This window comes from Cherax quadricarinatus, chromosome 41, assembly GCF_038502225.1.
Source record: "Cherax quadricarinatus isolate ZL_2023a chromosome 41, ASM3850222v1, whole genome shotgun sequence".
NCBI classification, from domain to species: Eukaryota; Metazoa; Arthropoda; class Malacostraca; order Decapoda; family Parastacidae; genus Cherax; species Cherax quadricarinatus.
This window is the reverse complement of record NC_091332.1, coordinates 1,054,538-1,120,488: the sequence shown is the minus strand read 5'-3', so window position 1 is coordinate 1,120,488 and position 65,951 is coordinate 1,054,538. Positions and strand designations below refer to the sequence as shown.

Below are 65,951 nucleotides of genomic sequence, written 5' to 3'. Positions count from 1 at the left end.
ACCAGTGCTGGACACAGTGCACACAACCGAGGAAGAAGTGAAGAGGCTTCTGAGTGAGCTAGATACCTCAAAGGCAATGGGGCCAGATAACATCTCCCCATGGGTATTGAGAGAGGGAGCAGAGGTGCTATGTGTACCCCTAACAACAATATTCAATACATCTATCGAAACAGGGAGATTGCCTGAGGCATGGAAGACAGCAAATGTAGTCCCAATCTTTAAAAAAGGAGACAGACATGAAGCGTTAAACTACAGACCAGTGTCACTGACATGTATAGTATGCAAAATCATGGAGAAGATTATCAGGAGAAGAGTGGTGGAACACCTAGAAAGGAATGATCTCATCAACAGCAGCCAGCATGGTTTCAGGGACGGGAAATCCTGTGTCACAAACCTACTGGAGTTCTATGACATGGTGACAGCAGTAAGACAAGAGAGAGAGGGGTGGGTGGATTGCATTTTCTTGGACTGCAAGAAGGCGTTTGACACAGTTCCCCACAAGAGATTGGTGCAAAAACTGGAGGACCAAGCAGGGATAACAGGGAAGGCACTACAATGGATCAGGGAATACTTGTCAGGAAGACAGCAGCGAGTCATGGTACGTGGCGAGGTGTCAGAGTGGGCACCTGTGACCAGCGGGGTCCCGCAGGGGTCAGTCCTAGGACCAGTGCTGTTTCTGGTATTTGTGAACGACATGACGGAAGGAATAGACTCTGAGGTGTCCCTGTTTGCAGATGACGTGAAGTTGATGAGAAGAATACACTCGATCGAAGACCAGGCAGAACTACAAAGGGATCTGGACAGGCTGTGTTTCTAAATTCATTAATTTTATCACACTCCAGTACATAATAAACCCCAATGTGTGACAATAATTTTTATCTGGAAAAGGTTTACATTTCTTTGGTCTACATCTGGGTGGTGGTGATTTCCCTGAAAGATATTAACCCTTGGAGGGGGGCGAAAAGTGACACCCAAGAGTCTTTATCTTGTTGGATGCACCATAGACTTTCCCCTCCTGCATTGATGGAAGTGATAGATGGACTGACTTGTGTCAATCTCCTAAGTCTTAAGTCAATAAAGTTCATTTGAAGTTCTTTTCATATTTTGTTTTTAAAACAAATACCAAACCCGGGTTGTAATCTACCCCCCTCTTTGAAAGCATACACCCCAGCCAATTTATCATTTTCTATCATGCACCCTGAAAAACCAAAGTGAGAGGGAATCCACAGCATGTGCACTCGGGCTCCCTGCCCCAAATCTTACCATATCTATGTCGGCTTCAAACAAAAGCATACAATTTATACTTAATGGTTGAGAGCATTTATGGATGACAGAGAAATCAGTTACAATTAAAATTAACCTTAGATACATGGAAAATTTGAGTGCAAAAATTTTGGAAACAGTTCTTTTGAAGGGGGAGAGGCCCCGTTATTGATGCGTGCTCCCAAATTTTTTTATGAGAGCCATCCCCTTTTGACAACAACCTTTTCCAACTGCACCCGTGGGCTGGGGAACGAACCATCAAAATAAATTTTTAAAAATTTTTCTGTGTGACTAAAAAATTATCAAAACACTTAAGGGATCTTTTTTTGGGTTTAAATGAAAATTTGGGTTTTTGATTTAAGGATTTTGGAAAGGGGAGGAAAGGTAATTTGGGTGGGAGTATTCGGGGGCAGGGGGAAAGCCGTTGTAAAATTGGTTTTTAGAAACTGTAATTTTGGGTTTTGCGGAGGTCGGTTTTCCCGTTTTTTGTTTCCCTCTGGGGGTTTTTAATGCTGAGGGAAAATTTTGGGGGAGAAACTTTTTAAGGGGGTTTTAATGGGCTGCCTTCGTTAACCCAAAGAAAATATTTTTTTCATTCCGATCTTAATGCGGAACATTAAATTTTTTTCCCCAAATTTTAAAAAAATTTAACGAGGGCTCCCGGATGATTTCATTTTCTTTTTTTTGCAGTTTTTCCCCCCTCAAAACCCTTCCCTTTAAAAGAGGAAAATGTGGCCCCTAAATTTTCCCAAAGATTAAAATTTTAACAAATTCTCTTTTTTCCAAATTTTCTTTTGGGAAACCCCTTTGGGGGAAAAACCTTAAAACCCAATTTTACCTTTTTTGTTTGGCAAAATTAAAATTCAACAGGTTAATTTTTGGAACCTCAAAGGCCCCAGTCCTGTTTTTTAACCTTTCTGAAGAGACCCCTCCTCGGGGGATCTGACAACTGGCCCCTTTCTCTCCCCGGGGGGGGGCCCCGTTAGGTATCTTTTTTTATTTAGTTTTTTAAAATCCTGACAAGGCTTTTGATTGGGAAAATTTTTTTGGGGGTTTTGGGGGAATCCCGTGAGTGTGAATTTATTATTTTAAAAAACTTTCCCTTTGATCTGGCGGGAAAGGCTTAAGTAAAGGGGTTAAACAAAAAGTTGGGAAAAGGGGGGACTTTTTAACCATTTGGGGTTCCCAAATTTAAAATCTTTGGGTTCCCTTTATGTCCCCGGAAAAAAGGGACTTTTTGTTTTGGGCAAACCTTTTAATCCCGGGAGAAAATTAACATCCTTCAACAGGTTTCCCCTTTATTACATGTCTGGTTGGGTACATCAAAACATTTTAAAGGGCAAAAGGGGCATAGTGTATGACTGTCAGTGTCAAGATGAAAGGGGGTTGCAATGATGCCCCACTCCTTCCATCCCTGAAAACCCTGCAACCGGGTGACAAAATTCCCCTTTAAATTTTGTGCATAAACGATTAAAAATCATCCTTTCAAAAAGTTTTTCACAAGCAACTAATAAAAATTTTTGGGGAGGAAAAGAGTTTTGTTGATTGGGCTTTGGAATGGGAATAATGGGCTATTGGTCCATGATTTAGGGAGTTCCCCAGTGACATAACTCATGTTATATAATTCAAGTAAAGGGTTACCTGGTACTCGACACGGGAATCTGAGTATGTTTAAAATAATACCCAAACCTCACCCCGGCGACGTGGGTTGCCCTTTGTTAGTGCTGCATCAAGTTCATAATTAGTGAAAGGGAAAGTTTCAGTCATCCCTTCTGAGCATAAAGCAAACAAGTTTTAACCCCTTTATAATTTGTATTTTTTGTGTTGGGTTTGGGAAAACTTCATAGCTGGGTGTGGCAGCCCAAGCACTGACTAACTCATTCCCCCTTTGGGGGTGAGGTTTCCGGTCCCCAGTTCTTTCCCTTAATTCTATTTATGTCCCTCCATGCCCCAAGGGGGGTGAGCTTGAGCCCATTGACAAATTTTCCCCATCGTTTTGCGCCCTTCCGCCTCCAGCAAAGGGCGGTTTAAGAGGCCAGCATTTGGGGACGATTTTTTCATAGGCTAGGCCTGTCTGGAGCAACGATTATTAGAAGGGAAAAACGTGTAGAGTATGAAAACATTTAGAGGATGATAACAGTGTAGGTGATGATAACAGGAGAAGACAAAAGGAGTAGTGATGATAACAGAAAGGGGCCCATACAGGAGTAGGATAAAACAGGAAGTAGCATGAAAACAGTAAATTTACGATGATAAATGAGTGGGATATAAAAGGGTGAGTGAGATAAATGTAGAAAAGTGAATAACGGGAACAGGACTAACAGTGAGTAGGATGATAACAGTGAAGAGCGACTAAACGTGATTGTAGAAAATGAACGGGGACATAAATGAGAGAATAAAACAGTGAAGGGGTTTTATAACGTGAGAGTGATGATAAAGGAAAAGGGGACAACTTTAGTAGTGATATAACAGTGAATGGACATAACAGTGAGCATTGATGAAAACAGTGAAGAGTGATATAAATGAGCATTGATGATAAAGTAAAGAGGACTATAAAGTGAGATTGATGATAAAGTGAAGTAGCATATAAAGGATTAGGATGATAAATGAACATGATGAAAGTGTAGAGGTATAACGTGAGGACTATAACGGGAAGTATGATGATAATAGGTAGTAGTGATAAACGTGTAGTAGGGGCTATCATTTAGTAATGATAACAGTGAAGGGGAATTGTGGAGGATGATAACATTTAGTAGTATGATAACGTGTAGTAGTGATGAAAATGAGGGGGATTAAAGTGAAAGTGTGAAAATGATTAGTGATGATAACGTGAGTGTGAGAAAACGGAGAGTGAGATACAGGAGGGATGATAACAGGAGAGGATGATAAATTAGAGGACTATAAAAAGGGGTGATAACAGTAATAATGATCGGGAAGGATTAAAAATTAAGTGATGAAAATTGAGTGAAAAAAAAAATTTAAGGGGATGATAATTAAGTGGGATATAAAAAGGGGGGGAAAAACGGGAAAAAGATAAACCCCAGAAATGAAGTAGTCATGATAACAGTGTATTAGTGATGATAACAGTGTAGTAGTGATGACAACAGTGTAGTAGTGATGATAACAGCGAAGTAGTGACTATAACAGTGTAGTAGTGATGATAACAGTGAAGTAGTCATGATAACAGTGTATTAGTGATGATAACAGTGTAGTAGTGATGATAACAATGAAGTAGTGACTATAACAGTGTAGTAGTGATGATAACAGTGTAGTGGGAATAATAGTATAGTAGTGATGATAATAGTGTAATAGTGATGATAATAGTGTAGTAGTGGTGATAATAGTGTAGTAGTAATGATAATAGTATAGTAGTGATGATAATTGTGTAGTAGTGATGATAATAGTGTAGTAGTGATGATAATAGTGTAGTAGTGATGATAATAGTCTAGTAGTGGTGATAATAGTATAGTAGTGATGATAATAGTGTAGTAATGATGATAATAGTGTAGTGGGGATAATAGTGTAGTAGTGATGATAATAGTCTAGTTTACCTGGAGTTTACCTGGAGAGAGTTTCGGGGGTCAACGCCCCCGCGGCCCGGTCTGTGACCAGGCCTCCTGGTGGATCAGCGCCTGATCAACCAGGCTGTTGCTGCTGGCTGCACGCAAACCAACGTACGAGCCACAGCCCGGTTGATCAGGAACTGACTTTAGGTGCTTGTCCAGTGCCAGCTTGAAGACTGCCAGGGGTCTGTTGGTAATCCCCCTTATGTGTGCTGGGAGGCAGTTGAACAGTCTCGGGCCCCTGACACTTATTGTATGGTCTCTTAACGTGCTAGTGACACCCCTGCTTTTCATTGGGGGGATGGTGCATCGTCTGCCAAGTCTTTTGCTTTCGTAGTGAGTGATTTTCGTGTGCAAGTTCGGTACTAGTCCCTCTAGGATTTTCCAGGTGTATATAATCATGTATCTCTCCCTCCTGCGTTCCAGGGAATACAGGTTTAGAAACCTCAAGCGCTCCCAGTAATTGAGGTGTTTTATCTCCGTTATGCGCGCCGTAAAAGTTCTCTGTACATTTTCTAGGTCGGCAATTTCACCTGCCTTGAAAGGTGCTGTTAGAGTGCAGCAATATTCCAGCCTAGATAGAACAAGTGACCTGAAGAGTGTCATCATGGGCTTGGCCTCCCTAGTTTTGAAGGTTCTCATTATCCATCCTGTCATTTTTCTAGCAGATGCGATTGATACAATGTTATGGTCCTTGAAGGTGAGATCCTCCGACATAATCACTCCCAGGTCTTTGACGTTGGTGTTTCGCTCTATTTTGTGACCAGAATTTGTTTTGTACTCTGTGATAATAGTATAGTAGTGATGATAATAGTGTAGTAATGATGATAATAGTGTAGTGGGGATAATAGTGTAGTAGTGATGATAATAGTATAGTTTACCTGGAGTTTACCTGGAGAGAGTTTCGGGGGTCAACGCCCCCGCGGCCCGGTCTGTGACCAGGCCTCCTGGTGGATCAGCGCCTGATCAACCAGGCTGTTGCTGCTGGCTGCACGCAAACCAACGTACGAGCCACAGCCCGGCTGATCAGGAACTGTCTTTAGGTGCTTGTCCAGTGCCAGCTTGAAGACTGCCAGGGGTCTGTTGGTAATCCCCCTTATGTGTGCTGGGAGGCAGTTGAACAGTCTCGGGCCCCTGACACTTATTGTATGGTCTCTTAACGTGCTAGTGACACCCCTGCTTTTCATTGGGGGGATGGTGCATCGTCTGCCAAGTCTTTTGCTTTCGTAGTGAGTGATTTTCGTGTGCAAGTTTGGTACTAGTCCCTCTAGGATTTTCCAGGTGTATATAATCATGTATCTCTCCCTCCTGCGTTCCAGGGAATACAGGTTTAGAAACCTCAAGCGCTCCCAGTAATTGAGGTGTTTTATCTCCGTTATGCGCGCCGTGAAAGTTCTCTGTACATTTTCTAGGTCGGCAATTTCACCTGCCTTGAAAGGTGCTGTTAGAGTGCAGCAATATTCCAGCCTAGATAGAACAAGTGACGATAATAGTGATGATAATAGTGTAGTAGTGATGATAATAGTGTAGTAGTGATGATAATAGTGTAGTAGTGATGATAACAGTGTAGTTCTTAATATTACGGATTCCGAAAAGGATTTAGGAGTTCTGGTTAATAATAATCTAAAACCAAGACAACAGTGCATTAGTGCTCGCAATAAAGCTAACAGAATCCTTGGCTTCATAGCAAGAAGTATGAATAATAGAAATCCTCAGGTTGTTCTTCAACTCTTTATATCCTTGGTTAGGCTTCATTTAGATTATGCTGCACAGTTTTGGTCACCGTATTACAGAATGGATATAAATGCTCTGGAAAACCTACAAAGGAGGATGACAAAGTTGGTCCCATGTATCAGAAATCTTCCCTATGAGGATAGAAAGGCGTAGAATTACGGTGGATATGATTGAGGTGTATAAATGGAAAACAAATTAATAAAGGGGATGTAAATAGCGTGCTAAAAATATCTAACATAGACAGGACTCGAAGCAATGGCTTTAAATTGGAAAAATTCAGATTCAGGAAGGATATAGGAAATCACCGGTTTGGTAATAGAGTTGTGGATGAGTGGAACAAACTCTCAAGTACCGTCATAGACGCTAAGACGTTGTGTAGTTTTAAAAATAGGTTGGATAAATACATGAGTGGGTGTGGGTGGGTATGAGTTAGACCTGACTAGCTTGTGCTACTAGGTAGGGTGCCGTGCTCCTCCCTTAAGTGTTGTGTCTGACCTCACTAGGTCAAGGCATTGTCTTAAGCCGGTGGGAGAAGTGGATCTGCCTCGCATAGGCCAGTGGGCCTGTGGCAGTGTTCCTTCTTTCTTATGTTCTTATGAATCTTTGTTGCTGAAACGTTACGCCTGCGCTGCAGGCTTCACCAGGCAAATACAGAGATGAATCAAATTGTGAGTTCATTACCTTTGTAAATTGTGAATTCATTACCTCTGTAACTTGCTCAGCTATCAAAACTGAGGCCCAGTCCCTGGACCCATTATGTACCTCTGTAATCTTTTGACTACCGCCCACAGGATGGGTATGGGGTGCATAATAAGCATATTAAACTAACTAATCACACCGTTGAACATATCAGCCTTGGTGGAAGACGATGTAGACGAAGTGGAGAGAGGAAGTTTGATACAATTAGTCCATCCAGAAACTGGTCATCTTGCTCCTACAAGATGATCAGTTTCTTAGCCTAGAGCAGAATCAGTTGGTCAAAGGCTTCTGCACGTATATAACTGTTACACCACCAGTCAACGATGTTTTAATCACTAAAATTAGAGTAAAAGACAATTTTGAATATATACACAGAGAGATATACCTTGGAAACATGTTTTTTGAGGAAGGACAGTAGTGCAGACCCAGCATGACTGTGCCTGGAGGGTGTATATACCAGTAATCACTCTCCCTGAGACTGGTGTTAACACTACTGTAGCTTCATCATCTACGCAGCAGTGGCAGTGTGTGGCATTATATATGCATAAATGTTACTTATGTGTCTATTGGTGTCAAATGTAACTTGTGTTAGTGAAGGAGACTGGCACCAGTGTCGTTATTGTCATAATATTTAGACATTTTTAGCCTCTGTCTGTAACAATTTATTTCATCCATTTCCACATGATTACGTTGAGAAAATTAGCATGAAAACTAGCTTTGGACGTTGTAAAAGAGATAAGGGAACCCATAGTGACTGGAACTAGTGTATAATGGCACAGTTGAAGGAATCTTAAAAATAATTTGATAGATATTTGTTTGTGTGTGATATACAGTTGTCCATAGTAAGTGTTGAACGTTGTGTAGTGAGAGAGAGCAGGCCATGCAGTGCTGCTTCTCCCCTCCACAACTATCACATTTTATCTGGACGCATTTTATCACTATAATTCCTCGCAGAGTAGTAGTTAGTGTGTTCGGTTCACTATCGAAGGGACGTGGGGTCGAACCCCACACCAGGCGGGACGTATGGGCAAGTTTCCTAACACCTGCTGCCCGTTACCTAGCAATTATCAGTCAGTCGCCTGCTGTGCGTCGCATCCCGGGGAGGACATAAAATGGATCCCAGTGGAAATAAACCACAATGATTAGGTTTAATAGGTTATTCTGAGTTAGTAATCCTGCTGGGTTAATAGAACAGTCTTCCTCAGATAGGTATAACTTTCAGATGCCTCGCTGATATTATTTGCCGTGTTATCTGGCGCTAGGAGTATTACAAACACCCAGCCAAGTCTCGTTGTTATAGTCATGTTGATTAACGCTCATGGAAAAGAGAATAATGTTCAAATAGATGAGAAGAATGATAGACATAGTGTAGCACATAGTGATGTACTGTGCTGGTGCCTGGGGCTGGCACCATCATATTGATGGAACCTCACTCACTACCCTAACTCTTGATATATGTCTGCTTGTAAAAGCATATGCAATGCACGTCGCCCACATTATTCGAAGGCAATTATTTAAAAATGAGAAGATTTTTTTGGAGGATGTTAAACCTGGGCAATCTTGCAATATGTTTAAGTAGAAAATGAACTACAAGTTAGAATAAACAGAGTGTAAATAAAGTGTGGAGAGCCCGAACGCGGTCTGGGGTTTGATGGAATGCACAAAATTACCACCTTTGCTGAAGAATATTCCTGCGATTGATGAATTACTAATTGCTGTAGGGAAACCACACGCCACCGTCCACTTCCTGGCGACTCTGTGCGAGAAGGTAAGCCGAAGGTGGGGTAAATCAAGGTTTGTTTGAGGAAGAAATAAGCAGAGAAGGTGGAGACTGGGTATGAGAGGCTGAAGACAGCTGCCCTACCTCCCTCAGCCTCACCTCCTCCCCTCAACCCTCTCATTAGCATCTTTATTTGTCGTATATTGAGGGTGAAAATGGCTCCCTCACACTGCCCTGCAACTGCCCGAGGCACTGCCGTTACCATGCCCCCAGAAGCAGCACGTGTCAAGCCTTAGGTTGGGTTTTCTGAGGTGGAAGAGGCAGGGCAGGTGGCTCACAACAATGTGAAACAGGGCAGGTGGTTCACGACAGTAAGTGAGGAAGTACAAGCGGTTCACAGCTGAGGAAGTGCGGGTGGTTCACACAAGGAGAGGCAGGGCAGGTGATTGCCACAATACTAGGTGAGGCAGGGTAGGTCACCCACAACTCTAGATGAGGCAGGGTAGGTGGTCACCTATAACACTAGGTGAGGAAGGGCATGCAGGTTCCCACAAGTTCAAACAAGGGAAGTGGTTCAAGCTTTGAAGCAGGACAGGTGATTCCCACTACTATGTGGCAGGGCAAATGGTTCCTGCAACATTGAGGCAAGGCAGGTGGTTCAGACAACACTGTGAGGCTGGGCAGGTGGCTCCCACAATACTTGTTGAGGCAGGGCAGGTGGTCACCCCATAACATTAGGTTTCTCTTGCTGAAATAAATATGAAATCATTTTTTTTTTAAATACCATGGTAATGTGAGTATACTTTGTTAAATATCTTTTATGAATTTACAGGAAACTAGTCGTCAGAAACAAACTTAATTATGGCCTTGCGTAACCTGGTTGATGCCCAGTGTGGTGAGGGAAATGCCCTTGTTCGCCTCACTCACCATGTTACACGTGACAAATCACTGGCAGATGAGGGCCTGCGATGGCCTCAGGGTCGTCCTCCAACACAGGGTAAGTTTATTTAATACTTTTTAATAAAAATGCAAATAAATATTGGATGACTTATTGTGTTGCATAGTTATGGGTTTGTGCTGCTGCTAAACTGTAGTTTTAGGTGTTATGGGGTGTCCTCTGGACACTAGTCTCCCCCAGGATAATAATAAAAATAACCTGGACACTAGTGTAACAATGAATTAGTGAATGTAGACCATTTTCACTGCCTACATCCCCTTACTTCACTTAATATCTTCAGTGATCTCCATTTAATTTTGTGGCTCAAGATTTTTTAACAGGAATCAGCCATATAAAATTTTGGTACATATATTTAATCTGTTTTTAATGTATTACAGTGTCCTAAAAATGTGTACACAAACTTTTTTAAATATGCAGGCTTTTTTGTAAACCATTGAATTTTTTTTTTAACAAGTCAGCCGTCTCCCACCGAGGCAGGGTGACCCAAAAAGAAAGAAAATCCCCAAAAAGAAAATTGTACTATATAAATTTTTAACCTGGTTATCTTATTAGTCTGTATAACTCAAATTCATTTTTTTTTAATTATGTACATTAACAGATTGGACAGAAAGCTAAATAATTATACAATGCATGGTATGGCTTCAAGGTAATGGTATGAAGAATATAAAGGTATTTTGTGTAAATGTTCTTGAGATAGTATGTATCATTATATTCCATACACCAACATATTGGCTTAAAACCAACAACTCTCATCAGATTTAGAAAATTGGCCATATAAAAAAAAACTGGGCTCTCCTTTGCTAAAAAAAGACTTCTTGGACTTTCTCCTTGCTTTTCAGAATAAGAATAATGAACTCTTTAGTACTAAACTGACTGGAGTATTTTATTTTTGTCTTTGTAAACTGAAGGAGTATTTAAAGCACAGTATGGGCCTGCTGTGGTAGGGGACCAACTAGTTGAGGAGTTCATGAGTGAAACCCAGCAAGCAGCTACAGCAGCACCGCAGGCATTCAGAATGGACTCCCTCTTGCAGGTTATTCTTATTGTTTTGCAAATTATTCCGAGTTTCATTTTAAATGTAATTCGTATTATTATTTTAAATATGTCAGGAATTAAATAATAGGATTTTACTGTACTGTATATAAAAATATTGAATCTGTTATTATACAGTTGTCATGAATATTAGAAATGAACATTGAGATGTAAAATATAAATAGTTCACTACATAATTACACCTCAAGTTTACACTACACCAAGATACAACTTAATAAGCTCACATTAATTTGACACAGTATACAGCTGGAGGTGCCATTTTTAATTTAAGTATTTTGTCTGGCTCTAACCCTGTTATCTGTCACCAGAGCAGACACCCTAGTTACACCCCAGGTTAATCACATTGTTAGCATAATCCACAAGAAATCACTTCCCCTAATCAGCACCACTGTCCCTTGGGTATTTACTAGGGCTTTGGGGTATACATCCAAGCACCACAGGAAAATGTTACCTTACATTGGGTGACATGGAGTGCATCACGCACCCTCCAGACCAGCCTAAGTCTATCTAACTTAATCTTACTTGCTCCCCCATATATTGTTCAATCAATTAGCCTGTAGGAATGAAATGTATCTGTAAGATAGAGAGATCGTTTCATTTATATTTATAGCCTATCTCCATATAATGAACAGTAATAATATCAAATTAATAGAACCCGCGATCAGAGAGTCTCAAAACTCCAGACCGTCTCGTTAGCCACGACGGTCTGGAGTTTTGAGACTCTCTGATCGCGGGTTCTATCCTCGCCCGTGGTATGGTTTGTTTGCAATCGTGTCATTACGATTTCATGAGTCATGTTAACGGCTTTGAGGGGACTTGAGCTAGAGTTCGTCATGGCCACGTTGGAGATTCGTCTGTAAAAACTTGCATTTGTGGTCACAGTGGTGCTTATGCTAACCTTCCTGTGGTGTAGATATATACTTAATTGGACGAATCTTATTGTGGCTAGCTGGTCCAGTGGCTAACACGACGGTCTGGAGTTTTGAGACTCTCTGATCGCGGGTTCTATCCCCGCCCGTGGTATGGTTTGTTTGCAATTGTGTCATTACGATTTCGTGAGTCATCAAATTAATTACTACTGTCAACTTAATTATTACTATCAATTAATTACTATTTATAAGAAAATAAGCAATAATTATTTTTCCATTTCTGTGTTAGCAGAAAGTACTCGAAAGATTTGTAAATTTTGTTGTGCTACATCAGAATAATGTTAAGAGACTAATAAGCCCAAGTGTTTCTTCAGGAGATGCGAGAAATAGAGAGCATGCGAGCCAGGACAGGACCCATGAGAGGTCCAGGCATTGCTGACCTAGCCTCAGAGGCAAGTAACTGGGCAGAGGAATACCTTGCATCTGAGACACATGTTCAGGTAAGCTGTGGATGAAAACATTTTTCCATATGTTATACAAAATATAATTTTCCACATATAGAACATGAACAATTAGGATTTTCAACAAATGCAATACAAAATACAGTGCATTATTATTTGCTTGTTTTCTGTTCATAGTTGTACATAATGTACCATGATTTATTTTGTACAATAAGAAATGCATGGAAGGTCATGACGACTCCTAATTCTTTCCTTCCAGACTTCTTCGTTGTCATTCATTATAATCATTTATGATATATTGTCAGTTCATTCATCAGACTTGCTTTAAGCCTTAAACGGTCCAAAGAAATCGACGTTCAAATTCGTAGTGCTACAAAAGTAGATCTACTTTTTTTTACATATTTTCAAATATATAAAAAAAAATGCAGATAAAAGTTTTTTTACACGTTTTCAAATGTAAAACAAAAAAGAAGATCTACATTTTTTTACATACTTTCAGATGTTGAAAAAACATATATATACGTTTGGACCATTTAAGGGTTAAAATAAAATTTTTATAGTCAAAATATTCTCTGTAGGCACTTGGTAGTCTTGTTTTGACCTCTTGTCCCTGCTTTCTAAACTCTCACTGAATTAATCTTACCATTCTTGATACAGGAGGACCCCTCTTATATAGCAGGTTAGGTTCTGGGGTACAGCTGTAAAGTAAAAATCACTGTAAAGTGAATCATAGCCTTTTTTTTTTCACTTTCAAAAGCATATAAAAGGGTTGTTGAGGTGGTTCGGACATGTAGAGAGAATGGAGCGAAACAGAATGACTTCAAGAGTGTATCAGTCTGTAGTGGAAGGAAGGCGGGGTAGGGGTCGGCCTAGGAAGGGTTGGAGGGAGGGGGTAAAGGAGGTTTTGTGTGCGAGGGGCTTGGACTTCCAGCAGGCATGCTTGAGCGTGTTTGATAGGAGTGAATGGAGACAAATGGTTTTTAATACTTGACGTGCTGTTGGAGTGTGAGCAAAGTAACATTTATGAAGGGATTCAGGGAAACCGGCAGGCCGGACTTGAGTCCTGGAGATGGGAAGTACAGTGCCTGCACTCTGAAGGAGGGGTGTTAATGTTGCAGTTTAAAAACTGTAGTGTAAAGCACCCTTCTGGCAAGACAGTGATGGAGTGAATGATGGTGAAAGTTTTTCTTTTTCGGGCCACCCTGCCTTGGTGGGAATCGGCCGGTGTGATAATAAAAAATAAAAAATAAAAGCCTGATAACCAGCATACACTATCATATATTAAGTGAGAAATATAGCTAAGCCTAAAAAATGCATAAGCATTACACACATTGCTTACCTTAAAATATTTTCATCCTAAGCTTATAGTGAGTGGAGACTACATTTATTGTAGGAAGTCTGAATAAATGAAAAATGGGTATAATTGAAGACTGCTGCATTAGTGAAATGCTGTAAAGCAAAGTACTATAAAGTGGGGTCTGTCTGTATTGCAGTTCAAAGATTTGCATGGGAAAGGAAATTTCTCAAAAACTTACTGTGTATGTAGGTGTGCAGATATTTATTAAATTGATTTAAAATCAAATGCTATGCATGTCCAGGCAACTTTGAGGAAGGTTCTCCATTGTATAGTCCACATTCTTGCAAGCAAATTTAATCAGTACTGTTGGTTGCACTAATGTGTTATTAGCTGGGTACCTGCTGATCATCTGCTGAGGCAGGGTGGCCCCCCTCCCCTACCCCCACCCCAAAAAAATGCTTTCACAATTTTAGAATAGTGTTATATGGTAGGTTTTTTAGAGTTACTAAACATGAATCTCTCTCTACAATTAGGAGATTGGTCCAGGAGGAGACTGGACGAAGGAGTTTCTAGAACAACAACATGGCCTTACCTCTCCAGATATTATACCTGACAGTGACACACGATGGGCTCATGAGTACCTCAGTGAAACTCTCTTGTAAGTTCTGGCTTTATTACTAAAGGTTCTTTAAGTTTTAAGATAATTAAATTAATCTTATTTGTTTTCCTTTTTTGTATAACTGCTTATGTCATATGTTACTAAACCATTGTGGATAGGTGTTCCTAGCTATTTTGAAGAAATTTGGGGAAGTTTCAGGTGGTATGTTGAAAAGTATTGCAATGGCTGTCATTCATAGTTAGGTTAGGTTAATGTATATTAACCTACATTTATGTGTAATTAACCAACATTTATGATATAAAAACTGGTGGCTTATGTTTAGCAGTAAGGGAGTGTATTGTCATAATTTAGAGCAATAGCTTTCATTCAGAAGACACTAAAAAAATTAGAGGATGGGTTGGGGAACCAGTTGGCACTTAGTATTTGTTTATCAGTGTGCCTTGAGTGCTGTAGTTTCTAGAACAAAACAATCTGGTTATTGTACCTGACATCTATCAGACCAGATTCATTATGGCTTTTATTTACAGAGATGAAGCAGCCAGTGCAGAGGCCAGCAAATGGGTAGAGGAATATAACCCTCAGGAGGATTCAGAACTGGCTAGAACAGCTAATGAGCTCTTAGGAACAGTTGATGATCCCAAATTCTCCAACACAGAGGTTAGTAGAACCAACACATTAAGTAGCTCACCAACCACATCCCACTCATCTGTTCTTTTCAAAATATTATCTAAAAGAGAAAGTCTCTCTTCATTGGTGTTAGACTGTTTTCACTATCCATAAAAGATAACTGTTTTCTTCTTTTTTATTTATTAAATAGAGACTATTTTTGTTTATTTTTGTATTATGGTATGGTTTTACTCGTGTTATTACCTGGAGCAACTCTTGTATAGAAGACTTAATTATAGTACTTACTGTAATAGAAATATAATTAATTAATTTTTCATATATTTTTTCAGTTCATGTCATTTATTAAAATATTAGGAGAAGGAGCCAAAACTGATACTAATAAAGATTGGAGTGAGGAATTCCTAACATCAAATTCAAAGGAGGCAGGAAGTCTAGCCGAGTCTTGGAGTGCTGAATTTATCAAGGAACGTCGACAACCACACGAGCGCTGGGGAGAAGAATTTGCTAAGCAACTAGGTAAGGCTACACTCAGAGATTAAAACCTGGAAATGTAATTCCATCACAGGAGTTTTCTGCAGGCATTTATATAAGTTATAAGTAAATGCAAATGTAATATTAACTAAGTATTCATAATGATGAGAATTAATTATGGCTGTGGTTCCTCTTCTTTGATCACCCTGCCCCAGTTGGAGATGGCCAGTGTGCTAAAAGAAAAAGTAATATTAACTAGCAGTCCCTGTAAGAAAGTTACCAGATGTAATAATTTGAAGATGTCATTCAATTTAGAAATCTCACCTTTTGTTAATGCATTATAATTGTTGTTTATTCCCACAGTGTCTATATTTTTTTTAACACACTGGCTGTCTCCCACTGAGGCAGGGTAAACCAAAAAAAAAGAAACACTCTTCATCATTCACTCCATCGCTGTCTTGCCAGAGGCATATCGATACTGCAGTTCAAATGCCATTCCAAACTACAAATCATTTGACTTAAATAATTTAGTTTGGTTAAAAGCAAGGAAACAGTTTGACTGTGTAGCTCAGGTAGTGTTAAAGTTGCTTCTTTCTTACAGGATCACTGGACAATATGACTATTGATAGTGAAACTATGAGCACAAAAGAAAAGGAAGATTTTTGGCAAAATTTACAAGATGAGTGGGAAAAAATGGCCAGAGAGGATGAACTAACGGAGCATCCATGGCTTTCTGAATTCAACTCCACTGCTTTTGAGCCATTTAAGGTAAGATGGAAATAATTTGAGGCAGTTTGAGCATTTGGATACCGAATCATGATACTATCACTGAAGAAGGTGCATATAAATGCAACTATATAGAGAGTATTAACAAATATACACTGTGTATATATTATAAAAACTGTTTATAAGGGCAATGTGTGGTGTAAATATTATGCAGAAAATTCGGAGTGTGGAAATTAGGAGAAGGTGTGGAGTTAATAAAAGTATTAGTCAGAGGGCAGAAGAGGGGTTGTTGAGGTGGTTTGGTCATTTAGAGAGAATGGATCAAAGTAGAATGACATGGAAAGCATATAAATCTATAGGGGAAGGAAGGCGGGGTAGGGGTCGTCCTCGAAAGGGTTGGAGAGAGGGGGTAAAGGAGGTTTTGTGGGCAAGGGGCTTGGACTTCCAGCAAGCGTGCGTGAGCGTGTTAGATAGGAGTGAATGGAGACGAATGGTACTTGGGACCTGACGATCTGTTGGAGTGTGAGCAGGGTAATATTTAGTGAAGGGATTCAGGGAAACCGGTTATTTTCATATAGTCGGACTTGAGTCCTGGAAATGGGAAGTACAATGCCTGCACTTTAAAGGAGGGGTTTGGGATATTGGCAGTTTGGAGGGATATGTTGTGTATCTTTATATGTGTATGCTTCTAGACTGTTGTATTCTGAGCACCTCTGCAAAAACAGTGATAATGTGCGAGTGTGGTGAAAGTGTTGAATGATGATGAAAGTATTTTCTTTTTGGGGATTTTCTTTCTTTGTTTTGGGTCACCCTGCCTCGGTGGGAGACGGCCGACTTGTTGAAAAAAAAAAAAAAGTTTATAATATAAGATGAATCTTTCCTAACTTTATTTTGCTCTTAAAAAATCCTTAAGAAAAATATTTGTAATCACTCCCAAACAGAATTACCAGTTTGAGGAGGATAATCCATTGAAAGACCATCCTGACCCACTGAGTGAAGGCAAGCGGTGCTTAGAAGCAGGTGATCTTCCCTCAGCAGTGTTATTGTTTGAGGCAGCAGCACAGCAGAGCCCTGAGAATGCTGAAGCCTGGCTGCTGCTCGGGGTAACTCATGCAGAGAATGAACAAGATCCCTCAGCAATTTCAGCTCTCAGAAGGTTAGTTTTGTTTATTTGTTTGTTTACTCTTTCCAAATAATTCATTTTAGGTTTACATCTGACTTAAAAGTCTTTATTAAATTTGTGATCTAGGAACCAGAGTTACACAATCATGTTAAGTTCTTAATGTTATGTACACTTTCATAAACTTACAACCATATTTTTCATTTTTTTTTTTTTTTTTTTTTTTTTTTTTTTTACAAAAGGAAACCTTGCACTGCCTGCGAGTATATCGAGTTTTGAAGTGGAAATTTTACCTTCATTCATTCAACAGTTCTTTTACCACAAATAAGCAGATATCGCAAATCAAATGACCCTCTGAAATGTAAAATTCCCACCCCTCCTTCAGAGTGCAGGCACTATACTTCCCACCTCCAGGACTCAAAGATAGCTGATTGACTTCCCTGAATCTTTTCATAAATATTACAGTGCTCACATTCCAACAACATGTAACACCCCTTAACACCACTTGTCTTCAATCACCCCGATCTAGTTAGCTTGCACGTGCCTGCTGTATGTATGTGAAATGTTTGGTATGTAACTGAATATTTGGGAAGAATAAAATATAAAGAACAGGAAAGACAGTAGGGGTTCTCTAATCCATAAAGCGGTACATATTTTTACAATTGTGTTTGAGTGGGGTCACCTTGTGTTAATTGATTATCTGAAAGTGATGTTTAAAGTAAATTTGTAATTATTTGATCTAATACAGCCATACACAAATACCCAAGCTGAACTTTAGAGAGGAAACATTAGACAATCTCTAATATCCTGGACTCTTATCAAGTCGAAGCCTTGCTGAATTGATGAGATCCTAATTGTATTTGAGAAACGAGGAATTCTCTGTGTTTCAGTGAATGTTAATATTTTGACAGTTCAGGCTTTTCAGAGGATTTAGAAACATCAGGAAATACAATCAATCCCTCATCCTTGGTTCAAAGTACATGTATTATAGTGAATAGCTTTCTTGGCCCTCAATAACCAGCACCACTGCTGCTCTGACGTTTACTTCATTAGCTCAGGTAACAGTTTTCAGAATGATTTAACGACTATTTGGAGAGTTTTAATAAATCTTTGATTCAAGTGTGCAAAGATTAAAGAAAAAGAAAAATTATTTGGTGATAACACATCAGTGATCTTAACTAAATACTGTACATCCATTGCTTTTCACAGGTGAAACAATTTGAAACTTAACATTTACATATGTCATTGTATGTTTACTAGACATATAATACATATATACGAGTTTGGGGGATTACAATTGTAGGTTATATGATGTTAATGAAAATGGGACCAGTTTAGTGAGCACCCTGCTAGATAACTGAATATCAACAATTATTTTGAGAGAGCTGGCTTGTTGCTGAGAAAGGTAGATGCTACAGATGAATTCATTATTTTGTGTGTGTATGCAAGATGTTTGTGATGCAAGCATTCCCTCTACAGTGTGCACTGTAACTACAGAAGTCAATGAAAATTAAGCATTGCAAGTTAGTGGAAGATAAATATGACTAAGCATTATTTATATTTTGTATACTGATGAACACATAGCTGTATGTTGTAGACTTACTCTTATCATTCTATGTTAAAACTGTTTTTGTTTTCACTTCTACTTTAGCTATGGTACAGTATTTTGTTTTGCCAAAAATTCTTGATCAAAAATTTAAACATATGAAATTTTAAAACCCAGAGAATTAATTAAGGTCAGAAAACTACTTTATGTCAGAAATAACAACGCTAATAGCATCAGTGTTTTCACAGTGACTTGGATGTTCAAATAGTTTTCTTCTTACAGATGCGTTGAAATTGATCCCAATAACAGTGTTGCTTGGATGGCTCTTGCAACATCCTACACTAATGAATCCTACCAGACTCTTGCATGCAATTCATTAAAGGTAAGTTTGATTTAGTATACTTAAGTCTTAAATTTGTATGATAGGTGGCATGATATGGGAACATAAGTAGTAATGTCAGAGTTGGTATCATTCTTGTAAAGAGTGTAGCTATGGCCCAAACCTGTGAGGTGCCCAATTTGCTCACAGCAAAATCTGCAAAACTTCCAGGCAGGCACTGAGCAAGTATTTTTCTTGGAGAAGTTCCTCGAGAAAAGTACCCTAGGTTTATATAACTATTTATTTCCATGACGAATATCAAGGTTGAGATGGCATGTCTGTCATCCTTCAGTCTGGAGGAACAATCTTATAAACTTCTCAATTATGATTAACCAGGATAAGCTCTTTTTTCAACTGACAATGACTACTGACTAGTGCTCAAGTCCCTGCAGAAAACAGTAGAACACAGATGTTTAGGTAGAAAGTGATTGTATAAAGAGAGCCCTCTACTAATGTCATAAAAAGATAGCTCTTTCTGAACACAGAAACTGGTAATTATGTAAAGTATAAAATTTTACTTATTATGTAGACTTCGATAAATTACTCATTAATTTAAGTGTGTCTTGTTCTCTCTCTCTCTTGTCTTTTTTTTTTTTTCTTTTTAGGAATGGATCCGAGTTAATCCAGAATACAATCATTCGTTACCCATCAATGATGAAGCAATACATAGAAAACCAAGGTTGATGGCAACTACTTTAGCTCCCAGGTTGTATTATATTTATTACTAATGTATTCAAGTAATCATGTTTATGCACCACATCTGTTTTAAAACCTTGTAGTTATCTGTTGTCTCTTTTCAGCATCCAAATGTAACCTTTACATTCTCAGTAACTTTCATTCAGTAACTCTGGTATTTCTCATTTAATTTTTGTTACATTCTAAAGGTTGTGCAAGTACAGCATATCTATTTCTGATGCTTCACTTGTAACAACTTGGATTGTCACATAATTTCATTAGTTATATATTGTGCATGGCATGAAGCTTCGTTGTTTTCCAGTCTTTTTCTTTCTTGGAGTGTGAACAATGTATTGCTTATGGGGTGTGAGCAGAGAAACATTAACAAAGTGAATCAGTGAAACCAGTTAGCTGGACTTGAATTCTAGAGGTGGGAAATACAGTGGACCCCCAGTTCGCGATACTAATCCGTTCCTGAGAGCTCATCGTAAACCAAAAATATCGGAAGGCGAATAATTTTCCCCATAAGAAATAATGGAAACCAAATTAATCCGTGCAAGACACCCAAAAGTATGAAAAAAAAACTTTTACCACATGAAATATTAAGTTTAATGCAATAGAATAGTAATTACAATAACAACAATAACAATAAATAACAATAAATAACGAAAGAATAATTGACACTTACCTTTAATGAAGATCTGGTGATGATTGATGGGATGGGAGGAGGGGAGAGTGTGGATGGTGTTAGCATTTAGAAGGGGAATCCCCCTCCATTAGGACTTGAGGTAGCAAGTCCTTTTCTGGGGTTACTTTCCTTCTTCTTTTAATGCCACTAGGACCAGCTTGAGAGTCACTGGACCTCTGTCGCACAACATAACTGGCAGCCTCACCATGCCTAATCACACTGTGTATGCCACTATGATTCTTAAATCTTTCAAACCAACCTTTGCTGGCCTTAAATTCACTCACATCACCACTAGTTGCAGTCAATTTTTTTACCAAATCGTCATGCAACTGCCTAGCCTTTTCACAAATGATTGCTTGAGAGATGCTATCTCCTGCTATCTGTTTTTCATTTATCCACACCAATAGCAGTCTCTCAACATTTTCTAACACTTGCGGTCACTGTTTTGTAATCACAGTTGCACCTTTTGCAAGAACAGCTTCCTTGATTGCCGTTTTCTTGCTCACTATAGTAGAGATGGTTGACTGGGGTTTACTATACAACCTGACCAGCTCCGACACACGCACTCCACTTTCGTACTTTGCAATTATCTCTTTCTTCATTTCAACAGTCATTAGCACCCTTGGTCTCAAAGGGTTGGCACTGGGAGCTTTCTTGGGGCCCATGGTGACTTATTTTGCAAAAACAGGCACCAAAAACAGTGATAATATGGATAATATGGAATGTACCGAATGTATCCTTAGATGAGCGCACACTGGCTGACTTGTAAACACTGGCACACACGGGCAGTTCAGGCCACACATGGACACGTCTCGTACGAACCACATCGCATACCGGGTTTTGTATCGGGAAGCGAGGCAAATTTTCTGCGATATAGTGCATCGGTTACCGGATTTATCGGATACTGATAGCATCACGAACCAGGGGTCCACTGTACAGTGTTTGCATTCTCAAGGATGAGTGTGATATGTTGGAGTTCAGAGAGTCATTTGAATTGTAATGTCTGTGAACTTATTGCAAAATAACAATTATATGAGTGCTGTAAATGTGTATCCTCCTTTGGGTCACCCTGCATTGGTGGGAAGTGACAATATAGTAAAAAACAAACATTCTGGTTGTTGCTTTTAGTGCACTGGCCACCTCCCACCAAGGCAGGGTGACCCAAAGAAGAAAACATTCACCTGGTTCTCATCTTTCCAGAAGGGTGCAAGCATCACAATCAGATTAACCATCCAACTGCAACATCCTCATCTCTCCTTCAGAGTGCAGGCACTTCCCACCTCCAGGACTTAACTGACTAACCTGTTTCCCCTGCATGCTTTCATAAAAGTTCCCCTTTTCATACTCCAACAGCATATTCATTAAAAAACCACTTGTCTCTACTCAGTCCTATCTAGAAATGTGATATACAATTATTCCTACTCAAACTTAGTAGCACACCACATATTTGTTTTTTTAAAAATCTTGCATTTCACTTGTATGTTGCAGTTAATTTTATAAAACATAAAAAAAACCTGATTCAGGATTCAGGATAACTGGTTAACCAGACTAAAGTCCTGGAGGTGGTAAATACAGTGCCTGCACCCTGAAAGCAAGGTGGGGATGTTGAAGTTTGGGGGATCTTCTGAATTGTTCTGTCATCAGACTTCTGGCAGGACAGTGATTGAGTAACAGTGAAAAGTGTTTTCTTCTTTCTTGGGTCACCCTATCTCAGCGGGAGACAGCTGGAGTATTAAAAAATAAATAACAAGTAGCTGTTATATCTACATTTAATAAAGGTGCATTTCTTGCTTACAGAGAATTAATACAAGAAGTGCAGGATTTATACATTGCAGCAGCTAACCAACGGCCTGGTGAGAACATAGATGCAGATGTCCAATGTGGACTTGGGGTGCTCTTCAACCTTACAGGAGAATATGAAAAAGCCATTGATTGCTTCAATGCATCATTAAGTGTTCGTCCCAAGGTAAGACTTATCCACACTGGCCTTACCTTCCTTACTGCAGGTTATTATTTGTATACATGTGCATGCTAACCAGAATGTCTTGTTACCCCTGCAGAATGGTGTGCAGTGTCTAAAAGCAATTACACTATTGAATACACATTACACTTAGCTAGGAGCAATCATTGCTAGAAATCAGTGCTCACCTCTTTCATTGTCTTCCTGCTTCTATATGTTCATGCATCCAGACACTTACAGCAATCCCTTACTCAGTGGTGCAACTTCTTGTATCACTCACTGGTATGTTATTGTAATAAAACAGTTATATACAATATACATTTAGCCTTCTAACTAGTTGGTGAAATTTTATTTATAAATTTTTTTTTTTTTTTATTAACACACTGGCCAATTCCCACCAAGGCAGGGTGGCCCGAAAAAGAAAAACTTTCACCATCATTCACTCCATCACTGTCTTGCCAGAAGGGTGCTTTACACTACAGTTTTTAAACTGCAACATTAACACCCCTCCTTCAGAGTGCAGGCACTGTACTTCCCATCTCCAGGACTCAAGTCCGGCCTGCCGGTTTCCCTGAATCCCTTCATAAATGTTACTTTGCTCACACTCCAACAGCACATCAAGTATTAAAAACCATTTGTCTCCATTCACTCCTATCAAACACGCTCACGCATGCCTGCTGGAAGTCCAAGCCCCTCACACACAAAACCTCCTTACGCCCTCCCTCCAACCTTTCCTAGGCCGACCCCTACCCCGCCTTTCTTCAACTACAGACTGATACACTCTTGAAGTCATTCTGTTTCGCTCCATTCTCTCTACATGTCCGAACCACCTCAACAACCCTTCCTCAGCCCTGTGGACAACAGTTTTGGCAATCCCGCACCTCCTCCTAACTTCCAAACTACGAATTCTCTACATTATATTCACACCACACATTGCCCTCAGACATGACATCTCCACTGCCTCCAGCCTTCTCCTCACTGCAACATTCATCACCCATGCTTCACACCCATATAAGAGCGTTGGTAAAACTATACTCTCATACATTCCCCCCTTTGCTTCCAAGGACAAAGTTCTTTGTCTCCACAGACTCCTAAGTGCACTGCTCACCCTTTTCCCCTCATCAATTCTATGATTCACCTCATCTTTCATAGACCCATTCGCTGACACGTCCACTCCCAAAATATTTTAAACAAGCAAAATTCATCTTTGATTCTTTTTGATAGAACAAGAATATTGATTTAGATACTGGGTAACTAGGGACATTGGATAGGTATTGGTTAGGAAGATATTTATTTAAATAACCCCTAAAATTAAGGCCAGTTGCAAAATTAAGGTTATGCTCCATTTTTTTTTTTTTTTTTTTCAACAAGTCGGCCGTCTCCCACCCATTTAAATGGTTCCAAATTTGAGATATGCCTTTTACTGAAAATATTATTTATACGTACACATCACCCTGCCTTGGTAGGAGCCGGCTGTATGCTTAAAAAAATTATATTGTACCTTTTTATAAAGTAATTATTATTGTTAGAAGTGTTTGTAGTACAGTATTATTACAGTATTATCATTATATTCAATAAATTCTATTGGTCAACAGTTTTTTATGAATTAGTTTTCATCTAGCCTTTCCTTTACAGGATGCCAAGTTATGGAACAAATTGGGCGCTACACTAGCCAACAGTGAACGTTCTGAGGAAGCCATTGATGCTTATCGTAATGCTTTAGAAATTTCTCCGGGCTTTATTAGATGTCGATACAATCTTGGTATTTCTTGCATCAACCTTGGAGCCCACAGGTACAGCATTTGATTGATTGATGGTAAATGTGTGTTGACATCATATGTATGTATTGGGGTGCATCAAAGAAACTTCATTGTCCCTAAGTTTGTAATGTTCCCTCTTCTTTCACTATGAATCCTGCCAATTATTTCTGATTGCTAAATTTATATAGGGGGTTCATCTCTGGCCATAAGGGTGACAAAAATGACAAAGCCTGCACAAGCAGAAGCAAAAGGCAAAACAGTTGTAGTACTATTTGTAACTACTGTTATTTAACTTGGACTTTTTTATAACAAATTACTCTGCATAATGGTTTGCAGCAAAACATTGGCAACTTGTAAATAACTGCATTTTCATTTTCCTACTAGTAACTTATGTTTTACAGTAATCACCATGTACAGTAGTACCTTGGTACTTGAAATTAATTTGTTCCAGAAGGCTGTTCGAGTGCCGATCTGTTTGAGTACCAAACAAATTTTTCCCATAAGGAATAATGTAAATTATTCCAGCCAACCATAAGGAATAATGTAAATTATTCCTTATGGTTGGCTGTTATCACTAATCTTCATAGGCCCCATGTTGACTTATTTATACAAAGAATACAAAAAACACCAAAATGTGGGAAGAAATACTAAATAGTTTACAGCAAAGTTCTGGCAGGTGGTGTTTGTGTGATCGAGTGCTGAGCAAACGGTCAACCACCAAGCGAATTTTTTATGCAACAAAGCTTTCAAATACCAAATTGTTCGAGTTGGGAACAGTATTAACTGTGAAATTATATTGTGATTTCAGTATTTTTTGAAAAAAAAAAATTAACTACAAATTTACTTTTAATTGATTGGTTAACCAAATAGGGATAGAAGTCCCAAACCAATTTAAAAAGATGGATCATTTGATGCACCCTAGTATATATGTCATTGGTGAGTGCTGCAGTATACCTGGAGAGGTAAGTGTTCATGATATCTCCTGTGCCAGGTAAGATGAAATACAAAGAGACTGGAGTCAGTGTGTGAAAATAAGTTAATGCATTTCTTTTCGGTCACTTTACCTTTGTGGTAAATGGCCAATGTGTTTAAAAAATTACCTTCAGGGATAAAAGAATTTGTTTGCAGGGAAGCAATGGAGCACTTTTTAGAGGCACTAAACATGCAGGCGGCGGGGAGAGGACCAGGTGGGAAGGAATCTTCACGAGCTGTGTCTGATAACATCTGGACAACATTAAAAATCTGCCTTTCTTCCCTTAATGCTAGGCACCTCATGGATGCTGTCGATAAGAGGTGAGCTGTGTGATAAACACTAAATTATTGTCCTCCTAGTAATATTTTTAGATGCTCTTAAGCCCACTAAGTAAAAATAATTCCTTCACTCTTTCAAGTTCACTCATACAAGGGCATCACAGTTCTGGCCATTCTTTTTAAGGACTAATACTGCTTGTTTAATGATGTCATCTTGCATAACATGTTTATCAACCTGATTTTTAATTTGTTTAGTTTTGGTAAAATATTTGTTTTATTACCTTTCCTGTGTAATGTTTCAACAGTTCCATCTCATTCCAGCCTGAGGCCGGAATATGGTACAGTATATGAATTATATATGTTTTTCTTTTTTTTTTTTCAGAGATTTAAAAAGATTAAATGCAGAGTATGAAGTAACCAGCTCTAGTTGACTGTGTGGAAAGCCTTTGTCACATTGGACTCCAAGTTCTTCCCACCGCCATCTGCTGCTGTGTACTCGGCATCACCAAGAGCTGATGTTATCACACTTAGTAAATAGATGCCATTGTGATGGTATTCAATGTGAGTGTTCATTGTACATTATAGACTGAAAAACTACTGCCATGAAACTTGCTAGACTACAAATGATTATGTATGATTTTTCACAACATCTTAACAAGATGCTCATTAATGAGTGAATGAATGTTATAATTGTGCTTTTCATTTAAATGGTGGACAAAGATAATATAGCTTAAAACCTCTTATCATTGTTACAATGTTTTGCCTACAAGAGGCTTTATCAAGTGCAGGAAATATGCAACTTTTGTTGCTAAATTTGGTTGTGAATGCAAGTTATTATGTAGAAATTAACTGTGTGATATTGGCCTGATCATAGTCTTATTGTGATTTTTGAAGTCTCATATAATTATTGTATTATATTCTAAGGGATGAGAACATTGTGTTTGATATTAGAAGCTGATATTTATTTTCAGCTTGTTAGTGAAGGTTGATTTACAATGAAACTTTATTTACAAAATAATTGCCAAGTCAGTAATACCAATATGCCAGTTATTTTGATGCTGTGTTTTAATTTTAAGTCTTGTGGTTGATGTCGTGATTGATTTACTGATAAATATTTTGGTTGGAGAACAGGTATGGCGCAGTCGAAAGAATGTGAATAAGGATACTTATGCACAGTTTAAAACATTTAGTGAGGAAACATTTTGCAATAAGTGGCTTCTTCAGTATTAATACAGAGACTGCTAAAATAAGCAGTATATAGTACCTGTAGTCAGGTGAAAAGGATCACAAATAAGTAAAAAGTGGAGACGCGTTGTGGTTAAGATCCACCTGTAGTGCAAATATGAGGGATGCATTGCCTCAGAGGAGTAATTAACCCCTTAACTATGGCATAGCTGGAAAAAATTCATGTGTATTACAGAATTTAAAACAAAAATCTGCTGTCTTATAAAATGAAAGTGCATTTTTTTTTATCTGAATAACACAAAAATGAGTGGATTCTGATGAAAACTTATGAGTTTTATAGTGTGTTAAAGTTAGGAAAACAATGATCACTCATTGGCACCAGCATTATAAATGCTCCAGTGATATTTACGTTTTACAATTTGACATCAAATTGTGATTTTTTTTTTTAATTGATTTTAATCTTTAACACTATGTACACTTTATTGGGTTATCCTGAGTTAAATCTACCTAGTGTGCTGTTTGGCTGAATTCCATAGTCAGTATCTTGAAATTGTAACAAATTTGGAATGAATAAGTCATCTTCATGCCACTTCCATGCACTGTTTGCTGGTAGAGAAGCTAGTGGTGGAACAACAGGTCCTGATTTCATTATTTACTTATACTAGTTAGATGTACAAGTACGCCAGACACACGGTCATCACCTGTGTAGTTAATGATGATACACTTGGTGGACCCTTCCTGGCTTTAGATTTTTTCAAAATTATGAAGAGATTGTAGAAGACCCAAAGAGTTGTGCTGAGGTCCAAAATATTGGCAGTTTGCAGATTTGGAGGTAAGAAAAATTTTCATGCTTTTACATTGGATACATAAATATCACCTGTGTGGTAGTATGTTGAACACTGTTAAAAGGTTAAAAAGGCTTCAAGGAAAAATATTGAAATTTCCCCTTGAAGCTGTTTGTTCTTTTACTACCCTATCATTTATATATACTTGATAACACAATCAGGTACCTAGGGTTTAAAAATTACTTTGTTGCCTTTTGTGCCATAGTTCACAGAACAGCCTGATTCATCAAGAGACTGTGTTGCTGTTAGCAGAGGATTTAGCTTCCACAACTCTTTGCCATAAGTTACCCACAGTACCATACCATTGTATACCTCAAACAGGTAAGCTTGTATGAGCTGGAGAGTCTACTGTTCTAGTGGGATTGATAGGTAAAAATTGGTTCCTCAGATCCACCTTTTATATGACTTCACTTACCATCCTGGAGCTTGGTTACATAATAGTGTCCTCTACATTCCTGTTCATGTGTACTTCAATGATGATTTCTTGCAGTAATTTTCTAGCCTTCAGGTTTACTAGATGCAGAGATTTTGTAGATTGATTATGATTGATATCAACCATATTGGAAAATTCAGGGACCTCAACCTGGAGAACTGACGTCAGGTACTAAAGATTGAAATAAAAATCTTTTTAGTACAGTAGAATAAAACTGGTGTATCCAGCTTACTGTTAAGAATTGGAAATATTTTCTTCAGAAGATATTTTTTAGTGTGTGAGACAAATTGAGATGTCTTCATGTTAAACAATAATCAAAATAGATTGTAGTTACAATATTTTAATAAAGCTTTCATTATTTTCCTTTCCTGCTATTTGAAACACTTTTGTAATGTACTTATAGACGATAATTATTGAGTACGTATTTAGGTTTAAAAAATTCATGGCAATGAGAGATTATTATCTTAGTACAGGATACCTGCCAATGGAACACATTGTCACTATTTTATACAGGATATTATTAAGCAGCATGCAGTGCTTATTTTACATTCTTGAGTACAGTATTTTGTTATATGCTAAATAGTTTTTTTTTTTTTATACATAGACTTATATGTTCTGAAGATCTTTTATTGTTTGTTTGTTATTTATGCTAAATTATCATAAAATATGTGAATGTTTAGGGTGTAATTAGACTGTGATTGGATTGAAGGTGTGACTGGTTATATAATGCAGCAGGTAGTCTTGAAGTTTACAAGTGTGTGTATTTACATACCACCTTAGAATGGCACTGAAGGAGAGTGAGTAATCCCACCAATCTTATTTTGCCACTACATATTACAACACTGCACTATCCTTTAGTCTCATTCACAGGACCTTTTTTTTTCACACTTCAGGATTATTGTACAATGTATTCTGAAGAATTATTAGGCCTTCAGTTGATTTAAGTAATACTGAAGTCATTGTCACGTTTAATCATCCATCCTTATTTTCATTGTAGTCACACTTTATTAATTTCTATAATTTGTTTATATTCTTTTATATATAATGTTATTGCAATTATGATGTTTTTAAATTGACTTAATTTTTGTTAAATTTTATACCTTTACATAATGCTGGTGCAATATTTTGGTTGTGGCATTTTCCACTGGTTATTTTAGATAAGAAAAGTGACTTTTTTTTCTCTGTTTAATACACTCATTCCTCATCAGCTTAGAGATCTTTCCTTGAAATTACAGTAGGACCCCTGTATCTGCAGGGCTTCATTCCAAGACCTACCACAGATACCCAAAACCATGGATAGTAGCGAACCCTATATAAGTCGCTTTTCATTTACATACACACCTACGATAAAATTTAATTGATAAATAACACACAATAAGTGGAGAATTAGCAGTTTTTCACTGATGGTAAGTACTTCATGGCTCTCTTAGACTTTGAAGAACTGCCACCATCACTACTTTTGTGCTTTGTGGCCATTATTAGGCAAAATTAAGGGTTATTTTCAGGTTTCAGTAAACTGTGGATAACTGCAACCGTGGATACCGGACCCGCTGATACAGGGGTCCTACTGTATTGTCCACTATGGCTTAATGATTTTCTTTTGGTTTACAGATTATGTATTAATCACTAACTTGCATTTCAGTAATTATTCACAAATATGCTTACTGGATTTAGGACCCCTTATGCTTTTCTTTAGTTCTCCTCTGTTATAAATTTTATTATTAATTCTATTAAAGCTATGCTTCACTTACCATCTCCTGAAAGCCTCTTGATTCAAGGATTGGCGCTAACGTTCGTTTCCTCAGATCAAACTTAATTGCCTCCCATTTCTCAGGTGCTGTATGACCTCTATGAGTTTAGCCCTTTTCTGTGAAAATGATGATAATAATACTGTAATAGTAATTTTTTTAACATACCTGCTGTCTCCCACTGAGGCAAGGTGTCCCAAAAAAGAAGAAATGCTTTCATAAAGTTTTTCTTCTTTTTACAGTTAGTCATTTATACAGGAGAAAGGGTTACTAGCCCTTGCTCTCGGCATTTTAGTCTCCTTTTACAACATGCATGGCTTAAGGAGGAAGGATTCTTCTTCACCTCCCCATGGAGAGTAATAATAATATATTCAGTTTTTAATTTGAGTATGACTTAATCAGTTTCAGTATTAATGCTATTAGAGCAAAGTAAAGGCAGACTTAACCCTTTGAGGGTCGACAGGCCCTCTCCGAAACTCGTTCTCAGGGTCGGCCAAATTTAAAAAAAAAAAAAATTATTTTCTCTTATGAAAAGATAGAGAATCTTTTCCCGATCATAACGACACCAAAAGTTTGAAATTTGATAGAAAACTTACGGAATTATGCTCTCGCAAAGTTAGCGGTCTCGGCGATGTTTACGGATCGGCGATTTTGCCCACTTTGAGCCCCATTTTCGGCCAATTTCACTGTACTAGTCGACAAAAAACATGAATATTTCGCTAGAACTCCATTTTTTCTATCGAATGGGTGCTAGAAACCACCCATTTATAAATTCAACTATCCAGTACAGTGGTCAGAATTTAGCAATTTTGCCAATTTCACACAAATTTCAAAAGATGCCAATTTCGGAATAGGGTCCAGAATAAACAAGAAAGACATTCCTGGCACTAAAATGACATTTCCTCTAGTCATTAGTCACGTCTCAAGGCCCCTCTTATATTCTTTTGTTTTCCACTTTGAATTTTTATTCTCACAAAAAATATAAGATTTACTGTTATGCAGACTACTGCATTAGTGTAAAAAATGGTATAAATATTATTGGTGCACTTGTGAAAGAATATTAGACTCGCCAGTTGACGTGTATTGCACGCTTGGCACGATTTGTTTACTTTTGAAGTTTGGTAAAAATCGAACATTTCTGCTATTTGAGCTCAATTTCAAGGCACCTTTCATTGTAAAACCAGTCAAAATCATCTCAATTTCAGTAATATGTCTTCCATTCTATAAAATGAGACCAAGAAAACTAGAATACAACAATAAATACTATACGAAAATACACTGCAAAGTCGCTGATTTATTAAAAAAAAATGGAAAAAAATTTTTTTTTCTCATTATGCACCGTGTGCTGCAGGATTTTTTTTAGACTGTGCACACTGACCACATAGACCCATTCTTTCATATGAAGGCCTACCAGCTTTCTCCCACTACATTTGAGGTCCCTAGAATTTATGAGTACTAGTACGTCAAAAACCCCTACGCGTAAGACGTACTAGTACGACGAAAACCCTCAAAGGGTTAAGGCAATGCAGCCACATTTACGTTCACGGTACTTCACCTCAGGGAACTAATCCTCGTACACTATGAACAATTGACTTTACGTGTTGTGGATTCATGTTACACTTTTTCTTAGAATCCATTTCCTGCAATATTTTATATTATATAGTGTATGAAGCACTAAACTTGTGTGGGTCATTTAACACATGGAGTAGTGGAGGCTTAACCATCCGTCCCCTGGGCATGAGATGAACATATGTACAGTACTCTTCTCTCAGTCCAGTCCATTCATGGTTTATGAGGGCTGAGTGTAGTATATATCATGTCAGATATAAAACATGCATCCATAACTATCTTTCCAGCAACATTTTTTATTTAATGCTTTATATGTAAAGCTGCACATCTGCTTTCTAATTTTGTATCTTAAAAATTAACACACATTTACATCAGGTGATGTCTAATGTATTGAAAACACTAATCTAAAATACTTATATATTACCTACTGCTGAGTAGTAGTGTTGAAAAAAATATTGTAATTTATTCATAAAAAGCTGTGTCTAGAACTACAATGTGGATGGAATTGTCTCAATCCATTGGAAACAGATCCATGAAGGGTTATATTTTGTTCTTGCATTGTAAATCATTAGCTTTAATATAGAGCTGTTATTTTTTTGAGTAATTTTTATTATTGGCTTCCTTTTTCCAAGTAAAAAGCTTTGAATATTTTACTCATTAGTTATATAGTGATAAATGATTTATCATCCTTGGCTTGTGCAATTTTTTTTATTTTATCTTGTAGTCAGTTTTTTGTTATATAAAGTATATGAGCATTAATCAAATTAAAATAGGTTGTACATCTAGAATATATACATCCTAGAAATTTCCAAACAACTACTCTGCAACATAACAAAGTCACATCACATGCTATTTTGAAAAAAAAAAATTGTTTTTGTGTTTGCAACACCACAGTTAATTCTAAGTACAGTACAGTATTGCATTAATTAGTCTATGCTGTTTTCATTTTATAATTGCTAAAGTTTCTATACTATCATATCAGTATTTTAAATAATATCTAACAAACTGTTGAAGAAACATATGGAGTGCTTCAGTTGAATATGGTGTACCTGCTACATGAAAGATAAACAGCAAGCTTACACAGTAAATCAGAGACATGGACACAGATAAAGACTATTAAAAATGTTTCACTCAGTGAGTTTTATCAGGCATTCACTGAGCTAAATATTGCTCTTTATAAAGGCTTACTTTGTCTACATGTCTGACTGTATCTGCTACTGTTGTAAGCAGCAGCTTTTAATGTTATACCTTTGTAAGTGAATTATAATGTATTGTGACTTGTAAAGTTGAGTTTTTTTTGTATTTTAATGCCATTATGTGAGAGTCAGATAGCCAAACTTTCTTAATTGCTGTGATTTTTTAGTGCCAATTTTGATGGGTGTGAGGAAAGAAATGGTTTTACCATTTTCTGTATCTCCATCTGGTGATATGTATCACTACAAACATGAGTCATTTGCTGTATCCGACTTTTTTTTTTTTTTTGCTTCCCACAAGTATATTATGTTTAATATCTGGTGATGTATTGAACGTGTTTATAATGTTACAAGTCATCATACATGTAGTTTGAGAGAGGCGTTGTAACACAAGTTAAGGTTATGTTGTGATATATGGACAAGTAATAGTCCATTCTGTGATATTGACATTGGAGAAGTAGCTTTTGTAATGTTTTATTTTTCTTTTGAATGTGTCATTCTGTATGGTAATTTATGTTGCTGGTTCTTCTTAATTTACAAAGTAATCTTTAATAAAAATCCCAGACCTACTTACTGTGCATCTTCAGCATGCAGGTTATGATACATTTGCTGAAAATTTTTCATAAATGTAAATTTAAATGAAGTGAGGGAATTTGTAGAAAGCAGGATTGAAAGTGAGGACAACCTGGTCATATGTTCAAATACCAGCATTTCATTTGCTTTTGTGGGATATTTTTAAACTATAATTAAGTAGCTCCTGGGTAATTAAGGTTTTTGGTGTAATTATACCTTGCAGTTTACAAATATTGCATAAAATTATGCCAAAAATTGTAGCATAAATTACATTGTAAAAATGTATTTATACATGTATTTGATATACTGTATTTTATTAATTAATACTTAACTATGGTTTTAGTGATCTTCAGGGTACATCTGTGGTATCTGCAGATGTGCACTAAGTTCTAATATTTCAAGGGAAATATTTGTCTTCCATAGTGTGAGTGAATATTTCAACTAAGTAACAAGATGACAAAGTTTAAATTAAGTCTGGTGGTTTTGGTCTGTACCATTAAATAGTTTCCAAGCACTGTTTTTTGTTGTTTTTTTCTATCCTTTATGCTTATAAATGTTGAAACCTTATCAAAAAAATGCAGTAATAAATTAACAATATGCCATCACTACATAGATGATGAAAAATTTTGAATTTAACTTGGCTGCAGTTCTCAACAAACCAAATGGCAGGTATAACTGACCGGAGGAAATGTTTGATCACCAAACCCCTGAGGGCAGACTTCTTAGTGTGGTTGGGGATTGTGGCCCATCAATGCCTTGGGACACCTCGCCAGGGGGCCACCACCATGTGCTCTGGGCTTTTCAAGAGAGGCTGATTTGATGCAATGATGGCTATCGATTCAAATACTAGTTGAAGAGAAATTTCCTAACATTTATGTGATTCGTCTGTATAACTATAGCACTGTATGACCCCGGAATAACCTCCAGGTAGTGGGTTTAGCACTTGGTTTTGATTATAAACCCCCTCAAGGAAGGTTCCTTGATACTGGTGAGGGGGGCTCTCCATCTAGGCAATTTGATCTGTGCTCCATTTCCCTGAATTGAGCCTGATACCTTCCATCTCCCCCTCCCCCCACATATGCTGTATAATCCTATGGGTTTAGCGCTCCATTATTATAATAAAATTTTAATATAATAACCATATTTCCCTGGTAGGTTTAGCACTTCTTTTCATTATAACTATATTCCAGCTGTGCCCTGGTGTTCTTGTTTCCCACCCCCAAACAGCTTGTTCCTGTCCACCCTCCTATCGTTTCCTTAGAAATTTTGTATGTTATATCTTCCCGTGTTATGCCCTCTAATGTGTATGTGAATGGAGGGGGAAGGAAGAGAGGAAAAGGAAGTGATAGTAGCTGTTGTTGGGAATTTTAAGAACCACTGACAGCTTTTGGCTGTATCCAGCTCTGCTCTTGGATGTATGGATAAGGCTTGCCCAGAATTAAGTGATGAAAGAAAAGAGATAAGGAGTTCCTATTGCAAATAGACCCCTCAAGGAAGGTTCCTTGATGTTGGTGAGGGGCTCTTGATTTAGGGAATTGGAACTGTGCTCCAGTTCTCCAAATTAAGCCTGAATGCCTTCCACATCCCCCCCCAGGCGCTGTATAATCCTCCGGGTTTAGCGCTTCCCCTTGATTATTATAATAATAATAATAATATTGCAAATAGAATAGGAATAAAAAGTTCCCAATTAGGTAAGGGTTGCATAAACCCCGGCATAGTGGTAGGTAGTTGTAGTGTAACATTGGAGGTGAGCAGCAGAAGGTACGCGGGAGGGTAATCTCAGCCTCACGCAGGCCAACTGTTCCCTGCCCTTGGGAGTACCCCCCCCCCCCCCCCGTACCCTGTACTCCATCACTCCCTACCTTCAGCCCCTCAAGGAAGGTTCCTTGATGTTGGTGAGGGGCTCTTGATTTAGGGAATTGGATCTGTGCTCCAGTTCCCCGAATTAAGCCTGAATGCCTTCCACATCCCCCCCCCCAGGCGCTGTATAATCCTCCGGGTTTAGCGCTTCCCCCTTGATTATAATAATAATAATAATCCCTACCTTCAGGCAGCGGAATCTTTGTTGTCCTACATTCCTCCTCTTTTATTCTCGCCTCTTCCTCACGTTTATCCTTGTCATTTTGTCTCCTTCCCCTTCCCTCCCCCTCTTCACTTCCTACAAGGCATATGCTTCCCTCGTGTCCTATACCTTTTCTGTGATTTTTATTTTGTTATTCTTCAGTTATTTGTCCATTTAATTTATAAGTTTGTGACAATGGACAAGTATCTACACCAGATGCCAAATCAACCAGGGTTGCAATGGATATGTGGGCCAGTGGGCCGCCAGCAGCAACAGCCTGGTTGACCAGACGACCCTGGAGCCGGGCTCCAGGAGTAGAACAACTCTCGAAACTTATGAAAGGTATATCAAAAGAAGGCTGATTGCAATTACCCAACAGTTGTATAAACTTAACTTCATTCTCCAGACCCGTTTGACTCCTACGAGTTTAAAGCTTTCCCGTGATAATGATACTAATAATCTTAATCTTCATATTTTAGTCTTAAGTGTTTAACCATTTTAATGTTATCTCCATAACAGTTATTGTAGATTTAACGTTATCTCTCTTATTCACAGAAATATTTTACAACTATCCTGCCAATTCCTCACTTTTACACTGCCATCCTTCTTCATTACTTAATTGTATTTATATCACATATATGTTTATTGACCATAGATATGTGTCTAGGTCACATGTACGTATACAGATCGCATTTTTATCACATATGTATTTAGATCATATATTTCGATCATGTCTTGTAATCACGAACATGCTTTGTGTTTTCACCTCTGACTACCAGTACATCATTCCTAAACTGACCCAGTAGTTTCCTTAAAACCCACCACGCCTCAAAACCCACCACGCCTCAAAACCCCACCACTCCTCAAAACCCACCACTCCTCAAAACCCACCACTCCCCAAAACCCACCACTCCCCAAAACCCACCACTCCCAAAACCCACCACGCCTCAAAACCCACCACGCCTCAAAACCCACCACTCCTCAAAACCCACCACTCCCCAAAACCCACCACTCCTCAAAACCCACCACTCCCCAAAACCCACCACTCCCCAAAACCCACCACGCCTCAAAACCCACCACGCCTCAAAACCCACCACTCCTCAAAACCCACCACTCCCCAAAACCCACCACTCCTCAAAACCCACCACTCCCCAAAACCCACCACTCCTCAAAACCCACCACTCCCCAAAACCCACCACTCCCCAAAACCCACCACTCCCAAAACCCACCACGCCTCAAAACCCACCACGCCTCAAAAACCCACCACTCCCCCAAACCCACCACTCCTCAAAACCCACCACTCCCCAAAACCCACCACTCCTCAAAACCCACCACTCCCCAAAACCCACCACTCCCCAAAACCCACCACTCCCAAAACCCACCACGCCTCAAAACCCACCACGCCTCAAAACCCACCACTCCCCAAACCCACCACTCCCCAAAACCCACCCCTCCCCAAAACCCACCACTCCCCAAAACCCACCACGCCTCAAAACCCACACATCTCCAAACCCACCACGCCTCAAAACCCACCACTCCCAAAACCCACCACGCCTCAAAACCCACCATTCCCCAAAGCCCACCACACCCCAAATCTATGGGGGTACGTGGGTTCCAGGACCCACCTACCCCCCCCTCATCCAACGGCGGAGCTTGGTCTTCATCCAACAGGACCTTCAGCCGGGCTGTGGTTTGTACGTTGGATTGCGTGCGGCCAGCAGTAAAAGCCTCGTTGATCAGGCCCTAATCCACAGGGAGGCCTGGTCGTGGACCGGGCCGCGGGGGCGTTGATCCCCGGTATGCCCTCCAGGTAGACTACAGGTAGGTAGGTAGTCTGTCCTCAGGACCCCACTTACCCCCCCCCTCATCCTCCGGCGGAGCTTGGTCTTCATCCAGCAGGACCTTTCAAGCAGTCTGGCCTCAGGACCCACTTACCCCCCCCTCATCCTCCGGCGGAGCTTGGTCTTCATCCAGCAGGACCTTCAGGCAGTCTGGCCTCAGGACCCACCTACCCCCCCCCTCATCCTCCGGCGGAGCTTGGTCTTCATCCAGCAGGACCTTCAGGCAGTCTGGCCTCAGGACCCACTTACCCCCTCATCCTCCGGCGGAGCTTGGTCTTCATCCAGCAGGACCTTCAGGCAGTCTGGCCTCAGGACTCACCTACCCCCTCATCCTCCGGCGGAACTTGGTCTTCATCCAGCAGGACCTTCAGGCAGTCTGGCCTCAGGACCCACTTACCCCCTCATCCTCCGGCGGAGCTTGGTCTTCATCCAGCAGGACCTTCTGGCAGGGGCAGTCTGGCCTCAGGACCCACCTCATCTCATCCTCCGGCGGAGCTTGGCTCCATCCAGCAGGACCTTCAGCAGGTCTCACCAGGACCCACCCCTACCCTCATCCTCCGGCGGAGCTTGGTCTTTCATCCAGCAGGACCTTCAGGCAGTCTGGCCCTCAGGACCCACTGCACCCCCTCTCATCCTCCGGCGGAGCTTGGTTCATCCAGCAGGACCAGGCAGTCTGGCCCCTCAGACCCACTTACCCCCTCATCCTCCGGCGGGAGCTTCTGGTCTTCATCCAGCAGGACCTTCAGGGCAGCTGGCCTCAGACAGACACACGTACTTCCAAAAGTGGTGTCTCTGCTGTGGCTGCCACATTCCTCTCCACCATCTATTTCTCGTGAAGGTTTCGAGTATTACTATTATCACTGAATACAATAAACTGATGACTATTGCGGATGAGGATTTTGAATATTGTTAATGGAATCATGCTTTCTTATTGTTATTAAATGTACAAAAGTAAAAAGTCAGTAGAGTGGTTTTTAAAACTATGAGATATGTATCTGGATGAGGGATATTATGAGTGACTATATTAGTAAGCAAAGTAAGTTGCAATTACGGTAGTACCAATGTTTTCTATTCCTAGGATTTGATGAAATATCACAAAGAGAAAAGATAAAATACATTAGTTATTATGGACCAGTCTGCTATAGACTGGCTTTATAAAAATGTTACGCGAGTTTTCCTTGATTATATTATTATAATGAAAAATATGCCAAACCTAAATTAGGACCTTAGATTATAGAAATGTAGAACTTAAAGTATTATTATGTTATCATATATACTTCCCTAATTATGATATGTCTTTCCTTCTAATGGTATGATAGTTATAAATATGTATATGCAAATATGCTAAAATACTAAAACATTACTGCTTTATAGATGCATGTTTCTGAAATATGCCTCATATGCATGTTTTATTGACTCAGCCTAGCTTCTGTAATTTTCAGCTTCTAACTGCAAAACTTTTTTTTGTATACACACATATCCTGTCTGCCACTAATATTATTTCATCACTCCTATTACTTCCTGCCTATGATTTTACTACATTTTGACTGATTATTTTTAGTATATTTTATATGCAGCTCTCTATATTATTATTATTGTAATCAAAACTTAGTGCTAAACCAACAGGGTCATATAGAGCAAACTGTAGCTTTCTCATTTACTAGTACCTCATAACTCATCTAGCTTTCTAATACTTAATTTTTCCTCAGTACCTCTATAACTCACCTAGTTTTCTCATTTACACTAGTACCTTCATAACTCAATTCTAGCTCTATCACTTTTCATACCTTCTATAACTCACTCTAGCTTTCTCATCTATTTCAGCACCTTCTAATAACTCAATTCTAGCTTTGATTTATTAGTACCTCTTATAACTCACCTAGCTTTCTGATTTATTAGTACCTTCCTATAACTCACTCCTAGCTTCTCATCACTAGTACCTTCTATAACCTACCTAGCCTCTGATTTACTAGTACCCTTCCCTATAACTCACACCTAGTCACTACTAGCACTATCTATAACTACCTAGCTTTCTCATTTATCAGTACCTTCTCTATAACTCATTCTAGCTTTCTCTACTTCACTAGTACCTCTATAACTCACTCTAGCTTTTCTCACGATTACTAGCAATTTATAAATCATTCTAGCTTTCTCATTTACTAGTACTTTATAACTCATTCTATTTTCTGCTTCTACTAGCACCTCTATAATCCCCCAGCTTCTCATTTACTAGTACTATCTATAACTCCACTCTATAGCTTTCTATCATTTACTAGTACCTCTATAACTCACTCTAGCTTTCTACTTACTAGCACCTCTCTATAACTCATTCCTAGCTTTCTCATTTACATTAGTACCTCTATAACTCACTCTCTAGCTTTCTCTACTACTAGCAATTTCATAACTCTACTCTTAACCTCTAATATCAGCACCTCTATAACCTATTCTAACTCCTTCCTCATTTAGCTTCTTCAGTACCCCTATAACTCTTAGCTTTCTACTTACTAGCACTATAACCTAGCTTTAGCCTATCAGCACCTCTATAACTCTAGCTTCTCTCATTTCCATTAGCAATTTTCCATAACTCTAGCCTCTCATTTACTAGTACCTCTGTAACTCTAGCCTCTATCTAGTAATCTTTCTATAACTTATCTCCCCAATAACTTTGTTATTGACTCATTACCTTATTCCTCCAGATGTTTAAGTGTGATTTCACATTAATAAGATATTTGTATAATAAAGAAAGTCCTCTTCCAGATTTAATGACTACGCTTATATTGAACTAACTATCGTTCACAGAAATATACTAAAACATTCAAACACATGGACAGATGCTTATTAAGACTACAACATTCCATTGAAACAAGATTAACTCACTTTCACTAAACTTAAAACATGCTGGCTTATTACTTAAATGAAGGGGAGGTTATTTCCCCATTCAACCAGCGTAGCACCCATGACTTATGAGAGGCTATTGCAAGTCATACAAAGAGATTGGTCTGAGATTACAGGTTTTTCAATAGGGAAGTGTGTGTGTGGCTGGGTTAGAGCCAGCCCCCGCTCACCACAGGCTTCAGCACAAACATGTGATTTCTGCAACACAAAGTAATGTGATTTAATTTAACGTTTTGGCCACTTGAATATTCATGCATATGTATGTATGGCACAGTGCTAGCTAATGGAGTACATGCATACTTCAGTTGTTACTTAAAGAACACACATCAACTGTTACTAAAGAACATAAGATCACCACAATGAAGAAATACACATCAACTGTTATTTAAGAACATACATCAAATCGTTAATTGAACTACATCAACTGTTACTAGTGTTCCATATCAACTGTTACTTAATGAACCTACATCAACTGTTACTAGAAGAACTCTACATCAATCATGCCATTTAAAGAAACTCTACATCAACCGTTACTGAAGAACATACATCAACTGTTACTGAAGAACATACATCAACTGTTACTAAAGAACATACATCAACCGTTACTTGAAGAATACATCAACTGTTAATAGAAGAAATCACATCAACTGCGTTACTTAAGAACATACATCAAACTGTTACTTAAGATATATTAAGTATTAATTGTTATTAAAGAACATATCAACTGTTACTGGGAGAACATAAGACAATTGTTACTGGAAGAATATACATCAACTGTTACTGGGAGAACATATATCAACTGTTACTGGGAGAACATATCAACTGTTACTGAAGAACTTGGCATTAATTCATGCCATTTGAAGAACATACACTTCACCCTGTTACTGGAGAATATACATCAACTGTTACTGGGAGTATACATTAACTGTTACTGTAAAGAAATATACATCAACTGTTACTGGGAGAAATATACATCAACTGTTACTGAAAGAACATACATCAACTGTTACTGAAGAACACAATATCAACTGTTATCGAAGAACATACACACCGTTACCGGAAGAACATACATCAACTGTTACCAAAAGAGAAACATACTCGAACTGGTTACCAGAAAATATACATCAACCGTTACCGGAGAACATACATCAACCGTTACCGGGAGAAATACACTTAACTGTTACCCCGGAGGTTACCTGGAGGTTATTCCGATCAACGTTCCCGCGGCCCGGTCCACGACCACAGGCCTCCCGATGGATCAGGGCCTGATCAACTGCGCTGTTACCGCTGGCCGCACGCAGTCCGACGCATGAGCCACGCCCCGCTGGATCCGGCATCGACTTTATCTGGTCCAGCCTTCAGCTGCAGCCAGGGCCATTGCAATTCTCAATGCTGATGGGAGGTTGTTGAACACATTTTATCTTGACACTTATGGTGTTTTCTGAGTACCAACATGCCCTACTTTATTGACATCGCCTGTCATCTTTACTTTCGTAGGGAGGATTTCGCAGATTTAAATCTGTCTTCAAGATTTTCCCACAGATTATGATATACTCTCTCCCTCCTGCGTTCCAACGAGCATAAGTCAAGTGCTTTCTAAGCGTTCCCCAGTAGTTAAGGTGCTTGACAGAACTTATATGCAGTAAAGGATCTCTCAGGCCACTTTCTAGATTCATGGATTTCTTACCCATTGAAGTGGAGATGTTAATGTACAGCAGTATTCCAGAGCTCTAGAGAGAATAAGTGATTTGAAAAGGATCACTATGGGCTTGGCATCTCTGTTTGAAAGTTCTCACATCCATCCTAGATTGTCTTGGTAATGTGCGATCGTATAGCACCGTTGTGATCCTGAAAGTGAGATCTCTCAGACATTACTACTTCCCAGGTCCCTTACATTACTTTTTCCGCTCTATTGTATGGCCGGAGCCAGTAGTATACTCTTGCTCTAGTTATTATCTCCTCCAGCTTTCCATAACGGGAGAAGCAATCTCTAGTCTCTCATTGAATATCATATTGTTTACTGTTGCCCACTGGTCTCTCTGTTTATATATCTTCTTGAGGTACAACTGGAGTCCTCAGATGACAGCCCCATGAGATCCTAGTATCATCCGCAAAGGATGTATACAGTGCTGTGGGTGTACATCTCTGTTTATGTGCCTGATATGAGGATATGAAGGAAGATGGGGGCGAGGTCAGCTCAGGAAACAGAGCCTCTTACCATGCAGTTCAGATTTAACTCCCTGTTGACCACTCTTGTGTTCGATTTGATAGGAAGTTGAAGATCCATCTCCAATTTCCCAGTTATCTTTTAGCACGTATTTATATTATTATGCCATGATCGCATTTGTCAACACTTTGCAAAGTCTGTGTATATTACATCGCAATTTGATTTTCTTCCAGTGCATCCAAGTGCCATAGTGAATCAGTAGTTGTGAGAGGCAGGAGCGACCTGCTCCTGAACTCATGTTGCCCTGGATTGCGGCAGATTTCGTAATCAGGCAGATTTGCAATCCCGCTCTAGCACTCTTCAAAGATTTTGCGATGGGACGTCAGAGCTATTGGTCTATAGTTCTAGCTAATGCTTTTATTGCCACCTTATGAGCGGCTAGTATCCGTTGTTTAAGTGACTGTGGAATTTCACCCATGTCCAAGCTCCTCCTCCATGTACTTAGGGGTACGCAGAGAGGGTTTCTGCAGTTCTTGATGAAAGAAACAGGGAGTTCCAATGAGTCTAACTCAAATATGGCAGGGGCATGTTGTCACGCTTTTTCGAAATCTATCAGGAGAGTTAGGTAATGCTTCTGAAACACAGGCATTTATGGAGTTTTGAGGCTATTCCATGAAGAATCATTTGGGTCAGTCGATCCTCAGACTCGATTAGTGGTCTACTAAATACAGAGTCATACTTGGGATTTCAATATTCACCATTTTCTGTTGTCAGTCTGTGTAAGTCCCATCCTGTCTGGAGTAAGGCCTGATACTAGATGTATTACTTTGATGGCATATGAAAAGAATATTTGGAATTTCTTTCACTCTCACTACACAGCTTTGCTTCTCCTCCTAGTTTCCTGGTTCTGCAGAGTCATTTAGCTTGGTTCGATAGTTTCCACTTCCTGGTCAGCGCCTCCTTCGTGTATCAGATATTCTAGCACTGAGGAGCCTAGTGACTTTCGTCGTTCCTCTGTAGAGGAGCCGTCTTTTTCTCTCCAGTTTACCCTGCTCTTCTTCTTAGGGAATATGCTGCTTCAGAACATGTCAAGCCAATTGTGGCGTTGATCCTTCACAGCACTGTCAGTCCATGTTACTTAAGACATCTTCCAACATGTTCTGTTTAGGACATGGTTTACCTGGTCCCAGCTGATGTTCTGTTGTTGAAATTGTATTTGTAAGACACTTCACCGGTACATGCATTCTGCTGTTCAGACCCCGCGCATGTACGTCTGGACTTCTGATTGATTGTGATCGGAATTAGTTGTTTTGGATATTCTGCGTCTCTTATCAGGTCCTCATTATTTGTGAAGATAAGGTCATGTCAGTCTTGTTGGCTCCACTATCTGCTGGAAGAACACATCAACTGTTACTGGAGAACATACATTAACTGTTACTGGGAGAACATATATTAACACATTGGGACTGTTACTGGAGAAATATACATCAACTTGTTACTGGGAGAAATATATATCAACTGTTACTGGGAGAACATACATAACTGTTATTGGAAGAACATACATCAATCTGTTAATAAGAACATACATTGAATTGTTACTGGAAGAATATACATCAACTGTTACTGAGAACATACACTAACTGTTACTAAAGAAATATACATAACTGTTACTGGAAGAATACATCAACTGTTACTAGGGGAGAACATACATTAACTGTTACTAAAGAAATATACATCAACATTGAGAACATACATTAACTGTCACTGGAAGTAGTTTCATACATTAATCGTTACTGGGAGAAATAAATACATTAACTGTTACTGCAAGAACATACATCAATTGTTACTGGGAAGAAATACTTATATCAACTAAGTTACTGGAAGAAACATACATCAACTGTTACTGGAAGAACATACATCACCGCGTTTCCCAGAATATACGTTTAATTTCCATGCATTGGCGGATAACGTACATATTTCAACTCACATAACTCACAGGAGTCACAGCAATAATACTGCTTTTGAAGTATGGATTTATTTTCGTTACTACAAAAAATACAGGGACAAATATAGATGCAACAAATCAAGTGAACACTGAAACCATAAAAAATAATGGTTTTATTTATGTGAATATAACACAAAATGCGTGGAGAAAAAATACTGTTTCTTGTGTATTTTTGTAAAAGGTGTGGTTGACTGAAAAAACTCAAATGGAGAAGGCGTACGGTATCTTGGATGTACACCACAGCAGGCGTATGAAGCCGAAGCAATGTCCTTTCCTCACAAGTTTTTAATTGCATATTTAACTTTTAGTTGATCTATAAGAATTGTAATTCATATTTGTATTGTGTATTCATTTATTTACGTTTGATAAGCTTTAGAGAAGCATCAAGTGTGATTTAGAGAGAATCCGTGGCTTTATGCAGATCAAAGGGTCTCCAGTCACTCACTACTCAGTGGAGGTTGGGTAGTCAGAGAGAGGCAGTGCGAAGTAGTCTGCACCCTGCAACCATGTGGCAGCTTCTTGTGCCTTTGCTGGAGTGCAGAATATCTCTAATTATTCGAGTGGCCATTACCCGCAACCAGACGTATTATCTGGAGTACAAAGTGCTATTAATTGTTCTTGATTGCGTTTATCGGCACATTATTCTAGACAAAGAGAATAACTGTTGTTTCAAGTGGTAGGGGCATGAACACTGTGTTAAAAAATATTTGATTAAGTCCCCAATGGTGTATATTGATAAATTTATCATCTATTTGAATTCGAAGATAATGACACAGTAAAAACAGTTGGCGATTTTGGCTGTGTTTAGCATCAGTGTATTGTGTGATGATGGCTAGCAATTTATAGATAACATTGGGAAAGCATGGGGATGCCTGAGCTAGTGCAATTCTTGACAAGTTGGAGAATTTCTGAGTCAGAGGGCAGGCCACCCTCAGGCTGCCCATGATTTCAAGGAGGTGCACATAGAGCTGGGTGGAGGGAGAAAAAGATAGCAGAGGTTCACACTGTCTTCATGTGTTCCTGGGTGTGTGGAAACACAGTCCCTGGACGGGCACTACACAGGAAGGTCAATCCACATATCTCTTGTGGCTGGCTCTCGCCATGGCTGTACTAGTACATAGCTTCTGGCCAGGTGGGAGAACCTTGGCACATCAACTAGGGGTCATAATAATACCTAATATTCATGGTGAAGCACTCAAAACCAAACTGGTAATGAAACTCTTGAGGGATGGGAGGTAAGCAGAAGGTTTGATTCAAGAAATGTGAGGGTAACAAATTCCTTGACCAGGAGCCTAAGACACTACCTTCCGGTGAAGATTATAACTTGATAGGTATATACAACGAAGGAGTGTAGATACAATTTATATGTGTTTACTGAAATTCCTATAATGGGCCATCAACCAGAGGCCTGGTTGAATTCATACTATTAAAGTTCAGCTTTGTTTCACATTTGCTGCAGTGGTTTCAATAGAAACATCTAAATAAATAAAGAGAATTGCTTAAAATTTAATTTGATATGGCAGGTTTATAAATAGTTTATAAAGTAATTATAGTTAAAGGTTTCTTAGTGCAGCTGTATAGTCTCTGTGGCTTAGCGCTCTTTTTGATTATAATAATAATAATAATAATAATATATTCTTAGTTACGATTGTACACAAAGTTCTTCAGTATTTCAGTTTGATTTTATTTCCTAGTGATCCAGAAGAGTACAATGATATACCCTCCACCCTCTAATAACTTTAATTCAGGTTTCGATGCCCAGTGAAATGCTAAATCAACGTCTACATAAAAACAGACGAAAATTTTGAAGCTCGCAGAGTTGTGGCTATCCTCAGTTATCCAACGATTCCAGTTTCATGAACTATATTTGTACAGTTGTAAATTTATGCTTACAACGCGGAAATCTACTGTGAAAATGCATCAACATTGATGTTTCAGTTCAGAATAATCGCCATTCATTATGCATTGAATGTAAAATCAGTTTCACATTTTATTTAATGAAATAAAACAATGGACTTTAGCAGTGCCCAAAAACAAGTCGAAGCATATTCTGGAAAGACAATTAGCTCTGGGGTGTTTGAAATTGGTCATAAAGGCATCTTCAGTTAATACTGTTCTACGGATTCCAACAGCCCCAACTTCTTTTCTCTTTCAACACACACTGGCAGCATCCCAATTGAGGTAGTGGCCCAAGCATGGAAAACAAAGCTCCTTTTTACATTTAATAATATATACACAGATAGTACTGACTAGTCCTGCTCCCAAGGCATTTAGTTGCCTCATAAAATACAGCTATTTGATGAGGAAGAATTTGTTCCACTTCCCCATGGGGATGGGCAGAGGGAAATAAAACAAGAACAAGAACTAGAGCAGTAGAAGAAACCTAGAGGTGTGTGAGTATATGCTTGTACACGATGTGAAGTGTGACTCATGTAATAGAAGTAGCAAGATGTAAATTCGAAATCTGCATGTGTATGGAGATAACAAAAGACACTAGCAATCCTACCATCATGAAACAATTATTATATTGCTTTACACTCACTTGGCAGGACGGTAGTACCTCCTGGGTGGTTGCTGTTCACCAACCTACTACGTAGATTTAACATTTAGTATATTGAGAAATTTAGTCTGAAACTAAATGGGTACGCTCCATGAGATGCATCAGCCATTAATTAAATATTGAAGTCAGTTTGAGTAAGTGACTAAAACAATTTAATGAATTAACGGAATAAAAATTTCACATTGTTATATTACTGCAAATCATAAATGTCTATCTACACTACACTTGAATTTCAACAATTGTCCGTCGTCGACTACAGGCACCTTTTGAACAATGGAATCAACGCTGCCGAGGGGGTTTTGCAAAGCTACCTGATGTATTCCAATGGTTTATAAGATCAGAGCATGCTGGGGCAGTTCCAAGAATTATTTCCTAGTTACTGCACAAGTGTTGAAATTTCCTAGTTTAACGGTTGGAGGCCTCAAGGTGTTTTGGAGTGAATAAAAATCAAATTCAAATTACTGGTTTCTTTGCGAAGTAGCACATTGAGATTATATTTTTACAGTAATGGGTCAGGACAAGAGATTTATTATGCCTAGGCATTATGGGCGACTTAATTTCATCACTGGCTTACTGACTTTTGGGTTGTTCGAGGTTCTCTAAGACATATGCCGTGTATGATAATTCTATGTAACTGCTTTGTGTATACCTGAATCAACTTACTAATCAATACGAAAGAAATATCATGTTGTACAGTGAGTCTGGACTATAGTGAATCTTAATTTATACAAACGAACTTGGGAAGGAGAACAGACAGGCAGCCACTAAAGGTTCCCATCGTTAACTGCATTCTCTGATATTTTAACGCATAAAATCGCCTGCTCATGGGTGAGGGGGTGCTTTGAGCCAGGAAACTGACTCCTCCCCCCTGCTTGAATCAACGGAAATACCTCTTCTCCCAGGCACTAAAAAGACTCCAAATAGGTTTGAATTTTTCCATGATTAAGATTCCTTTCCATGATTAAGATAAAAAATAGAGAAAAGCAGTGACATTATTGCTCCTAAATAAGCCATGGTAAAATATCACTTAAAATGGATTAAAAATAAAGTATTGAGGATTACTGCAAATTTCAGCAGGTTAAAAATAATTTTCCGCAGTTTATAAAAAGAGAAAGAAAATAAAATAAATGAAAGCTCCCACTTAGCTCCACAACACCCCAGTTATAAAATCGGAAGTATGTAAAGAAATGGTCATAATCCACCATACTTTTAGAGGGTAAGTGTTGTATGGGCCATTGTAGGTTTAGCACTTTTATTGTACACACTAGAGGTGAACCAGTAGTTGTGCAAATATTCAGTCAGGATGACCTGTGTGAAGTTTCAGTTAGGTTACTCATATGACTATGATCTGGCTTCTTTAGAAAACACTTGCGTTGTTTCCTGACATACTATACCTACGATAACTATTGAGAAACGTAGAGAGGGACATGGTAGAGCTGCTGTTTGGCAAAACGATCATTGCTTAATAAGCTAAGATTGTAAGCTCTGCCTAAAAAAAAATAGTTACAGGTTTTCTTAATATTAAAAGTAATTGTCCTGACTATATAAATTAGATTACACATCATGATATTGCGGTCCATCAAGGACTTGATCATAATTTATTCACAGCTTTTCAAAGTAATTTGTCTTGATGATTTCATGTCTTAAGTATTATTTCTTGCGTATAGTAAAATCCATCATGCCTGTGGTTAACCTCGAGTAAAAGGGAAAGAAATAACAAAAGTCTCAGTCGACACTTGACTACCCAATTAGATTTACAGCCGTTGCGGTTGAGTTCCTCAGTGTATTTTAAATAAGAAAGACCTAAGGAGGAGAATTTTAGGTTTTGCTGGTGCAGTTGAATATGTAATTCTGCTGGGGAGGACTAGAAGGATCCATCCCTTTGGTTTCTGCTTGTATTAGTCCAGATCCTTTCTTTGTAACTTCAGATCCTCTCTTCTCCATCTTTCCATTTTTATCCTCACTACCAAGCACTTAATTTTTCGATACCTTTCGTTTTATCTAATATGTTAAAAAAATTTTCAGGACGAATAAATATTTTCTCTATCTTCAGTTTTGTTCATTGTATTGTGCGTCTCAAAGAAAACATTCACGAGTACATTGAGCTGCATATACAGGTGGAGGTAATAAAGAAAACTAATGGGTTTTTCTGTTTTCACTTTTTTCGCGTTGTTTTTTGTTAGACAAAACATACTGAAAGGAAGGCTATGGTTAGTGCGTAATGGCAGCTACTGTCTGGTAAATTAATGGACTAGTAGTATTCTGGGGTTAAATGTTTTGTTTTGCATATGTATTTGAGTATTGCAAAAGAAAAAGTATTATTAGTGAGTAACTACAGATCAGAATGTTGAAATTAATATCCTATTCACTTCTCTTATTCTAATGATCAGTTGTTGTTGAGTGTGGTATGTAAGCAGGTCTTCCCCCTTTCCAAGAAGATTGTGTTAATATAGGTGGATCTTCTTCAAGACATTGCGCCATGATGCTGACTCTGTAGTACTCTTCAGTGTCAGGAGGGCACGTGAACTCGGCTGCATTTGGTGTCACTATGGTGACGTTGAGGTCTCCCAGATGCTGTCTGTCTTGGTCAGTTAAGTGGCGGCATTGCTGGTACTAGTTTTTCTCATGGGTAAGTAATTGGTCTGATATTTACATTGTCAGGATTATACATATATTTATAATGAGGTTAAACTTCATGTACTAAATACAAATTACATAAGTATTGTTATTAATCATAGAGGATAGCTAATCCCATGGGCCATGCAGGCTCTGGAGAATGGAAAGCATCCAGACTCTGATTCAAGCGAATTGAGCACAAGTTCAATCTCTAGACCACAGCCTTCACCACCATGAATCTCCCTCGAGGGGCAATATATTACAGTCTGGTCCAAGAATAAATATTTTTTAACAATTATGGTCTCCTGCAAGGGAAGACCTGCAAGAAACATTTCACCATCAAAATTATTCTACAGACAAATTGGATGTCACAGTTCAGATGACCTCCAGTACTTATAAACATCCCACTCTCTAGGACTCTGGGTCCGGATAACCACTCACTGAATCCTCATAAATGAGCATATTCTTTCTATACAGCACGTCGTTCATAAAAGACTTGCTCACCCTAACATGTTGATATCTAAGTCTTTAAGTACTAAAACTTCCTTTGCCCTGTTTTATTCTCTTGCTCCCTTTGGATTTAGCTCTTCCCCTGATTGCAATAGTAGTTGTGGTTCTTTACGATCCCATTTTGCAGTTCTCACTATGGAGATATCCTCCCCGTACAGTTGCTTTTATTCCTTATGTTTTTAATATACGAACAGTGTGTGTATGTGTCAGAGTTATGGTTCATTTTGAAAGATTACGATGTTAGTTAGAAAGACCGGTTATCCTAGGTTGTGTGACGACTGTGTCTTAGTGCAAGTAAAACTTCCTCTCTATCTTATTATTTCAATCCACATAGCACTTGGTTGTCCTAACTGATTCTCCATCAGGCTTCACTTATCTACAAAACTTGATGATTTCACGCCTTATTCCTCGTTTTCCTGTCGCTGGCTATGTTATATTTGCTTTGCCATCTTCCCATCATTCCTCTTATATATCACTTATTATCTATGTTTTCATATTGTTTTATTGAAATCAACTTCAAAAATAGCACCTATTTCTGGTACTGTGTTAATTGCATGTTAGATAGGAATACATGTGGTGTAGGATCAGCAAAACCAGAATATGTTAAAGTTCAGTACAGAATTTGGCACTGTATGGGCAAAGGATTTCTTTGAGGAGGCACATATTATAACAATGGTTATAAAGGGACCATAATTTTAAAGGTGACTGGTAAGCCAGCGGAAGGCCCTGGGTCAGGATGACCAAAAGCTCCAAAGGTGGGTCATATCTGACTGAAGACCCAACAGAAACAAACATTTGTCCTGTTTCCTGACGAACCTTACCTAACCCACCTTTCAGGGAGGCACAGTTGCTGTATCTCAACGGTTATACCCTGGTAATTCATGAGCTGACTAGTTTAGGAGGAGCATGGCAGCCTGGTCATGACTGACCGGCAGTGGGCATTGACCCCGAACACCCTCCAGGTAGAACTCATCATACCCAGCTCTCATTCATCTCGGAATGATGTGAGACAGACATGTTTAATAAGAAGATGTAAATATTCGCAGTTTCTATGTGTAGTAAGCATCTCCACGTGTTAGCAGTCTACATAGCTGGTGACATAGTTGAAGGTGGAATAATGTAATAAATATCAAAAGTTGGAACTATATATATTATAAATTGTTTTAAATTTTCAAAATGGTTGTATGAACAATTATTATATGCTTGCAGTAAGCACAAGTTATGAAGATCAACATGGTAACTCCCTCAAAAAAAAATTGATTTCACTGACTGGCGTGACATCAAGCTTGCTGTATTCTATGACAAACCGTCAGAATAATAGACTAAAGGAAATTGAGAGTAGCACTCACAGACAAGAAGAGGCAATGTTTTTTATTACTATCTGTGTGGCGTCTATGGGTGGGTTGAGGCTACAAGGTCACGTCAGACGTGTAGGAAGTTAGACGCACACCACACCAGCTCCTCTCTGGCTTCTGGGATCCCGCACCATGACATCTTGGAACTACACACTGTAACTTGAGAAGGTTTACGTGCTAATATGAGATATGGAGAGTTAGAATTTTGTTACCAGCAGGTGGCAGCCATAATCCCCCTCTTCCCCATTGACTTCCCAGTTTGTCTCGGCATTTCTCCTCTAACTTCTCCCACATTGTCCCTTTATTTCTCATTATGTTTATCCATTCTAATTTCTCTCAATGCCATCTTCCATAGCCTGCTACCACTATACAGGCTTTCTTTTACTGTCTAGTTGGCTCCAATTAATTGCTAGATTTCACACAAGAGATATTCTACGGCATTGTTGTGTGATGCTCCATTGTAGCCCAGCCTGGCCACGGCTGTGTAATTTAGTCAAGTGGGACTGCCAATGGTGGCGGCTTATGGTGGTAAAGGGTAAAGATAGCAGGTAATGTGTGACGACAGTGGTGATACTGTGGTGTTGATACAGAGTAGTAGGGCTATAGTAAGGTGGTGGTGCTGACAGTGATGGTGAGGTTGTGATGGTAGTAACTGATGGTGATAGTGCTAAGGTCAGGTATTGGTGGTGATGACTGGTATATATAGTCGGTGTAGGACTGATGCTGCTATGGTTCTCTGAATCCGGCCATACACAGAGCGGAAACTAAATGGGTGGACTTGGGAGTAGTAATGTCTGAGGATCTCACTTTCACGATCACAAATATGCCACGATCGCACGTGCAAAGAAATGATAGGATGGATAATGAGAATCAAACGAGAGATGCCGTCATGATGATCCGACGCTTCGCGCAAATCACCTGTTCTCTAGGCTGGAATACTGCTGGCATTAACATTCCATCTGTGCCAGGTGAAATCACAGATCTAGAGAGTGTACAGAGATCCTCGCCACTGTATGTTCTGCCAAGCACTTAAACTACTAGGAGCGCTTGAAGCACTTCTTTGACTCTGCACTTCTGTTGGGAACGCAGGAGGAGATATATATCGTATAATTCACACTTGGAAAATCTTTGGCTGAATGGTCCTGAATCCACACACAGAATCACTCCCTAAGAGTAAAAGACTGGGCAGGTGACAGGTCGCCCCCAATAAAAAGTAGAAGCATTGGTACACTAAGGGAAAGCACCATAAGTGTCCGGGGCCTGCACTGTTTAACAGGCTTCCCATCAAGCATTAGGAATTGCCACAAACCCTGGCTGCCTCTCTGGTGAGAGCTGGACAGATACTCAAAGTCAAAGCGTGACCAGCTGGCCAGACTGTGCAAGGACTGTGTGTGGCCAGCAACAGCCTGGCTGATCAGGCCTCAATTCATCGAGTGTCTGGTCATGGACTGGCCAGCAAGGCTGATCCCCGAATAACCTCCAGGTTCTCCTCCCACTGGCTCTGCCAAACGTGGAGTGCGGGTGGGGGAAGTGGATCCAGTTGCTAACAAAAAAGGTACCAATGTCTCCGGTATAAAACTACATCTAACTTTATGAGTAGACTCGCATCGTGAGCGCAGCCTATCTTGTGCGACGGAATGTACAGCTTTTTGTTCCTACTCTTGACACATGAAATATAGTAGCAGCACACTGCGGGTGTTCACCATGTAACTCCTACAGAATAGCAGCAGCACACTGCGATGTTCCCATCACAGGTAACTCACAGAATATGGTGTAGCAGCAATACTGGTGGCAGTTCCCACCATGTAACGCTCACAATGCGGGTAGCAGCACACTGCGGATGTTTCCATCATGTAACTCCTTACAGGAATATGGTAGCAGCACACTGCGGTGTTCCCACTGAAGTGTAACTCCTACAGAATAGCACACACCAGGTGTTCCCATCATGTAACTCCTACAGAATATGGTAGTGAGCACACTGCGGGTGTTCATCATGTAACTCCCACAGAATATGCAGCAGCACACTGTGGTGTTCCCATCATGTAACTCCTACAGAATATGGTAGTAGCACTGCGGATGTTTCACCATGTAATCAAGTGACTTATCCTCATTTTACTACATACATTGTTTACACATCCTCAAAGCCTGTATAAATATTTGTTTCTTTATTAGAAACTATTTAAAGACAGATAGTTTACTTAACATGACATCTGGGAGAGTCGCGAACCTGTAGGACTAAGTACAACGCCCGGAGACGATCAGGTTAGGTGGTTCAATTCCTGGGATCAAAAGCCTCTACTGTCTTTTGAAGGAACCCTTCCTTTGAAGGTAAGCAAATTAGAAAAAAACGGCGTAGTATGTATGGCATCGATGTGGTTCAGTGAAACCAGAAACGTCTGTATCTGCACAACACAATTATCCAAAAAGTGTAGTGTAGATGAGACTTTTATCCACACAAATGTACCCATTTTTATTATAAATGTCAAGGAGTGTAAGGGAAGGCTTTGGAGTTATTGTTGGTATAATTCTCTTGGAGGGAGTTTATTAGCTGGTGAGGGGCTCTCTTGATCTAGGGAATTGTATCTGTGCCTGCTCCTGAATTGGAGCCCAGAATACCTTCCATCCCCATGTGCTGTATAATCCTAATGGGGTTTAGCGGTGCTCCCATAATGATACTATTGTAGGCATACTTTGGAGAACGTTGATATTGAACCAAGAGCCTGCCTCTGATATTGACATGTAGGAAGTAGGCATGAGGGATGGTCCCGTGTGAACAAGTGGCAGGTAAGGTAAGGGATGTGGAAGACGATGGATTATCCCGGAGGATTAGGTTGTGAGCCAGATAAACCTAGAGTCGACAGTATGTATTTAGTCTGCTGAGTTCTCACAGCTCTGTTTCCCAGGACATGAGACACACCAGCTGGGGTTAACTTACAGGTAGTTAAATTATTTACTAACATACACTGGGTGGAGTTAGAACCCGTGGGATCAGAGTCTTAAACTCCAGAACGACTCGGATCGCGTGGTTCTAACCTACCCGTGGCTTGTTTGCAATCGTGTCATTACAATTCTCTCGTGAGACACATCACATGGAACAGGTTCAATCTCCGTCTGAGCTTGGAAATCCTCGGTTTTTGCAGGTTGAGAGCCGAGCATTTCAACACTGAAACGAAGCGTGCAGCGCAAGAAAGATCAGAGAGCGATATCACAGTGTTCAAGATAATTCGATCAGCACACAATGGTATTACCTGGAGTTTACTCGAGAGCTCCAAATACGCCCCCTGCACCATCTGCACCAGGCCTCCTGGTGATTAGAGCCTGATCAACCAGGCTGTTGCTGCTGATAAAAGTAAACCAACGTAATACGTGGCTTCTTGGCTGATCAGGAACCACCTTGCGCTTTTGTCCAGTGCCGCTTTGAGCATCGTCAGTCCACAGGATCCTCTTATGTAAGGTTAAGAGTGCAGTTGAATGTGTCCGGTCTCTGACACTTATTATGGTCTCTTAACGTGCTAGTGACACCCTGCTTCATTGTGATACAGAGACTGTCTCACAAGTCTTTTATTTTGTAGTGAGTGATTTTCAGTGTCTGGTACTAGTCCTCTAGGATTTTCCAGGTATATAATCATGTGATTCTCTCCTGGGCGTTCCAGGGAATACAGGTTTAGGAACCTGCGCTCCAGTAATTGAGGTGTTCTTATCTCCAGCTATGCAGCGCTGTGAGTTCCTCTACACTTGAATGGCAATTTCACCTGCCTTGAAAGGTGCTGCTAGTGTGCAGCAATATTCCAGCCTAGATAGAACAAGTGGGGACCTGAAGAGGCCTACCATGATTTGGCCTCCTAGCTTTGAAGGTTTCACATCCATCCTGTCATTTCTAGGCAGATGCGATTGATACAATGTTATGGTCCTTGAAGGTGAGATATGCATATTGACTGCATACAGAACGACAACTGACGAATATGACATGTGCACACCTGATAACTTTATTAACGATGTTACATGTGTGGCTGTTGGCCAGCACACACTGCTATGCCAAGATAACGAGGGAAACACTAAATAAATTTGATAGGTTTATTATTCACTCAAACATCATATGGGTAGTCTGAAAGGCATCTATCATGTAGGAGTTAGGCACAAGATTACAGGGACAATTATGAGTTCAGATATACCCACCGGGAGAACGTGAGAAATCAAAATGTCCAAATGAGTCAAAAGTAACGAGGTTAGTGAAATTCCAAGTGCGTGATTTCACACGAAGGAATAGCAAAATATTAGAACAACAGAAGACTTATGTAAAACTGAAATATGACCTCAGATGTGACCCACTTACTGGAGTGTGATAGAAGATTTAGTCAGATCACATGTGTAAAGTTTGGAGTGACATGTCAGGTATAATTTAAAAATTTTCACAAATTTATTCACATAAGAACTGAACTTAATTATATTAACTAATAACATAAGATCCATGTTGTCAATATTATTTTTAAGATTTAAACTATACTTTGTTTAAACATGGCCTTTTAAAATCGGGATTGGTGATAAAGTCTCCCAGGATATGTGTGTGTGCATTGATCTTTTGTCCAGTTCTAATGCTATATTTATGTTGTAATCTTAGTTCAAGACTTCAAGTTTGACCATTATACACTTTGTTGCAATTTCAGAGGGAATCTAGACACAGCCATCAGTGACTGATGAGTTGCATATGCATGTCTTCACCATGCATTGGGCTTGTTAACTAGAGTAAGTATAATGTGACTCTGAAAGAAGTTTTTCCTTTAAAACTGCAGTATAATAATCTGAGGGAGGGGTGTGGATATGATACAGATTAAACTTTGCAGCTCTACTGATAAAGTAGAAAAATCACAAAATGTAATTGAACTTCAGATTAAAGAGTGCTGTTGACTCTTCAACTAGACCTGGTAAATTGACTTTCTGTGTAGAGAGTAAGTATCAAGAGAGTAACCTGGGTTTACCACCTAATATTAAATGCTGCCTCCACAAACCAGTCTATAAAAATGCCAAGAGGTAACTTTCCCATTATTATGTATACTGTTGTGGTAAAATAAATGTGCCTAGAGTTTTGGTTCACGTGGTTTCCAGTTGAATTACACCTGGGAAATAATACAGTGTCTTGAAGGAGCTTGTATAAATATACATGGCAGATGTACACTAGAACGTTTGAGCTTTAACAATAGCTATATCAGGTGGCGCACAGAGCAATAGGTACGCCTGTTTGGGATGCAGGGATCGAATTGGGCCCTGGACTTTGCCACTCTACTGTCTAGGTCGTCTCCTTAAGGACCACCGTAAGGCTACAACAAACAAGTATTTCATACCATCTCCCACCTATTTGTGTTTTTAAGTTCCTGTTTGGCAATTAAGTACCTGAGACGTACACGTGTGTGTGTATTCACCTTGTTTGTGGTTGGTGGTAGAGGTCGAGACTCAGGCCTCCTGGCCCCATCTCTTCACCTGATCGTTACTTTAGTTCTCTCCTTGCCTCTGTATGAGCTTTATCATACCGTCTTAAACTATAGCTGTATGGTCTCTGCTCCACTACATCATTTGCCAGACTATTCCACTTCCTGACAACCTCTTGGTGACTGAATAAATACTTCCTAACATACCTTTGACTCAGTCTGAGTCTTCAACTTCCAACTGTGACCCTTGTTTCTATGTTCCATCTCTCTGAACATCCTGTCTGTCCACTTATCTATTCCTGCAGTATTTTGTATGTCGTTATCATGTCCTCTTTAACCCTCCTGTCCTCCAGTGTCGTCAGGCTGATTTCCTTAACCTTTCTTCTGTAGGACATTCCCTTAGCTCTGAACTAGCCTGTTGCAAACCTTGCACTTTCTGATTTCTGACGTGCTTAACCAGGTGTGGGCCTAAATCGGTCCTGTATACTCTAGTATGGGCCTGGATGTACACGATGTACAGAGTCTTGAAACGATCCCTTACTGAGGTATCGGAACACTATTCTCAGGCCTACAGGCTCTCATGCTGCAGCCGTTATCTGCTGAGGTAAGCTCCGGAGACGTGCCTGAGACAGGCTCCACCAAGATCTTTCTCCTTGAGCTGAGGTTTCATAATCTTCTGCCCACTCCAGCCCATACTCCATGGTCTTCTTTGGCCTCTTCCCTGATCTTCATGACTGTAATGGCAGAGCAATCGAGGAGGCCACTTGCTGGACCACGCGTCCAGCTTGTCCAGGTCTCAGTAGTCGTGCCTGACCATTCATTTAATTCTTCGCCGCTAACTTCATATCGTCTGCAACAGGTACACCCAGTCTATCCCTTCCATCATGTCATTCACATATACCAAAAATAGTACTGGTCCTAGGACTGACTGTGGGACTCTGCCTGTCACAGGCATCTCACTGTGATACTTCATCACGTGCCATGACCCCGTTGTTGCCTCTCCCTGTCAGGCACTTCCCTCTGGATCTATTGTGTGTCCTCTTCCTTGTTATATGCATGATCCTTAGCCCTGGAGGAACTGTGTTGAAGGCCTTCTTGATCTGTGTGTGTGTGTGTGTGTGACGCTGGAAAACATTTAACCAAGACAGAACCTGCAGTGGTCAAGTTAGCAAATATAGATTTAGAAAGGATATTGAGAAGCACTGGTTTATGGTAGTTGTGGATGTGGAACACACTCAGTAGCAGCAACGTAAACGAAAACTGAGTAGGCCTAAAGAATAGGTTTGACAGGCATGATACTTCACAGCTTTTTGTAATGGGTAGCAAACCAAAAATTGTAATTCACACATCAGGAATCTGTTCACAAAAGAAGTAAGTCTTCGTCTTTATCTTCATTCTGTGTTTGTTTGTATGTGTGTATTTAAGTATGTATGTATAACACAGCGAGAGAGGGAACGTCTAGTTAGAACCGCAGGAGTTCCTGATGTTGGTGAGACTTTAGATTGAAGGGAATTGACTATGCCTCTAATTCCTTGAACTGAGTTGTAATGTCTGCATTTCATAAGTGGTTGTATGACCATTATGCTTTCCAGCGCTGCCTCATGAATGTAATAATTTTGGACATGAGCAGATCCCAGCCATTGTCCCTTCTTTCATGCAGGTCACATATCAGCCTCCGGAGTGGGTTGGACCTGTTGACTGAGTGTCCAGGAATACCACCGGGTCTCTCTCAGACTATTGGTCAACATATTTAATTAATATGCAAACTAAACTACAGCATTTATACTAGTCACTGTTTAAATACGTGAGGTTGGTATTTAATGTGCAGATTTGCACATTAAGTATCGTGAATGGTATGTGATACAGAGACAAATATAGATTTATTTTAATGTGAGGTTTCATGAAAATCCAAACCTGTGTTTGAGTTACAGAGTATATATGAGCCCTAGAAAGGTCCCAGGTTACACAGGACTTTCTACCTTGGTATTGTGTATGCAGGCATCATAGTCCACTGTTGGTGTGTGTTCATTTTCTTAATTACTGAGCTAATTAAAGGTGTTGTGGTTTTAGAGAACATTTGGTTGTTGAAGCACACAGTTCTAGCCTTGAAACTAGACCGTCGAGTTTCTTGTATTTCAGGGAAGGCTCTAGTGTATGAAAGAATACCAAAAGATATTCATTGAAGCCTACCACGGTTATCTTATATATAAGGTAGCATAAATCACAAGAGGCATTCATTGAAGAAAAGGATACCAAGAGGTAGTCATTACAGGATACCTGCAAGGTTTCATTCTGTAAAACAGTGAATTGCAACTTCATTCTCACTGCTAGAGCCTCTAGAATCGTACATACTATGAGCATCAACATACCATAGTTTCCTGTGAGTGACCTTTAGGTTATAGCACTTTTTTGATTATATTAACTATAATACTAGACAAATATATCATAAGAACACTGGTGTTGACGCAATCCACTGCATAAGATACGAAGTAAGAATTTCCAGTGTCATGGAAATTGCTAGTTTCTGTAAGGAGTGCTGTGGGATCGATCTGGTGACTTCACTCGCACGAGACTACCACCGCTACTGATTACTGGTATAGTGTCCACTGAAGAACCACAAAACCTCAAAGCTAGCAGGCTGTCAGCAGTAAACAGCCTGTTAGGAAGAAATCGACAAAGAAGCCTAATTTACGCCACAGTAATGAGGGTAGAATATACTGAAATTGGTTGTATGTATATTGAGCTAGTTAAACCTATTGTTAATATTTTGATAATTACTGTTCCTTTAGGTATCCCCTGAATGGGCATTTAAAACCATTTCAGATTTTTTTGATCTACCTGGGCATTTATAACTCTAGAATGCCTCATCTGGCTCGGCTTCAAACCCCAATGCCATTTCACAACTACAGAATGCCCTCTTCTGATTGGTCAAATCTTAGTTGATATTTAACTGAATTAGAAACTTTTGTCGAAACTCATATTGTGCCTTTATGCATTGAGACAGAGGGGCTGGGCTTGGTGATAAAATAGAGGGGGCTGGGCTTAAGGGGATAAAATAGATGGGGGCTGGGCTTAGGGATACAGGGATACTTCTTGGATCGCGCAGCGACTTTAAATACTTCTAATTGTTTTATTTTAGATATTCCAGCTAAGTAATTCTCAGCAGGAAACAGTCTGTCCAGATATTTTGTCTAGATTCAGTCCGATATTTTTTGGCCTATAAATACACTTTAGGTTTCCATCTAGTTTCACGCCAAATATTAAAAAAGTCATTAGAGTTCCATTTAAGTCTACTTAACTCGTTTCTATTCTGCACTCATTTGCTGTTATGCACAAACCCTCAGGGAAGGTTCCTGATGTTAGAGGTTCTTTGATTTATGAAAGAACTGGATCTGTGCCCAGTTCCTCGAATTAAGCCTGAATGCCTTCCACATTCCCCTCTCCTCTATATGCCATAATCCTACGGGTTTAGTCCTTTGATTATAATAATAATAATAATAATATGCGGCACAGTTTCACTATGATATCTGTGTATATATATATAATATATATATATATATATATATATATATATATATATATATATATATATATATATATATATATATATATGTATATGTATATGTATATATAATATGTATATATGTTTGGTATATATTACGATCTTCTATAAATTAGTGTTGTTTGAATACGCTATCATAGTATCACACAGTTCACTCCATGCCAGTAAGTTGTATCTACTTAATGTGTGGCGGAATGTTGGTCATTTTTAGGCAGCAATACAGATGACATCAGTTTTATCAGCACTACGTTTTGTTGTCATGGTTATGGCGCCACCGGGCCAGCCAGCTCCAGTAGCTGAAGCCAGCTTGACGACTGTGATGTTTTCTGGTTGCTATATACCGAATTCATCTGTATTATCTCTCCATATGTTTAATGTCTCAATTTAACGAAATTATGTAGGTTTTCCTTTTAAAATTGAGATATATAGCTGAATATTCTAAACAGCAAGACTTGGCAACTCTGCTCACGCTAGCTAACTGCCAGAGTCGTTTTATACTCAGGATGACAAGGACAATTATTTCTACCAGTGCTAATAACATTTCACTACTACTAGCAGTAGTTACAGTAGTAGTAGCAGCATTAGTAGATGATGAATCAAGGCCACTACTACTATTACTAGTAATAATGATGAGCTCTGAGAGTTATTTTACTGGCTGCCCCAGCTAGATCCTTGACAGGTGTGTCAGACTGAACTGCGCTGTTGCTGCTATGCCACCGCTGCTGGCCACATCCATCATAACCTGGCTGCTCAGACGCCTGGGTGAAGACACTCATCCAGTTTCCTCTTGTAGAACTCTAGGTAGAACACTTCCATCCCAACAGTGTTCTGAAACTCTCTCTGGCAACTAGACTAAATTGGCTGATATTGATACAGTGTCTTTGTGTCCACAACTTCCCCTGCTTTTCAGTGGGTTTATTCTGATCTCTCCTTTCTCCAGCGAGCAGCATATTTAGGGGTTTAAAGGCATTCCTAGCAATTTAAATGTTTAATGGCTTACAGGCCATAAATGACCTCTCTGTATCCGGTCCAGCTCTGAAACGATTGGAGATATTGTATGATTTAAAAATTGCCACCATTGGCATTATTTCCATTGTTTTAAAGTTCAGACTATCCACCTCATCATCTTCCTGATCTGTTGTGACATTTGCTATTGTGTTCTCTTTTGAAAGAAAAGTTAGACGACATAATTACTCCAGGTCTTCCACGTGTTCCTTTCTCTATCTCTACTGGATGATCGTCTCGAGAATATAGCAGCAGTGGTGGCATCATCATCAGCAGCAATAGGAAGGCATGGATACGACTACTACTACTACTGTCTTTACCTCCCCAGACCTATCTCAGTGATAATGGTCCTGACGTGACGGAACACCATCTAAAATTTCTCTCAAGTGTGGCTAGTTATGAGCTCGTGATAACCACTAGTCTATCTGCTTAGATGAACGAAGCCATGATAGCCATAACCTTAGGATGAACGAGGTTGCAGATAGCTACTGGCTTGGTTGTTTGGGATGAACGAGGCTTCAGATAGGCACCAGCTTGGGATGACGATGCTAAAAGTAGCTGCTGACTCATCTCCTCAGCACCTCAGCCTTAAGGTTATAGCCACCCCTGGGACTAATTAATTTTTCAAGGAGGTGCCAGATATTGGTATTATGGTGAAGTTTAGGAAGCCTGTGAGAATATTTATTGTTACCCAGGTCCATGTGAAACCCAGGGAAGGAGGGAGAGGAATAGTGAGCCAGTGGTGTATTTATATTAAGGGACAGATGGTTAATGTTATCATCATGATGATAAATGTTTATAAGAAGAGGCCACAGCAAAGCAGATAAATGCTGTGAAGAGGCCACATGTTGAGTCCAGATATGCTGTGAACTCATCCTGTTTTGATGTCCATTTAAGTTCGTTAATAACATTTGGGCAGGTATTGATGGTGTAGGTCATTTGCAGAATCTTGTTTATATAATGAGGTGATCTAGATGCATACACAACAACCTCGCACATAGAGAGGAGCTTACGACGACGTTTGTAGGATTAAGACCATTTACAGTCAGTTTGACTTTGTAAATGGTCCAGATCTGACTGGAAAGGTCGTCGTGAGCTCCTCTCTATGCAGTGTTGTTTGTGTATTGTTCCAAATACGGCATTGTGCCTTTTGTTCTTCAGATGTGTATGTGAGGAAGGTGTTATGTAGTTTCGTTTGAGTGGGGAAGTGACAGTGTGGATGTTTATAAGGAAAAGGTTTATATGAGGGGAGTTGTCTGTGTGGATGTCATATGATGGGAAGGATGTAGTAATATTTATATGAAGGAATGTGGTAGGCGTACTGAAGACTAGTCCAACGCTGTATATCCTCATCGCTCAAGTTGAAGAAGTCTCTCAGTTAAACTGACAGATTTCATATTATGTGCATGAAATCTGTCTTGACCATAATTTTTAAAGGGGTGAACCGTTAAGTCAACGGAATGCCCTGTCAGATGACCAGAAGTTCCATCTGAAGGTCATCTATGACTCCGCGACAAGAAAACACTCTGTCCTGTTTCCCTGACGAACCCACTCTAACCGCGTGTACGGAATATGACAGGGAAAAACAACTGTTATATAGCAGTAGAATCACTAAAGCTAATGTATCCAGTTATGTTCATTAATAAATAATCCCTCGCTCCCATTCTTCTTTTTTTGTTTCTATCTGCCTTGTGGCAGGCTGCATGACTGCAAATAGCATGTTGGAAACCTATTCGATTTTTTTATGTTCATGAGGAAACGCCTGCTTAGGTGCTACCAGGTGTAAGCCACTCATTATTTTTAATTCTGTTATTGTATGGTACTTTGCTTAAATATGCGTTAATATATGGCTACCTACCTAATCAGAGAATGACAGATATTGAATGTAATGGTGGGGCAGATGATGCAGAAATACAGGGAGGATAATTCAAGAGTTGACGCTCAATTCGAGACCAAATACAGTGGGGATTATGTTCTGTGCTGGAACATGCATACACGCGGTAGCCGATTGTGGTGTTCCATACACTGACTCAGCTGCTGGTGTTCACCCAGGTGTCACCACCAGCCCATCCCCCCGGGCCTCTCCCCCGCCCACCTCGGCCACTCGCTTCCTCCCGCCCACTCCCTCGCCTCCATCACCACTTTCCTCTCCTCACCCACCCCACTCCTCCATCACCCACTTTCCTCTCCCTCACCCACCCTCACTTCCTCTCCCCAACTCGTCTACCATTTGCTTCTATTTCTTCCCTCTGCTTCCTCTGCTTCTTGAGCTCCTCTCCTCGCTTCCTCTTCCTCAGTCCACACTCTCTTTCTCATCCGCTCTCTTGCTGTGTTTCTTCGTCCCAATCTTTCACTTCGCTTCTTCTGCCTACCCCCTTCTTGTTTCCTACTTTCCTCATGTTATCTCTTCCATTTTCGCTTCCTCTGTCTGTCTATCTGTCTGCCCGTTCTAACTCAGGTCTGACATGGGATTAAGGCAGTCTCAATTTCACATTATTTAAAGTTCAACACTACGAACTTATATATAGTATATATACATATATATATATTATATATATATAATATATATATATGTGATATACATATATATGTGTGTGTATGTGTGTGTATCTATTATTAATAAGATCAACAGCAAACAAGATTTAAAATATGTAAAATTAATTCACTGCAAAGATAGGCCTAAAAGGTTGTGATTACTTTCATACTGTCATGAACTATGATAGTCTTTGACAATGAGTAGTCGATTTGAAAGTGCTTGAATTTTTATCACTACTCTTTCACAGTGGTTAGTTTATATATATATATATATATATATATATATATATATATATATATATATATATATATATATATATATATATATATATATATATATATATATATATGGTTCGTTCAAATGACTGCGTGCGGTTAGCGGGCAGTATTGAGCGGGTTCATCAGACTGATCAACTATGAAGTCTGGTCAGACCGAGCAGCTGACTCAGTTAATACTGAGGTAACACCCACAGGTACCCGACCTTGTGGTGGCATCATTGTAATTGTGATCGCTAGCTGTAATCACCTGACTGACTGGCAGGTCAACATGAATAGGCTTGATTTTAAGGGCTGGTTTAGAGATAGAGCACACTATTGACTTGAGCACTCTTGCCCTGGCTAGGCCCATCAGCTCAAAACATAACTCATTACCGTCCTCCATGTGTAACTAACCACAGTTAATCTTCTGTGTACTCTGGTAGAATGTTATATTTTCTTTCGTTATGAATACGGCAGCTGACTGGTAAATTTTCAAAACTTCTGCCTATATTCATTATTCAATTAGCTTTATTTCCTTTGTATTTATTGTTTTAATGATTGTAATGTATCGCATGAGGACTGGCTTTTATGACGGCGATCTCCGGAAGCAGATAACCCACCAAGAAATAAAGGAGTTGAGTCATCAGGCCAAGAAACTAAAGGTCAGGAATGCTTCACTTATTGCAGCCATCAAGTCAAAAGTCCTTGGATTGCACTCAGCTGGCGTGTTCAGCCCAGCCTTACAATATAGGAGTACGGTTTTGCTATATACTAAAAACAACTACGGAGATATAAACATGTGACAATAAGATCACAGTAAAGTTCATACGCCAACATTGCAAAACAACCACTGTAGTACAGTGAACTTTCAAGCGCTTTTGTGATTTCTTACATGTGAGAAATCACTGAAGCACTTCTGGAAGTTTATATGCTTTCACAGGGAAGTTGTTTTGCATATACTGAAGTTGCAACGTATGTTATCTCGGGGTACCTGGTTACACCAGTTTATCTTAGAGGTGAAAGTTGTAGATTGTTCAACATCAAATATCAACCAGAATATAACTAATGAGGCAGTTTTTTTTTCAATAAACTCTCCCACGACTCAACAGCTTGAGTGATCATGATCACTTGAACGTGAGGATCTTCCTATCAAGCCAAATTTATTTATAAACCTTATATCAGAATAGACTTATTGTATGCAGAAACTAATATCAGACCAGACCTACAATATTTGAAAGCCTAATATTTTACTATAATATTTAGAAACCTAATCTCAGACCAGGCCTACTGTAGAAACCAAATGTCAAATCAAGCCTACTGTATCTAGAAACCGAATATAAAACCAGGCCTACTATATATAAAACCCAAATATCAAACCAGTGCTACTGTATTAGAAAGCTAATATCAGACCATGCTTACTGTATTTACAAACCTAATATCAAAGCACGTCTACTGTATTTGGAAAGGTGATAGCCCAGTTGTCAGATTTATAATGGGGTAAGGAAGCGGCTGCTGTGCACGTCAGCATGTAACTCAGACTAGTGTCTGGAGACATTTTCCTGTTTCCAGAGGAAGACAAGACGAGTAGTCGTGTGGTGGGCGGTGTGGTGTTGACGCAGGTTGTGGTGCGCACCTTCCTGGCACATTTCGTGGCTACCAAGGAGTAATGGCCCGGGATAATTGGATCGCCTTAAGCGCTTCCATTACTAGCAAAAATTCTCGCCTGCAGGCTGCGGTTAATACTGTAGTTGTGCTGGGCTACCTTATATGCAATATACACGTGGTGGGTGGTAATAGGAAGGTGTGTTGTGTGTGTTGTGGCTGGAGAGGTTGACTGTCAACTCCTGGCCCGGCCTCTTCGCTGGTCGCTACTAAATTCACTCCTAGTTTCGAGAGCTTTTTCATCCTTAAAACTATGAATGGATCCTGCCTCTATCACTTCATTCTCCAGGTAGACTCCAGGTAGGTCGTTCCACTTCCTGACTACTACAAGGCTGAAGAAATACTTCCTACCATCCCTGTGACTAATCTGTTTTTTTCAACCTCCATCTGTGTCCTCGCTCAGCATTTTGTACATCATCACATCACCCCAAGTCCTTTCCTCTACTATCATCAGGTAGATTTCCCCTAACCTCTCCTCATAGGACATTCCCCGTAGCTCCTTGACTAGCC

General features: G+C 39.4%; 1 protein-coding gene across 3 annotated transcripts; it reads left to right on the top strand.

The window, feature by feature from the left end:
• Positions 1 to 8,364: 8,364 nt before the first annotated feature.
• Positions 8,365 to 33,504, top strand: Pex5 (peroxin 5). Of its 3 annotated transcripts, none has more exons than XM_053786721.2 (15): positions 8,365 to 9,027; positions 9,812 to 9,976; positions 10,846 to 10,970; positions 12,234 to 12,359; positions 14,151 to 14,275; positions 14,764 to 14,893; positions 15,193 to 15,379; positions 15,936 to 16,102; positions 17,002 to 17,216; positions 19,009 to 19,108; positions 19,711 to 19,811; positions 22,266 to 22,434; positions 24,064 to 24,221; positions 25,317 to 25,481; positions 25,822 to 33,504. In XM_053786721.2, exons 2-15 carry the CDS (start codon positions 9,841 to 9,843, stop codon positions 25,868 to 25,870), a joined length of 1,953 nt encoding a protein of 650 aa, XP_053642696.1. In that variant the 5' UTR covers positions 8,365 to 9,027; positions 9,812 to 9,840; the 3' UTR covers positions 25,871 to 33,504. The 3 variants fall into 3 exon arrangements, with proteins under 3 accessions (XP_053642696.1, XP_053642698.1, XP_053642697.1); XM_053786723.2 differs by lacking the exon at positions 8,365 to 9,027 and adding an exon at positions 9,135 to 9,350; XM_053786722.2 differs by lacking the exon at positions 8,365 to 9,027 and adding an exon at positions 9,135 to 9,440.
• The last annotated feature ends 32,447 nt before the right edge of the window (positions 33,505 to 65,951 follow it).

What these genes read in the sequence shown, in the direction of transcription:
- Pex5 (XM_053786721.2), top strand. Translation starts at nt 9,841, where the DNA reads ATGGCCTTGCGTAACCTGGTTGATGCCCAGTGTGGTGAGGGAAATGCC. An exon ending in CTGCTTTTGAGCCATTTAAG is followed by an intron (nt 16,103 to 17,001) that starts GTAAGATGGAAA and finishes ACTCCCAAACAG; the next exon opens with AATTACCAGTTTGAGGAGGA. An exon ending in GCAACTACTTTAGCTCCCAG is followed by an intron (nt 19,812 to 22,265) that starts GTTGTATTATAT and finishes TCTTGCTTACAG; the next exon opens with AGAATTAATACAAGAAGTGC.